The sequence below is a fragment of the Vombatus ursinus genome, unplaced genomic scaffold (assembly GCF_900497805.2).
Source record: "Vombatus ursinus unplaced genomic scaffold, bare-nosed wombat genome assembly UNPS02015152.1, whole genome shotgun sequence".
NCBI classification, from domain to species: Eukaryota; Metazoa; Chordata; class Mammalia; order Diprotodontia; family Vombatidae; genus Vombatus; species Vombatus ursinus.
The window spans coordinates 3,654,170-3,715,259 of NW_020954930.1; the positions used below are offsets into that span (position 1 = coordinate 3,654,170).

At 42.2% G+C, this 61,090-nt stretch overlaps 1 protein-coding gene across 1 annotated transcript; it reads right to left on the reverse strand.

The window, feature by feature from the left end:
* Window positions 1–9,592: 9,592 nt before the first annotated feature.
* On the reverse strand, window positions 9,593–60,485 carry ADGRG4 (adhesion G protein-coupled receptor G4). Its single transcript, XM_027846422.1, has 17 exons — window positions 60,442–60,485; window positions 60,184–60,347; window positions 54,835–54,967; window positions 48,247–48,365; window positions 46,149–46,359; window positions 43,392–43,554; window positions 42,963–43,094; window positions 36,537–36,659; window positions 32,893–32,938; window positions 29,767–29,870; window positions 28,037–28,158; window positions 22,384–22,652; window positions 19,824–19,902; window positions 16,067–16,347; window positions 12,328–12,429; window positions 11,377–11,548; window positions 9,593–9,728 (listed from the first exon to the last, which is right to left on the reverse strand). The coding sequence occupies exons 1-16, from the start codon at window positions 60,483–60,485 to the stop codon at window positions 11,421–11,423; spliced, it is 2,220 nt and encodes a 739-aa protein (XP_027702223.1). The 3' UTR covers window positions 9,593–9,728; window positions 11,377–11,420.
* Between the last annotated feature and the right edge of the window lie 605 nt (window positions 60,486–61,090).

The following is a 61,090-nucleotide window of genomic DNA, read 5'->3' on the forward strand; positions in this document are numbered from 1 at the left end:
ATCATGAACTGATTGTCCATCTTTTTCTTCCTAATGATTAAATCATGTGGCTGGTTTTTTAAACATGGACATCTTATTGTTTAAAATATTAGTACCAAGGGCAGCTAGGTGGTGCAGTGGATAGAGCACCAGCTCTGGATTCAGGAGGACCTGAGTTCAAATCCATCCTCAGACACATAACACTTACTAGCTGCGTGACCCTGGGCAAGTCACTTAACCCCATTGCCTAGGCAAAATATATATATATATATATATATATATATAGTATATATACACACACACACACACATATATATATATATATATATATTAGTACCTGAAGGTCTGTATCCCAAAGAGATAAAAAACAAAAAGGAAAGGACCTATGTGTATAAAAATATTTGTAGCAGCTCCTTTTGTGGTGGCAAAGAATTGGAAATTGAGGGGATGCCCATAAATTGGAGAATGGGTAAACAAGTTGTTGTGTATGATTGTGATGGAATACTATTGTACTTTAGGAAATGATGAGCAGGATGCTCTCAGAAAAACATGGAAAGAGTTACATGAATTGATGCAAAATGAAATGAGCAGAACCAGGAGAACACTGTGCGCAGCAAAAGCAATACTGTACAATGATCAACTGTGAATGACAGCTATTCTCAGCAATACAATGATCCAAGACAATTCTGTAGGACTTATGATGAAAGGTGCTATCTCCAGAGAAAGAACTGGCAGAGCTTGAATGCTGATCAAAAATACTTTTTCTTTACTTTCTTTCTTTTTCGTCTTTTTTTTTTTGGTCTGTGTTTTCTTTCACAGAATGACTCATGTGGAAATGCGCTTTGCATGATTACACATGTATAACCTATGTCAAATTGCTTGCCTTCTCAATGGAGTGGGGGGAGGGGAGGGAGGGAATTTGGAACTCAAAATTTGAAAAAATGTTAAAATTGTTTTTATATGTAATTGGGAAAAATATTAAATAAGAAAAAATAAAATAAAATATTAGTACCTGAAGATTAGCCTTAAAAGTAGGTGCTGAAGGTAGGAGCTGTGTCAGGGTTACCAAGTAGACTAAAGATTGGCTCACACCCTATCTTGTTCTCTTTCAATGTGTAATAAATTAAATTTTTTTCCTTCTAATAAAAATTTTCTCCCATTTTCAGTGGAACTTACCCCCAACATTAAGACTGTTGATGTGATACCAAAACAACCATCTAAATTGCACCTAAAGTAAGAGAGTATTTGTTGTGTAAACAAAATAAAATATAGTGCTGAATTTTTCACTCTGAATTGTGTTGCACCTAAATCTGATTATACATTTGAAAAAGTCTAATTCAAGTGAAAGAAAAATAAAATTTACGGACATAAAAAAATAAAGTACCTGAGTTCAAATCCGGCCTCAGACACTTACTAGCTGTATGATCCTGGGTAAGTCACTTAACCCTGATCGCCCGCCCAAAAAATTTTTTTTCAAAAATAAAATTAAAAAATAAAGCGATTTTCCTAAAGCATCAGTTTGACCATGTCATATCTCCACTGCTCAATTCTACTTGATAAACTTGAATGGCTCCCCATCACCTCTAGAACCAAATACTGTACAAACTCCTCTCTTTGACATTTAAAGTTCTTCATAATCTACCCCCTTTCTATCTTTGCAGTATCAACACATTCTTCCTCTCCAAGCCCGCTATGGTCTAGACATAGAAACTTCCCTCATGCTGCTCATACATGCCTTTGCACTGGTTATCGTCCCTTCCTACAATGCTTTCCCTCCCTGGCTTCCTTCAAGGCTCAGCTCAAAAGACAGCTTTTTCAGGAGGCCTTTCCTAGTTCCCTTATTTGCTACTGTCTTGCCTTCAAATGCCACATCACGTACTTTGTATATGACTTGCACGTACATAGTTATTTGTAAGTTGTCTTTCCATTTGAATGTGAGCTTGAGGACAGAGACAGTGTTTTTTGCCTTTCTTTGTATCCCTAGCACTTAGCACAGTGCCAGGCACATGGTATGGGGCTTGAAAAATGCTTGTTGATTAACTGATTAATTGTAGTGATAATACTCACTCTCCATTTTCATCTGTTTCTTCATGTGTGTTTTTACCCCTTAACTCTTGAGTTACTTGTCTCCCGAAGAGAGAAAAATCATCTTCACCGTGCCTCATTTGTGTACCATTTTGGGACATTGATTTGCATCTACCCAGCTCCCCCACCCAATACACTTTCCTCCACCCTTCACACCCCCAAAAGAAGAGAACAGGTAGATGTTTGTGCATTTGTATTGGAAAGAAAACCAGACCCGAGTAGGAAGTAGGGAGTAGGAAGATCTGAATTCCAGTCCCAGATCTAATGGCCACATGACCCTGGGCAAGTCATTTTCCATCTCTAAGACTCTGTTTCTTCCTTTGTAAAATGGGGATACTAATACTTGTGATATCAACCTCAAGGGCCTGATATAAGGAAAGTGCTTGTTAAACCTTAGAACACTGTGCTATAAATGTGAATTATTCTTATTATTAGCTAAAAAAGAAAGCATCTTCTTGCCTGCAGCTGTCAGGCACCATTTCGTTCCCTACTAAAGGGGTTAGAAGGGACCTTGTATATCCTAGTACAGTCCCTCCTTTTGCAGAGGCAGGGACTCAAGTCTAGAGAGGCCAAGGGACTTGTCCAAGGTCACACAGATTAAAGCAGCAGGATTGGTACTTGAAGCCAGGTGTTCTCACTCCAGATCTAGTGCTTTCTCTGCCTTACTAGGCTGATTACCTGAGTGCAGGTTTATCCAGCGAGCATCATCATCACCATCTAGCATTTTATCCTCACAACAACCCTGTGAGGTGTTATTATCCCCATTTTACAGATGAGAAACTGAGGCAGATAGAGGTGCAGTGACTTGCTCAGGGTCATGCAGCTAGCAAATGTCTGAGGCAGGATTTGAACTCAGGCCTTCCTGACTCCAAGTCCAGTCCAGTACTCTGGGGTTTTCGCACCCTCCTTGTGATTTGGCATGGTGCATGGGAGTTTGGTCAGTTCTATTTGACCCACCCTGTGAGCAGGAATGTTTGTGATTTGGGACCTAGTCCAGGGATAGTAGCATGTGAGAGCCCACTGTTCAGTTTTCGCTGTGCCTCAGAAATCTGCAAGTACTACAGATCGGGGCTTGATGTGATATTGTGTGAACTGTCTAGGCTGGAGAAAATACTGGACAACGTTAGCAATGCTGAGACAGTTAGCAGCACACCCCTGCTTCAGTTGCTCCCTACACCCACCTCAGCGCACTTGTACAAGTCATCTCCCATGCCTGGAATGCGCTTCATCCTCATCTCTGTCATTTTCTTCAAGGCTCCCCTCAGGTACCATTGTCTCCCCGACGCCTTTCCTCATCCTCCACCTTCTTCCTCCAGTCCTCCTCCACATGACCCTGCATTTACTTCTGTGCTTAACAAATGCTTGTTCTTTTTATGTTTTTCACGATCAAAAATAATAGCAGCTCCATTTCCGTAGGGCTTTCAAGTTTCCCTAGCATTTCTTCCAAAGAGCCGAGTGGTAGGCAATATGTGAGTAGTCCCATTTTACAGATGAGGAAACAAGTGAAGTGATTAGCCTAAGGTCACATAGTTGACCTGAGGCCCAGTTTTCTGCCTCCAGGTTTTCTGCCCTTTCCAGTATACACCATGCTGTCTTTCTCATGATATTTCCAACTTGGCTCTATGAATTTTCTTGTCATTTGAGGAAAGAAATGTGCTTTGCTAATGAGCATGAGGGATCATGAGTGAAATGCTCAAATGCTCTTTAAAATATTGTTTTCATTCCTGGCAGTGTGTCACGTTGTACAGCCAGTCATTCCAGCGAGGGGAGAGCAAGCTCAGAAAAGAGGTGAAATAAACGGTGTTTTCACAGCTGAAGTGAAGGGGAGAAGGCGACAGCTTTGAAAGTCCAACACATGCTTCTGGGTTTGTTCCTGATAGACAAGTCTTGTCCTTGTGCCCGTTTCTGGACTTGGAATCAGACCCTTCCTAGCTGCCAATTAAACATTTTAATTTTGACTGGTGTCAAAGCTAGGAAGGGTCTGATTCCAAGTCCAGTGGGCACTCCACTAAAAAAAGAAATACAATGTTGGAAATAATGGATGGTGGTGCATTGGAAAGAGTGTGGGATTTGGCCTCGGAAGAACTAGGTTTGAACCCAGGCTCTGTGGCTTACTACTTGTGTGACTTTGGGCAAATCACGTGACCTCGGTTTCCCCATCTGTAAGATGAAGGGGTTGGACCCAATCTCCTTTAACATTGTTTCTGGTTCTAAATCTACAACCCCGTCATCCTATGGTCTATCATGACTGTGTTCACTAGGGTTTCTAAAGCAGCAGAGCATGGTATGTGGATCACTGACTGGAGTCAGAAAGATCTGGTTTCAAATCCTTCTTTTTGTGACTCTGTGACCCCCGAGCAAGTCACTTGATCTCTATGTTCCTCAAATATCTGCCTAGAGCTTGGCTACTTGCTAGCTATGTGACCTCAGGCCAGTCACTTAGCCTCTATGGGCCTCAGTTTCTTCAACTGTAAAATGGGGAAGTTGAATTGGATGGTTTCTGAGACCTCCTCCTGCTCTAGATCTGGGACCTTGTCATCCACTCAGTCATTGGTGGGTGGCTGTCTGGGAGTTCCCATCAGCCTCCTGAGTGGTTCACTGGGCAGGGTTTCTCAGGCAAGGTGATCTGTGTGATCAGCCATATTTCCTGCATGCTCCTTTCCCCTCTACCAGATTCCCCACCGTAAGAAGCTGGGGAGGAGGAAGTGCCGGAACCTTCATTTGTGTTATTAGCATCTTGGTACTTACAATCACCTCCTCAATAAGTTACCAAGCTTGTTGGCCACAGTAGATCAGCCGGAAAAAAAACCCAGTGATTCTGGCTTCCCTGGCCTCCTTCAAGACTCACCTCAGATCCCACCTTCTGCAAGAGGCTGTTTCCAGCCCCTTGCCCCAGTGATACTGCCTTCCCTTGGAGATTTCTTCCCATCGACACTGTGTCTATCTTGTGTGTTGTCTCCTGCGCTGGAATGTGAGCTCCTTGAGGGCAGGGGCTACGTTGTTGCCATTCTTTGTATCCCTATCACTTAGCACAGTGCCTGGCACAGTTGGTGCTTAATAAATGCTTGTTGACTGACAAACTGATGTGTGTCCAGTAGAGGCTCAGTCCAGGGTCATCTCCTCCCCTCCCCGTTCTGCCCTCCCCAGATCCTTCCCACTTGAAAGTGTTCTCTCTCCAAATTGTCCCAGAGCACCTGTCAGGATCTCTCCTTTGCCCTCCATTGCTCCCTCCCTAGCCAGGATCACCGGGTTTTTTTTCCGACTGATCTACTGCGGCCAACAAAGCGGGTAACTTACTGAGGAGGTGATGGTAAGTACCAGGATGCTAAGAACAGAAATGAAGGTTCCGGCACTTGCTTCTTCTCCCTAGTTTCTTATTGTGGGGAATCGGATATTAGACTTCTCAGTATACTTGTCATTCCTCACCACCCTCCCTCTCCTTGTGAAACAGCATGTAAGGTCTCTTTGAGGAAATCGACTTCGTCATTTTTCATCTTCCCTTCCTTAGTGCCCTGCACACAGAAGATGCTTAATAGCCAGGAGGATGAAGGGATTCAGAAACGTATCTTCTTATAAGGAGCTGGGGCTGTTTAGCCCACAGAAGAGACTTAAGAGGAACGTGATCGCTGTCTTCAGATATCTGAAGGGCTGCCATGGGGAAAAGGGAGTCCATTTCTTATTCTGTATAAGCTTCTGAGGACAAATGGGCAGAAGTTATAAGGAAGTAGATTTGAGTTCAATGAAAGAACGCTCTTTCTAACAATTAAAGTCGTCCATCAAGGGAATGGGCTGCCTAGCAGGAGCACTGGCCCTGTAGCTCCTTGGGAATGTTAAAAGGGAATTGATTAATGTATTTGTCAGGGGTGGGGCAAGATTAGATCACCTTGGAGAGCCCTTCAACCTCAGCTTCCATGAGCCTATGATTCGAATCTGAGAAATTAATCCACGCTAAAGTTTTAGTGGGTACCGTGGGGCTAATGAGTTACCCCTCCCATGCCTATCACGCACATATGTTAACAGATGCCTTTTGGTGGCACTGAACTTTCATTCAAATTGATCATTCTGATGGTGGGAATTTCAGGCTGGAGTTGGGGCAGGGAGCGAGGAGAGAAAGAGACCTTTCAGGGAAGATGGGCCCTTGTGGCCCAGCCATCTACTCCACCATTAGGCACAGGCAAGCCATGATTCCTATTCCCTTAGGGACAAATAGACCTGGCCTTTCCTTCTAGCAAGTTGGGAACAAACACATCCGAGATCTTTGATCTCATTGCTATGGAAACTCCCTCCACCCATGCGAATTGCAACCTATCTATAACTTAGCAGATAGGTCTTAGAGTTGCCAGAAGCTCAGGCCCATGACCATACAGTTAGTAATGGCAGAGGTGGGATGTGAAGAGAAGGCCTCTGGCTCCAGGACCGGTTCTCTAGCCACTTATACCATGATGACTCTTACCCTGTAAGTCGATCTTTAAAGTATTGAGGATGATAATAACAACCGTAACAATAGCTAATATTTCCATGGCACTTTCTAGTTTGCAAAACCCACTGCATACAACAGCTCCATGAAGTGGGCAGTGTAAGCATTGATTTTCCCATGTTACACCCTTGCAAAGCCCTTTGTATATATGTCTAATCTCATTTGAGCCTCACAACAATCCTATGAAGTAGATGTCATTATTACACCTATTTTACAGATGAGAAAACCAAGGCTCAGAGAGGTAAAGGGGCAAGGACCCGAGGTCACCAAACTAAAGATAAGCACTGAACCTCAGATGGAAGGGGCCTTCTAGTCCCATCTAGTCTAAGTCATACCCAATAGGAATTCCCCCCCCCCACCCCGCTATAACACACCCAACAAGTGATTGTCCAGCCTCTGCTTGGAGACCTCCAAGGAAGTGGAACTCATCACCTCTTAAAGCTGCCCTCGGGACTGTCCTTGGGACAGTTCTCCCTGTTAGGAAGTTTTTCCTGACATCCAGCCTAAATTTGCCTTCTGGTAATTCTCCCTCCCCTCTCCCCATTGCTCCTAGTTCTGCTCTCTGGGGCCAATCCGTCTTCCTTGTGACAGTCCTTCAAAAACATAGCTATCATGCCCAGCCTGAATCTTCTCTCATCCAGGCCAAACATCCCTAGTTTTGTCAACTGATTCTTACATGGGTTCAAGGCCCTTCATCACCTTCTGCTATACCTTATGCCTTATTTCTGCTATGACTATAATTTGAGGCCTTAATATTTTGTTTTGGGCAGATGTCTGGATAACTGAAGTCTCCCATTACTACTACTACTACTACTACCATATTGGGCCTCTGTGCTAAGTCTGTGATGTTTCCTGAACTCCCCATCTATTTTCTTTTTCTGTCCAAGAGTGTTGATGATAAAATTGATTTCTTCCTTCTTCTGCTGATCTTCATCCAAATGCTCTCCGCTATGTCTTCTTGCCTCTCTATGCCTAGGTTCCCTGGCATGAGTATACCCTCTTAATATACAATGCTACCCCACTCTCCTTTGCCTAGCCCAGGGGTGGTGAACCTGCAGCTTCGAGGCCACATGTGGCCTTTTAGGTCATCAGGTGTGACCTTTTGGCTGAGTCCAAGTTTTCCAGAACCAATCCTTTTATGAAGTTTGGATTCGGTCAAAGGGCTGCACTTGAGGACCAAGAAGGCCATACGTGGCCTGGAGGCCTCAGATTCCTCACCCCTGGCCTAGCCTGTTTCTTTTGAATAAGCCATATTCCTATCAGGAGTTTCATCCCACCTGAGGCCATCTGCTTCCTTGTATCAGGAGCTCCAGGTCGCTGTGCTATTTCCCCAAGCTTTGGGCACTTCAGTACAGACATCCAGGACTTTGCAATTTTGGGCAGTTTGGGCTACTTGGTAATATGGCCTACTTGGCAACGTGGCCTACTCATCAATATGGGTTACTTGGCAATACAGCTTAGTTGACAATATTGTCTACTTGGTAATACGGCCTACTTGGCAGTACAGCCTACTTGGCAATATGGCTTACCTGGTAATATGGCCTACTTGGTGCTCCCAGTACATGCCATTCCGTAGCTCACCTTCCTATTTGGGAAGCTGAAGCTTCATATTTTCCCTGTGCCTGGAATACGCTCTCTCCTCTTGCTATTATTAAATTTCTTAGAATCCAAAACATTCTTCAGGATTCACTTCCAGGGCCACCTTCTACATGAAGATTTTCCTATTCTCCTGCTGTCAATACCACTCTCCTCACCCCCAATATTACCTGGCATTTACTTGTATGTATACATGCTGTTGCCACCAATAACATAAGTTGCTTGAGGGCAGGAACATTTTCACTTTTGTCTTTGTATCCTCAACACTTATGATAGTACCTGGTGCACAGTAGGCACTTAATAAATGCTAATTGATTGACCAATAGTCCAATTTTTTCATTTTATGAAATGGAGAAACTGAGACTCAGAAGGGAAATGACTTGTCCCAAATTAGAGTGGTTTTGCCCAGAGGCTAAACCTGGACTGGAGGAGACCAGGCTTTCTTAACTAACCCTCAAATCTATGTTAAACTAGAACACCGGATATCCTGATGACATTGCTGAAACTTAGCTTACAAGTACAAACATGCTCATTGGATTGTGGCTAAGCAGGCAGGAGAGATACTAAACTAACTTGCATCAGATAAAAGGACCAATGGAAAGAGCATACTTGTAAGCAAACCTCTGGAGATCTTAGAAAGCTGCAAAGCTGTAGAAATAAACATCTCTTCCTTCAATATTGCTGCCTAGAATCTGGCCTCTTGTTTTGGATGGTCCCACTTATAGCTCTCGGGCCTAATGGAGCCTGTGAGGTGCGAAGAAAACACCTTTCTCCTTGGCAATCATATTTTTAATTTTTTTTTCATTTTAATTTTTTTTTTTGGCTAGGCAATGGGGTTAAGTGACTTGTCCAGGGTCACACAGCTAGTAAGTGTTATGTGTCTCAGGCCGGATTTGAACTCAGGTCCTCCTGAACCCAGGACCGGTGCTGTATCCACTGCACCACCTATCTGCCCCAGCAGTCATATTTCAATGAGCTTAATAGTGCCATGAGGTTAGTGCCATGGTTCCCAGATCTCATAGGAAGAAATAGATTATTAGGATGTTAGGTGACTGACCCAGGATGGGAGAAGTTATAGGAAGAGCTGAAATTAACACCCCCAAACTTGTTGGGTTTCTCCTTTTCTAATACTTCCTACCAAATGGAAGCCCCCAAATGTGATTGGGCCAACCAGAGGAACTCCAAGGTCCATTCTGGCTCGAAGACACACTGATCCTCGGAAAATCAATGATGCTTCCAGTCAACTGGTTAATGTATGCATATTTATGCTCTTTAATGGGAAAGAACAACAATCAGAACATTTCTGTGGTGTCTTCATGTTCATAAAGACCTTTACAAACATCTTTTTTTTTTTTAACGAACATTCATCCTTGCAATGACCTTGGGAGGTAGGTGCTATCATTGCCCCCATTTTAAAGTCAAAATCAACAACAATAACAAAAATGATGTCTCCGAGTGGCCTGAGTGACTGGCCCAGGGTCACACAGCTAATAAATTCTGAGGCAGGATTCAAATCCAGGTCTTTCCGATGTCAAGTCCTGTCTTCCCATACCACAGTGCTTTGGTGATGAAGCAATGTCATTACAGACTTCTGGGGAGTGAATGAAAGAAAGGAGAAGTCTTATAAAAATGGTGCTCTTGTCCTCCTCATCCCCAACTCCCCTTGTCCCCTCGCCCCAACCCAAGGTTGGGTTTTTTTTTTCAGTCTAACATCATCATGGTCTCATCTCACCTGGATCCCATTATGACCACAAAGCACAGATTTACCAACCAGTTTTCCAGGAATAGGGGCTGTAGTCTGTGGCTGGGGAAACAGTTTTGGTTTCACTAGCTTTCCCTTATAAAGCTCCATCACCTTGACTGGTACCTTATTAGTTCAGAAGCACCAATAAACTGAGCTTACAGCCTAGACTAGGAAACTATACACAATGTATGAGACAGAAAGAACCTTAAAACACAGAAGATCAGAATTGAGATCAGAGAGGGGCCTTGAAACACAGAATGTCAGAACATAGAGCATGGACCCATGCTTATGACACTGTCAATGAAAACATTTGTCCTAGGTGATCTCCAAGGTCCTTTACCCATTTAAATCTCTGATAGTTAAGGACATTTAAAGGTTGATGAGCTGGTCCCCCAAATGATGGCACATACACTTTGTGGAGGGTCCTGGGACTTCCCTGAGGCCAGAATGTTTCATAGAATGTCAGATGTCATCACTTTGTTTGTTGTTTTTGTTGAATTCTTTTCTTTTGTTATAAGGGAGGATTCAGTGAGGGCAGGCGGGGTATAGCAAGGAATGACTGGGATGAGGAAGTCAATTCATCCATGAAACATTTTGAGAAACATAGAACATCAGAGCAGGGGCGGGGGGGGGCAATTTCACAATTATCTAGTCAAACATTTTACAGGTAAGGAAACTGAGGTCCAAAAAAGTTGGCTAGAACCCCATTCTCCTAACCAAGCTCCATACTATTTCTAATGCCATCATAAAATCTGATGGTACATTGCTGCATGATGCAGACACCAATCTCTCTATCAAAAGTGCTGGACAGCTTTCTTTGTTTGATACAATACAACAGGAACGCAACATCAGTAGCTAAGCCAGAACTCAAACCCAGTTCCTTTGACTCCCAGGAGAGAGTAGCAACCCTTTCATTCTTCTACTTTGCTCCATGGTTGGGAAGAAACCATTTTGCAAACTAGAAAGTGACATCCTATTATCATAGGGTACTTTAGCCTCAGTGTTCAGCTAGCTTTCCTTATAAGCAAAGAAACCCTGTGTCTATGACCTTATTAGGACATGTTTGTTAATCAGTTGAGCTCACTCACCCAGCCTGGTTTTGCTGGATGAAATGATGCCAAGGTCACATGCTTTATCCATTCCTAAATTTACATGGACCACCATAAAATCTCCAGATTTCCTGGTGGAAGGAATCTCCGAGGCCATGGAGTCATAGGCTAATAGGATCATAGATTTAGACCTGGAATGAACCTTAGAAACCATCTAATGATTTCAATCCAACCCCCTTAAGTTTCAGATGAGGAACCTGAGGCCCAGAGAACAGTGACTTGTCCAGGGTCACACAAGCTAGGATTCCAAATGAGGTTCTCTGCCTCCAAATCCAATGCTATTCACTGCCCAATGAACATTGACTTTGAGAAAACATTTGAGAGCCCTTCCATCCTTCCCTCCCTCCCAATCCCCAAGCCAAGCATTAGCATGGAATGCTTCTCACCATTTTGGAAACTCATGACCAAATTATGCCTTTGTTCAGAGCTCCTAAAAGTGGACAGAGGTCGATTCCGTGCCTTGGTGGACTCTTGGGACTGTTACCAATCCATCCTCACAGTTCTTTTGTGTTCTGTTCTGCTTGCACTCACAATTTAACCCAAATCTGCTGTTCCCATCTGAAATGATATCAAGTCAATACATGAATTAAAATACTAACCTCATGGCTTAGTGACCTCAGTGAGTTATTTTCAGTGATGACACAGGGGATAGCATTATGATGTATGGCATGGGAAAGTAAATATAAATGGCTGGCTGAGGGTGCCTGGCATTTTTCCTGAGTTGGCTTGATGTGACTTCAGGAAAGGACTTTTGGCTGCCCCCCACTCAAAACTAAGCATTCAAAGGGCAAGGAGAAAATCTGTGTATTGGCTGGGCCCCAAATGGCATCATTTCCTGTGACATCTGATATTGAAGCAACAATAAAAATAAAAAGTGACAGATTCATTGAAATTCAGATGACGGGTTCGGATGACTCAACCATTTTCTCCAACCCATCCATCCAGGAAGGCATGTTTTCAGGTGTGCTGGTGAGTCATTTCAGCATTCACCCTTTATATTTTGTAATAGAAGTGGTGGAAGGTCCAGATCAAGCAAAACAGACCGAGAACCATCCTGAGAGCTCATCAGAGATGAAGGCCCAACAGCAGTTGTCTCCCATGTATTCTGAGTCAACCCAGAGGAAATATCCCATTGCAATCAAGAAGCTAATAGAAACAGGCTTCCCTTTACATTGCTCCTGGTCCTGGGGCAAGTCTAAGTCCAAGTCCAAGTCCCAATGCCAAAAGCATACGTGGAAAGAAGACAAGAAAAAATGTGTGCGGGTTCAGGTTCTGAAAGAAGTCATATGTTAAGTCAAAAAATAAACTCAGCCATTGCTTAGCCCTAAATGTCTTACCAGAGCAGTTCTTCAGTCGAAACCGCCCACAGCACAAGTGTTTTCGCCACTGTTTCCTCACATTCTCCTTCAGTAGACAGTGGAACACAAAGATAAAGAATCCTGTATCAGGCAAAGAAAGGCAAAGGAAGCGTTAGTGGGTTCACCAGCTCTATCTTGCCAGTGCACCAGGAGAACGGCCCTGGTCTTTGAATAGTGTCAGGGCTGTCCCATGCCATTAATGTGAGCCTGAGGGACACATTCTATCAGGCTCTGCTTCTTGTTGGGAATTCTGTGGGCCAGGGATTTGCCCACAAGTCCCTTCATTTCCTTCCCCCTTTTCCACTGCCCACATAGGCTGTTACAGTAATAGATTTGCAAACAGAAGACCAGGCCTGTCTATTGTAAGTTACTCTCATACTGTACAACTAACTCATTGGGGGGCCCCATGTTTCTGAAATCTATAAAATGAGAAGGGGGGTAGTCTAAATGATTTCTAATGGAAGGGTAATGGTGACCCTGTCTAGAATCTATAAATTTATGATACATGACTGATTATTTTTTAAACTCTGACAAACTGAGTGCCATCACTAACCCTGGCTACCCAAGACCAACTCCCCCCCAACTTCTTGGAACATGAAAGCTCTTCAGTGACCACTTCAGCCCTGGCTCCCCCGCCAAAATCATCCTTTCCCCTACAGAATCTGACTCACTTCAATGGCAGTGTCTAGTACAATCCTCATTTTCTAGACACAGAAATTGAGCAAAAGAGACAAAATACAACCAAGATGAACACAAGAGAATTTATTACCTATGTGACCCTCACCACCTGTGGATTCAATAGCCTCTGAAGTCCCTTTCACACGCTCCAACTCAATTTCTTTCTCTCTCATTCCTTAACCCCATTTCTCTCTCTCTCTCCTTCTCTCTCTGTCTCTCTGTCTCTCTCTCTGTCTCTGTCTCTGTCTCTGTCTCTCTCTCTCTCTCTCTCTCTCTCTCTCTCTCTTTCTCCTCTCCTCCCCCTCTGTCTTTGTCTCTATCTGTCTCTCTCATTCCCTTCTCTCTCTGTCTTTCTCTTTGTCTCTCTCTGCCTGGGTCCTTTATCTCTGCCTGTGTCCTTTATCTCCGTTTCTGTGTCTCTCTATTTTCTGTTTGTTCACTCTTATCTATTTTTGGACAGAAGACCTGGTATTGGCCCAGCTTCTGCCAATGGTCACTTCTCTCTGGGTCTGTTTTCTCTTTCTAACCATATCTTGCTTACCTCAAAAGAATGACTGTGAAGAGCAATTTAGATAATGGTGTAAAAATATGGTACAAAAATAAACCATAAATTGCAATGCCAGTAACTCTATTTACTACCTTTGTTGTTCTGAATGTAATGGCTTTGGATTTTTTTTTTAAATGGAGGTGCTTGAGTTTCTCAAGAGCCTGAGAAGACACTAACATGGTTGATGGGGTGGGGCATGTGTGGGGTCCCTTGTCTGAGCTGTATAGTTTCCTTATCCGTAAAGTAAGGAAGTTACTGCAGGATGCCTTCCTACCTAAGTGGGTTTTGACTAACCCCCTCTGCTACTTTCCATCTCTTAGAAGAATTGAACAAATACCTCCCCTACCCTCTCCACCATGGGAATTCCTAAAACAGACCTGTCCTGTCTCTTTTGGCCCTACTCGATCCTTGACCTAAATGGGCCTTGTTTTATTTAGTTGGGTAAGAGAGGAGGATGTTTGCTAACCACTTTCCCTTAACTGGCTGTTTTTTTTCTTAAGTCCTAATACTCCTCTCTCAAATAATTTTACCAGCTTCCCCTTCTTTCTCTCTCCATGACGCAGAGGCCTGAGGTCAAAATCTATCTAGGCCTGACATATCTGGACTCTGAGAGGCCCTGCTGTTTCAAGGACAGCCAGCATTGTCCTTCTCTTGCCTTCTCATAAAAAAGGAAGAGCAGAAGAAAAGAGGGGACCTGGGGTAGGAGTAGCAGTTGGCCACATTTTTGGACCATAACGTTCAACCTTTCATGGAGTCAGAATGTTAGAGGTGGAATTCCCTTTCCTGAATGATTATTGTTTCCCAGCCACCCCCTCTCCCCCAATTAATGGGGAAGCTGAGACCCAGAGATGGGTACCGGTCATTGAGGCTCTATTTAGTATCATAAAGTTCATCTGCCCTTCACAGAATGAGAATGTTAGAGGTGAAACCTCACTTGCCCCAGAATGATTATAACATTATTGTTTTCCCCAACCACCCCTTACAGGTTGGGAAACTGAGATCTAGGGAGGAGGAGCAGTACTTTGTCAAGGCTAGACTTAGTAAATAAAATTCAGTCTTCTCCAAGAATCAAAATGTTAGAGCTGAAAATCAAACTGGCTTTTAGAATTACTATCCTTGCTCTGTGCCCACTCTACTCCTGCCCCATTTGGACAGGTGGGGAAACTGAGATCCACGCAAGGCGGCAGTAGTTGTCAAGGCTGAGTAGACTACATCAATCTTCACAAAGAATCAGGATGTTAGAACTGGAACTCACACCAGCTCTAAGAGAAGGACTATAATATATCCTTGCTCTTTCCCTAAACCTCTACAAGTGAAGAAACTGAGACCCAGGAAGGGAAGGGCAGTAGATGTCAAGGTTACACTTAGAATCATCTATTTCATCCCCTTCACACAATAAGAATGTTAGAGCTGGCAACTTGCCCTAGAATGATTTTCATCGTTAATTCCTCAGCCCTCTCCCCACCCCTATTACAGTAGATGGGGGAAACTGAGGCTCAGGGATGGAGGGGCAGGGACGTCACACTTAGAAGTCATCTAGTTCATTCCCTTCACACAATAAGAATGTTAGAGCTGGGACTCTCACTAGTCCTAGAATGACTAAAACCATTGTTGTTTCCTCCTCCCACCCCCTTCTCCCCACCCCACCCTAGACACATGGGGCAGTGTTACTACATCAAAAGATTTCAGGTAGCTCATGGCAGCCAAGACTAGATCCAAGTCTTCTGCCTCCTTCCCAAGCTCCCAGTGGAATAACAAAAGGCAATTTGCTAAGTCTGCTGTCATTCCCACTGGCCTACCATCTTCAACCATGCGTCAGATTAAAGTGACAGCAGGCTAATAAAATGAATTTCAAGAAATGCTGGGAAATCTATACTGTGGCTTGGACTACAATTACTTTTCAGGCTTCTTCCCATTCCCTTGAATAATTAGATGGTTCAAATCTCCAACATCTAAGAGATGCCTAGTTGTCAGGCCAACCCGATCAATAGATACTGAAACACTCACCACACGGTGGCAGTTCCCTTGCCTTTGAGAACATCAGACCCCTACTGATGGCCTTCTCTGATGCTTCATCATGTCATGTTCTCCAAGGCTAGTAGCCTTGGAGAACATGTACATTCTGGTGGACATCAGTTAATAAGTCTGGCCAGGCTGGGAGTATGTACCCAAGGACCAGCCCCTATCTCTCAGCAGACTGGCTGCACAGAGTAATAAATCTTTCAGCTGTAGCAACGCTCAAGACCTTTTCAAAGTGTCAACAGTGAAATCACAGGTCATAATGGCCAAAAGAATTCATCACCTTGCAGCCAATCAGCTGACAGACTTTGAGACATAATAGACATGTAGACTGTTCTCAAAGGCACCGAGAATGAGCGTCAAAGGCCGCTGAATTGATAATAATTTATAATTAGTATAACTGGTAATTTATAAAATTAATAGCGTGCTTTCAGCTTTGCAAAGTGCTTTACCTACGTCAACTCATATGGTTACCTTGTGCTGTGTTAAAAAGGGAAAAGAGATACAAAAAAAGGATCCTCATGGGTCCCCAGGCAAAAAAAGCCAGGCCCCAGGTGAGACCAAGCAGGAAGGTGAGGCTTGTGGTACTCTTGAGGTCACTCAGGATCTTCTTTCTCCACACTTTCTGCTTCTGTAATTGCATGGAATTGATTTGGAAGAGAACAGTGAAGAACATGGATAGATTTAAGAGAAATATGAGGCAAAAATAGGCCACGATGGAGATGTAAAAGGTAAGATTGTCTTGAATCCAGCAGCTATGGGAGAAAAAAAGGCAGAGAAAGGGGAAAATATGTCAAGTAGAGGAAAAATAGGAACTCGAAAGAATTTTAAAACCAGCACGTCCTGACTAGCCCCCACCCCCAATTTTACAAAGGAGGAAAATGAGGCCCAGAGAGAGGGAATAACTTGCCTGAAGTCACATAGAGGTAGTACTAGAACTCGGGTCTCCAGACTCCCAGTCTAGGGCTGCACCATGAAGATGGCATCTACTACCTCAAAGATGGCATTTATTGGGGCAGCTAGGTGGCACAGTGGGTAGAGCGCAGGCCCTGGAGTCAAGAAGACCTGAGTTCAAATCCGGCCTCAGACACATAACACTTACTAGCTGTGTGACCCCGGGCGAGTCATTTAACCTCAATTGCCTCACCAAAAACAAAAACAAAAACTTTTGTGGCAGCTAGGTGGCCCAGTATATAGAGCACCAACCCTGGAGTCAGGAGGACCTGAGTTGAAATCTGGCCTCAGACACTTCACACTTACTAGCTGTGTGACCCTGGGCAAGTCAAGCCCAAGAAAGAAAAGAAAAAAAAAAGATGGCATTTATTAATTACCTCACGCTTATTATAATAGGATAGGATTGAATGTAGGACCTTTGAAGTCCAAGCCCCTCTGTTGTTATAGGAGATGAAACCAAGGCCCAGAGAGGGTTAAGGTTGCTCGTCTCAAGTGGCCTGACAAGTCCCCATCTGAACCAGAGCCAGCTCTCTCTTTGAAAGTTCACACTCAGAGTTGGAAGGGCTTTTAGAGGCTGTCTAAACATACCTAAAAAGTCCCCATTCCACTTCTTCTTAAAGATTTACAGTGAGGGGAGAGCCACTACCTCCCAAGGCAGCTCATTCCAGTCTGGGACAGACCTCAGTGCTAAGAAAAATGACCCTTACAAATCAGGCTGAAATTTGCTTCCTTACAATTTCTACCAATTAAATAGTTCCCATTTCTGCCCCTAGGGCCTAACAAAACAAGTTGAATCCCACTCTATTTTCTCAGATACAGTGAGACTGTCAATGGTAATGAAAACACAATGGACGGAGAATTGAGGAGGAACATGTTGTATTATGTGAATTTCAAGCCTCCCACTCTCTAGCCCTGACAGGGACAAAGGGAAGCACTAGGCCCTAAGGGGGTGATGGACGGTGTTTTTCTATTAAGAAGTGTGCAACGGTGCATGTGTAACATCTCCAATTACCTACCAGAGGCGTTCATTAATCATCTCTCTGTTGTGGGACATAGGTACAAGACCAATTTAATACGATAGCCAACAGTTTGTGGTCTCCCTTTCCTCCGCAGACCCGCACAGCAACAAATATTTGTATCTCACTTTAAGGTTTTTTGAAGCATCTCCCTCACAACCCCATAGTAATGATCTCCATTTTACAGGAGAGGGTAACTGAGTCAGAAAGAGAAACTTAGAAACTTCCTATGTTTTCAAGTAATAATAATAATGATAATAATAATAATAATAATAGCTAACATTTATATAGCAGTTACTGTGTGCAAAGCACTGTGTTCTAAATAAGCACTTTACAAATTATCTCATTTGATCCTCACAACAGCCCTGGGAGGTAGGTGCTCTTATTATCATCCCCATTTGACAGGTGAGGAAACTGAGGCAAACAGGGTAAAGTGACTTGCCCAGGGGTCACACAGTTAGTAAGTTTCTGAGGCTGGATTTGAACTCAGGTCTTCTTGACTCCAGGCCTGGTGCTGTAATATCTACTACATCACCTTAAGTGCCTGTTTCATGAGGGTGCTATCATCTAGAAGAAAAAGGATGAGACTTGTTCTGTTTGATCTTAGAGAACAGAAGTAGCAACAGTGAAACTGGGGATTGCAAGAGGCAAATATAAGTTTGACATGAAAAAAACTCTCTAACAATGAAGAACACAGTGTCCCAGAGCAGGGTGGACTGTTTTCAGAAGTGAGGAGTCTGCAGGCCTTTAGGTGACATTCCTGATCTGCTAGGGATTAGACTATTAATATCTCTCAGTGGGGGGCAATCAGCTTCAGGAAGGTCAGGCTCTGCCAGAGAAATCAATATGGAGTCAAATGAACTCTGGGCTTGGAATCAGAAAGCATGGGTTTGACCAGGTTCAGCTAGCTCTAGACCTTAGACAAATCGATGAGCCTCAGTTTCCTCAGTGCCCCAGACAACTAAGACAAAGTTGCAGAGTGTGTGCAGATCTACACTGGCAGAGGGAGTTTTCACACTGGGAGTTTCCTACATAGGCCGAAAAGAGACTATATCGTGAGATTTCTCTAATGACGTCGTCCTCTGATGCTGCTTGCAAGAATCCTGAGTTCTCAGCGGGGGAACCCAAACTCTAAGAGGGTGAAAAAAGTGGGAGCTTCCAAGATATGTCTGTCATCTGAGGTCTGGCCTAGCTGTGTAGGAAGAAGCTTGCCCCCAGGGTGGCGCCAGAATCTGGAGAGCTGAGTTTGAGTCCCTCCTTGTGTGCTCACCCCATTGACTTTCCTAGACTAGGTTAATCCAAAAGAGTCTAAACTTTGGAAGGGCAACTGAGCTACAATAGACATGACAAGTTGTCATCCACATTTGCTTCCCCTTAGTGCAGGCTCATCGACTTCCTGCCAAGGCGACCCTTTCTGCTTTAGCTAGATCTAATTATTAGAAACTTTTTTCTTTCCATCAAGCTGAAATTGGTGTCTCTGAAAATTTCTACCTATTATTCTTTTTATGTCCTCTGGAACCAAGTAAAATGAGGCTGAGCCTTCTCTCACAAGATGGGACTTCAAATATATAATAATAACTGACATTAATAACTAACATTTACATAGTACTTTACATATATAAGATAAAAAGATCCCACATATAGACCTGGAGGGGCCTCAGAGGCCATCTTTTTCAGATGGGGAGACAGAGGAGGTTATGTGACTTGCCCAGGGTCATACTGCTTTTAAGTGTCTAAGGTGAGATTCAAACCCAGGTCTTCCTGGCTCTAGGTCCAGCATTTTGCCCACTAAATCTTCACTGCCTCTGCTCAAAAACAGCTTTCATATGCCCCCTGAACCTCTCTTCTTCAGGCTAACCATCTGGGGATGGTTCCTTTACCCTATCCTCATATAGCATGATCTTAAGGCCCCTTCACCATCCCAGTCCACCTACAATGTGGCTTCCAGGACTGAACACAGCACTCGAAGCGTGGTCCGACTCATGTATCCTTAGCCCTGGTCAGACCATTATAGGAAGGCATGGCGATGGGGAATGAGGAACAGAGCAGGGCGGCAGGGATGGGGCAGTTGTGTTTTGTCCCAGTGGAGAGAGCACTTAATCAATGAAATCAATCTTGCTTGAACTGCTGAAATCTGGGAAACCAGATCGCCACTTACTTTATCCACTGGAAAGTCCCAGTACATCCCTCCCCTTCACGTGCCTCTCCTGCCACCCCACACAGTTTTCATTCATTCATTCATTCAAGACACTTGTACTTACAATGATGTGGACGTCTTCAAAATGCCATAAAAATCCCTCTTCATGATTAGTATGATCCCAACGATGACTGCTGGGACTCCTAGTGGGGAATCGGGAAGGGAGGGGTGAACAAAAGAAGACCAAATTAGGCAGGAACAGAGACAGAGAGAGCATACCTTAAGAAACCTCCTGCCATGTTAAATGAGTCACAGACGGATGGGCATCAGAACACCATTGTTTGTGGATTCTCCAAAGCTAAACATCCTGAGGAGGAGTTTTCCAACCTGCTAACAGAAACAGTGGGCCAATGGCTCAAACATAGCACCCATGGCTTATTACAAACAGCAGCCATGCCAAAAAGCAACTTGGCGGTGGGTGAGCTGGGATGCGGATTTTCATCTAGCATTTCTTCCTCCAAAGTAGGGCTCCCCAGTTTTCTTCTTTGGCACACTGCTTCCAGGCAGGTGCTTATGCCTCTAGAGCCCTGCCAGGCCATCTTGGAAAAAAGTGCTCTTTCAGCCTCAGTCTCCTTAGCTATAAAGTGGGCATAATAACCCTGGCACTGACATGAGAGGACTGAACCTGAGTTCAAGCCTGCTTCTAACTGGCTGTGTGACCATGGACAAGTCATTTGATCTCAAAGTTGCAGATGAGCTGCTGCCCTACCTCAGAAACTACCACAGTTTCTACATCATAAGGAATTTCAGTGAAATCATGGACCAAATAAAAAATCTTCTAAGAGTTTTTTCCTTGTCCCAAGAACTTTGAGGCATACTTTTTGCACATAATCATGGGATATCAGATTTTAAAGAGAACTGGAGAGCATCTAGCTCAATGACCTCATTTTACAGAAAAGGAAACTGAGATCTGGAGAGGGGAAAGTTACACACAGGTAGTAAAGAGTAGAGATGGGACTAGAACCCAACTCTCTTGATTCCAAACCCAGTATTTATTCCCCTATAATACCAAAGCATGCTATAAGCTGTTTTACAAAGGTAGTCTAAGATGCCAGTGAGAATCTTGTGCCCTGAGGTGGTGGCAGTGTCAAAGCAGAGGAGGGGGCATATTCAAGAGATGCTATGAAAGGAAAATCAACAGGCAACAGATTGGATATGGAAGGGGAGCAGCTTAGGGGGTGGGGATGACACCTAGGTTTCAAGCCTAGGTGACTGGGAGGATGGTGTTCTCCTCAACAGTAACAGGGAAGTTAGAAGAGGGAAGGGTTTGAGGAAAAGATGATGAGTTCTGTTTGGGACATGTTGAGTTCCAGATGTCTGAAAGGCAGCTGGAGATGTGAGACTGAAGATCACCAAAGAGGTAAAGGCTGGATAGCTAGATTTGAAAATCATCAACATCGAGATCATAATGGAATCCCTGGGAGCCGATGAGATCAACAAGTGCAATAATACAGAGGGAGAAGAGAAGAGGGCCCAGGACAGAGCCTGACCTGGGGAAAGATCCAACAGAGGAGACTAAGAAGGAGGGGGGCTAATGGATAGGAGAACCAGGAGAGAGTAGCGTCAAGAAAACATAGAGAGTTTAATCTCTTTTGGCCTCAGTTTCCTCGTTTGTAAAATGAGACAGTTGGTCTAGATCAGGGGTGACCCATGGGATGTAGTTTGCTGAAACCCAAGCTAAATGATGTCTAATGTCCCTTCCAGCTCTAAATCTCCTATCCTTTGAATCCATCCATTTAACCAGTTCCAAATCCATTTAATCCTAGTATTGTTTAATCTGCACCTCTGCATCTTTGGAGAATGGTATGAGATACTTTGGAGATAGCTAGGTGGCGCTGCAGCGCATAGTGCACTGGGTCTGGGGTCAAGAAGACCTGAGTTCAAATCTGGCTCAGACACTACCTGTGTGATCCTGGGCAAGTCACTTCACCCTGTTTGCCTCAGTTTCCTCATCTGTAAAACGAGGAGGAAAAGGCACTCCAGTATCTTTGCCAAGAAAACCCCAAATGGGGTCACCAAGAGTCAGACACAACCAAAATGACTGAGACCACTACCACAATAACAAATGAAATACTTTGTCAAGTAGATAAGTCCAAAGAAGTAGTCTGAAGGTACGATTAAGTGACTTGCCCAAGGAGGCTTAGCTAATAAGCAGTAGCACAGCTAAAAAGCATTGAAGCTACCATATGAATTCAGGTCTCTTGACTCCAAATCTGATCTGCTTTCCAATACTATGCTTCTCCTTTAGAAGGCAGTCCAATTTAGTGGAAAGAGCATTGTACTCGGAGGAAGGAAAAATCTGGCAAATGACCTTGTCAGTCCCCTGCTCATGGGGTTACTATTGCTCCTTCTTACCTTTGGGATAAAATACACTCTTGAGTACTCTTCGCTATCTGGCTTTGAGGTTAATTATACATTATTCCCCACCCCTGCTATACACATATCCTCATTTCCAGCCAATCTGGCCAATTCCCCATGCCCTGAACACAGCTTTTTATCTTCCCCTTCTGTCTCCCATGCAGTCCTTTGGAAACATTGAAGCACACCACAAATGGTACTTGAATGGAGAGACAACAAAATGGAAGAACAGCTTGAGATCCAAAGCCAGGGGCATCATTACTTACCCCAGCCAACCAGGCAAAATTTAAGCATGTAATTTTTCACATAGACGTTGAAGACTTTGACCAGGGAAAAATACATGTGGACAGCTTCCAGGCCCATCCAAGTGAAGGAGGAGATCAGAAAATAATGGAGCAGCATGGCCAGGGCGATACAGAGGCCAGAGTTTTCAAAGGCCGTCAACCAGGAATTGGTCAGAAACAACAGGTTCAACATCAGCAAGGAAACACACAAATTGATCAGGATTTTGGATGGATTATCTTGACGAAGTTGGCTAAAAGGAAAAAAAAAACATGAGAAGAATTTAGCTGGCATCTCTGTATACTTGTTTTGGCTTGTTTTTTAAGTGCTATCGATTTTTGTTTGTTTGTTTGTTTGCTTTAATATCAGTTATTTCCAGCTAAGGTGGCACAGTGGATAAAGCTCCAGCCTTGGAGTCAGGAGGACCTGAGTTCAAATCCAGCTTCAGATACTTGACACTTACTAGCTGTGTGACCCTGGGCAAGTCACTTAACCCTGATTGCCTCTCCAAAAAAGAAGTTATTGCCAGCTATACTGATCCCCTAAATCAGTGAGCCTTATTCTATAATGCAGGTTCTTAGCCTTTTGGGTGTCCTGGACCTCTTGGGTAATCAGTCTACTGAAGCCTATGGACTCCTCAGAATTAGGTTTTTAAATGTATGAAATATGTAGGATTACAAAAGAAACCAATTACATTGAATTCAGTTATCAAAATATTTTAACCAAATTCATATACCCCAGATCAAGTGCCCTTAATTTATAATGAAGACCAAAAAAAAAAAAAATCAATGAAGAAATACCAGGAGACGCATTGTTTGCATCTGACTACGTCTATCAGAATTCCACACTCATAGTTTCCCATTTCTCCAAGTTAAAAAGAAAGCTACATTTCCTCATCTGTTCTATGAGGCCAAGACTGATCATTAGAATTACAAAGTATTCATCCCTGCACATTTTTAAATGGTTTTCATCTGGCAGACATCCTTTTTTAATGCAAACTTGTGATTTCATCTGTGCGGGGGAACTTTTGGTGTAGAAATTCCCTGCAGTGATGCAGAGTCGCAACTCGTCTATAATTTACAATCTTAGACAATTGCCAAGGACACATAGAAGCAAAACAAGGAGTCCCACAGAGGCAAGACTTGATCCCAGGTTTCCTGATTCTATCCACCTCACCATGCTGTCTCTCTTCTACATTATGCCTGTTGCACACACATGCACATAAATATATATGAATATAATGTATACATACATGTTTGTGTGTATGTATACAGGTCTGTCATTCAGTCATTTCCATTGTGTCTGACTCTTCATGAACCCATTTGGGGTTTTCTTGGTTCCTTCTCCAGCTCATTTTACAGATGAGAAAACAGGCAAACAGGGTGAGGTGACTTGCCCAGGGTCACACAGCTAGGAAGTGTCTGATACCAGATGTAAAATCAGGAAGATGAGTCTTCCTGACTCCAGGCCCAGCACTCTATCCACTGAAGCGCCACCTAATTGATGTTACACATACATTCATGTATGCATGACATATACATGCATGTATGGCAGCACAATATAATCAAAACAGCATGGAACTTAGAGTGAGTTGACTTGGAATTAGGGTTCCACTTCCAAAACTCAACAGTTGTGTGATCTCTGGACAAGTCACCTTCCCTCTTTGTGCCTCAGCTTGGTCCTCTGCAAAATGGGATCGATCATATTTGTTTCTCCCACCTCACAAGGCTATTGCTAAGAGAAGGCACTCTGTAAGTGGTAAAGCACTCTACAGATGTGAACTATGACTAGAATTTTACAGGAGAGATTGGAATGGAAAAGCATTTATTAAGCTCTTCCTAAGTGGCATCATGGTTGGGTGTCTGTTGCATTTGTCAGAGTTGTTAAGTCTTTCATGGTTCTTTTCTTTTACAATTTCGTAATCATTATAATTTTGTAATCACTATTTTCCTAGTTCTTACTGCACTTCATACAAGTCTTCCTAGTGTTCTCTGAATCTGACCTATTTGTCATTTCTTATGGTACAGAAAATATTCCACTACATTAATATACCATAATTTGATCAGCCATTCCCCAACTGATGGGCACCCCCCCACACACCCACATATCCATGTACTTAGTTTCTAGGGGTTTTTTTTGCTACTATTAAAACAACTACTACAAAGATCTTTGTACATATGAATCCTTTTCCTCTTTCTTCAATAAGCAAACCTCAAAGTAGTATATTGTGAGGCCAAAGGGTATACACAGTTTAGTGACTTTGGGGTATAGTTCTGAATTGCTTTCCAGAATGGTTGGATCAGTCCACCGACAACGTATTAATGTGCCTGTTTTCCTGCAGCCCCTCCAACATTTGTCATTTTCCATTTATGTTATCTTTGCCAATCTAATGGATATAAGATGGAACCTCAGAATTTGCATTTCTCCTAGTATTAGTGATTTGAAACATTTTTTTCATATGGTAGCTGATAGCTCGAATTTTCTTCTTTTGAGAACTATCTGTCCCTATCTTTTGACTGTTTATCTATTGGGGAACAGTCCTCGTTCTTATTGAATCAGTCCCCCACACATCTACATATTTGACCTTTATCAGAGAAGTTTGCTGCAAAGATTTTTTTCCTAATTAATTATTTCCTTCTAATTTTAACTACATTGATTTTTGTTTGTGTAAAAAGTTTTCAACTTTATACAATCAGATTTTTATCTTCTGTGATTCTTTCTGTGCCTTGTTTGGATAATAACTATTACTTTATCCATTGTTATGCAATGTGTCTCCTTCCCTACACTCCTCTAATTTGTCTATTATGTGACCTTTTATATCTAGGTCATGCATCCATTTGGAACTTATTGTGGTATGTGGTATAAGATGTTGGTCTGAACCTAATTTCTATTAGACTGCTTTCCAGTATTCCCAGCTGTTTTTTTTTAATAGTGTGTCCTGTTCTTAATGCTAGGGGTTCTTGGGTTAATCAAACACTATGCTTCCATGACTGTTTTTTTCTGGACCTTGTCTACCTCATCTATTCCACTGATCAATTTTTTTATTTTTTAACTAGTTCCAAATAGCTTTTGATGGTTACTGGTTTATAATGTAGTTTGAGATCTGGTGCTGCTATATGCCCTTCTTTCTTACCTTCTTTCCCCCATTATTTCCCTTAAGATTCTTGGCCTTTTGTTCTTCCAAGTGAATTTTGTTGTTTTATTTTCTTGTTCTATAAAGTAACGCCTTGATAGTTTAATTTATATGGCATTGAATAAGTAAATAAATTTGAGTAAGATTAGTCATTTTTATTACATTGGCATGGCCCGTCCATGAGGAATTAATATCTTTCCAATGATTTAAAACTATTTATTTCTAGAAAACGTGACTTGTAGTTGTATTCATATAATTCCTTGGCAAGTGGACCAATTACCTACAGTCTTTTAAGAATAACGTAGATACCCTGCTTGTCCCTTTTAATCAGATCTGCTTTTACTGTTGCCTTATTTGAAACCACGATTGCTACCACTGCCTTTTCAAATTCACATGAAGCATAAAAAATTCTGCTCCAGAGAGGGCAGAGCCAAGATGGCAGAAACCTCTCAAATTCCTCTCTAAAAACCTTTAAAATAAAGCCTCAAAATGAATTCTGGAGGGGCAAAACCCATAAAAGGATGGAGTGAAACAATATTCTAGCCCAAGACAACTTAGAAGATCGGCAGGAAAGGTCTGGCTCATTGCAGAGGGGAAAACACAATGCAACGTATGGCACCCACACTGCTGCCCTCCCAGTGGGCCCAGGGCACAAGCCAGCAGTAGGCCTTGGGGGCAACTGAATTTGCAACAGCAACTTCTGCCTTCTGGAGCTCTAAGCCTTGACTGTAAGGGGAATGGACAATTGGTCACAAGATTTCAGGGGACCCTCAGCTGGCACTAGACCTGGAATCAGGAAGAGCTGAGTTCAGATGTGGCCTTAGACATTTACTATTTATGTGACCCTGGGCAAGTCACTTAACCTCTGTTTGCCTCAGTTTCCTCATCTGCAAAATAGGGATAATAATAGCACCTAACTCCCAGGGTTGTTGTAAGATGAGATAATATTTGTAAAGTACTTTGCAAACATTAAAATATTATATAAATGCTAGCTATTATTATTATTAGGTTCTCTGAGATATCGAGGCCTACCCCCACTTCTACCCCTACCTAAAGTTGTGTCTAAACCATGCCACATATTTAAATTAAAAACTGAAACCAAAATCATTGCAGCAAATTTCTCTGATAAAGATCTCATTCCAAAATACATACACACATATGCATACATGCTGCATATATGGAATTGATTCAAATTTATAAGAACAAGAGCTGCTCTTTAAAAGATAAATGGTCTAAAAATAGGAACAAGTAGTTTTAAAAGGAAGAAATCCAAGCCATTAACAACCACATGAAGAATGCTCCAAATCAATAATAATAAATAGAGAAAAGCAAATTAAGGAAACTCTGAGGTACTACCTCACACCCATCAGTCTGGCAAAGATGACATAAATGGAAAATGACAAGTGCTGGCGGAGCTGCAGGAAAACAGGCACACTAACACAGAGCTGTGAACCTCTCCATCCATTCTAGAAAGTGATTTGCAAGTAGGCCCAAAAAGTCACTAAGCTGGGCAGTATGCCCAGTGATATCACTACAAGTCCTAAATCCCAAAGAGATTGAAGAAAGAGGAAAAGGAATCAAATATACAAAAATATTTGCAACAGTTCTTTTTGTAGTGGCAAAGAAGTGGAAACTAAGAGGACGATGTCTCCATCCATTTGGGAATGGTTGAACAAATTATTGTGCCACAACAAATGATGAAATATACTGTTTTAGAGAAACCTTGGAACACTTGTATGAAATGATGCAGAGTGAAATGAGCAGAACCAGAACAATTTATACAATAACACCATTATAAAGATAAGCAACTCCAAAGGACTTAAGAACTCTGATGAATGCAATAACTAACTTCTGATTTCAAAAAACTAATAATGAAGCATGCTACCTACACACCTCCTGACAGAGAGGTGAGTGACTCAGGGTATGGAATGAGACATATAATTTTTGTTCAAGGGCAATTTAGGAATTTGTTCTACTTGACAATGCATATTTGTTACAAAGGTTTTAATTTTTGTTTTTTTTTTCCAATGGGGGAAGGTAGGATGAAGAAATAAATGCTTGTTGATTTTAAAAAATGTTTTTAAACAAGGGGCAGCCCCCATCCCCCAAACCAAATGAAACCACCAGCTGTGTTCCATGATATTACCCAAAATTTGGATGTTTCTCAGGGTGTAACAGGCACAATCTAAGTTTTACCCAACAAAGACAGTTTAACCCTAGAGAAACTGGCCAAGTATTTTCTTGGATTTTCCCCATTTACCTTCTGTCCCCTGACTTCTTAACAATCCAATTGTATTTAACTCAAAAAAATTATTGCTGATAAATGGAGTCCTAATTGGCCCAACTTTTTAAAACCTGCCCACTTCATTTTTCAATTGGTCAGACCTCTTCTTTTCTTCTCTGCCCTTGAAATGTACATACTAAGTAGGAAAATAGCATCAACGATATAGAGCTATACACATACATATACACAGGCACACAGAGAAAAGATTGCATCTACTTACCGAAAAGCTAGATAAGTCACCGTTGCAGTTCCCAAAAAAACAGAAGAGATTCCACATCCAGAATATGTTATGATTGTTAAGATCTGTTCATTGACCTTATCCACTTCAGACCTGGACAAATCCTAAGGAACAGAATACATACATATTAGAGACTCAACATGGGAGACCTGGGGCAAAATGGTGTGGGCATCCCAAAATGGGAGGCTCTCGGGGTCTGCCACTAAGCATTTCTGCTGTCACCATCCATGGATTTTTTTTTAAGCTCTGGACTTGAAAACTCAGCTCTGTTCCTTAATTCCTCTCAATACTCCCCCTGGCCAACAATTTAGGCCAAATTACGCCAACAAATTAGGACCCACCTTCCTACCCTGCAAAGAATCTCTGGTTACAGAGTATATGTGTATGTGTATGGATGGATGGATGGACGGATGGATGGATGGGTGATATATATATATATATATATATATATATATATACACATATATACATACATACATACACACAGAGAGATATATCATAGGAATATAGAATAGTTGCAGAAGTCACTGTTGTCCAGTAACCTGGGGAGGGATGGTGTGGAGTGGTGTCATAGAAGCAGGAAGTGGCAAAACTTGGGTTATCTGCCTTAAATCCAGTGCCTATTGTTCTATACCACAATGCCTCCCTAATATAGGTATGAAGGGGATTTCACATCTAGGCAAGCTCCATGAGATCACAGAATGTCGGAGCTAGAAGGGACCTTAGAGATTCTCTATTCCAACTCCTATAGATGGACATTAAAAAGCTTTTACAGGGGGCAGCTAGATGGTGCAGTGTATAGAGCACCGGCCCTGGATTCAGGAGGACACCTGAGTTCAAATCCGGCCTCAGACACATAACCCTTTCTAGCTGTGTGACCCTGGGCAAGTCACTTAATCCCATTTCCTAGCCAAAAAAAAAAGCCTTCACAGAAGACATAACATTTGATTTGGGCCTTAAAGAATGGTCATGATGGCATTTGGTTGAGATGGAGGGAAAGTTCAGGTATAAGATGATGAAGGGAAGGGTATTTCAGGTGCAATGTCTTAACATGTGTGAAGATGTGGTGATAGGAAAGCACAGACATGTTCAGAGAACAGAAAATAGTCCATTGTAGTTAGAATGAAAGTGGAGCATGTAAGTGGAAGGAGAAAATTGTAAACCTAAAGAGGTAGGCTGAACCAAATTGTGGAGAACTTGGATGCTGATCTTAGGAGCTTGTATTTTGTTTTGTATGTAATGGGAGGCCATTGAAGGGCTCGAGGCAGGGGCGTGATGTGGTTAGACACACAAATCTGGCAGTGGTGGGTAGAAAATACTTTCAATGCCCAGGTGGGATGTAATAGGGGACTTTTTAACTAGAGTAGAGGGTGGTATGGTATGGTAAGGAGAGTACTAAAAGGCCTGGGGATTCTGGATGTGCCCCCATAACCACAGTCCAGTAGAGGGGAGCCAGATTTATCTTGGGGCACCTCAGACCTGGGATAGTAAATTTCCAGAAGTAATCTCATGTTTATCATTCCACCTACATCTTTGAATATTTCTTTCCGGAGCTTTAGGTCTGTTCTACCCCCAAGGCCTTAGAGACCCCAAAGCAACAGCTTTTACTTATACAAAACTTTCTTCTGTGACTCAGCTTACACGCAAATGTTGTTTGCAATTTAATGACATTTGCCTCAATTCTCTCTGGGAAAGATTCATGGCCAACTTACCATTAAGACTCCAAAGTGAGTAAGATGATTACACTGACAGATTGTATAATTGACATCCGTTTTGTTTACTTCACAGCCTGATGAATTCCATCCACCTAGTCCATCTGCAGGACACAGAAGGGAATTTCAAAGCAATTTCATTTTTCTCAGAAATGTTTAGCTTTGCACTGGGCAAACACCATGTGAACATGTGTTAATGATTGGTATTGTCTAGTAGGATGGTGAAATGGTAGCATAACTTAAAATTGAAATCCAATTAAATCTAAAAGGCAAAATAACAGTGGGGACTTAGTATATGGCATAACTTCTCTGGATTTCACTTTTCTTGTTTTAGTATTAAGCCTCTTTAGCTAGGATGAATTAGAATTAGCAGCAGCAACCCCACTACCACATACAAGTGATGGAAGGAAGGCTGATCTAAAGGACAACAGACAAAAGGAACGGGAGGTTCTTAGAGGTTGGGAGGGATCGGGGCTGGACATTTGGGCATCCCTCAGGGGCAATGGAATGGTCCTTAAGTACTAGGGGCTGCATGAGGCCTGCCAATGCAAATGCCCTTTGGTCCCTACTAAGCTTGCCTGAGGGAACCATGTGGGTCTAGAATTTCTTTGAGCCCAAGCCCAAATTCCACCCTAGAGAGACCTGGACGGCTAGGTGGATCTCCAGGCCCTCTGATCCCCTTGAGAATGCCTTGGTTGTACTTCTAAGGACAATAAGGACCCAAATCATGATGAAAATCAAATTATCTACTTCTGGATGTAAGGGATCAGAGCATATATGGAGTAGAGTCTTAGAAAGCAGCTCCAGAACAAGCAATTCCCCCTAGGACATGTCCTTTTAGGTCAACCCCATGGTCTCTACAGGCTCAGGAAGCAAAGTAACTTACCAGAAGGTGGCATAACCATCTATGCACTCATATACAGCCATTCTCAGACTTCTTGGGGTAGAATTAGAGGTGGGAAAAATGGTGCAGCATGATAGCTAGGGCTCTTTCACAGATTGTGAGAGCCCCCCCCACCCATAAATACTGGAACCCACTCAATCCAATTCATAGTATACCAATCAATTACTCCCCAAAAAGCTACTAGCACCCTCTAGTATTCCTACCTGCTGGTTTGGTTGAAAGAAGAGTGAAAGAAGGGAGAGAAGTATTACTGCCCTTCCTATTCCTCCCATCTCTTGATAGTTTTCTTCTATCAATCCAAGGATAACTTGAGCTGGCCCTTTTAATCAACTACCTCAAGTAGCCTGTCCACTATGTGAGTTTATGGGTTTTTTTTTAAGAGAAGTCACAGGCCCAGAGGATTATACGTTTTTATCTAGGAGCCTCAGAGCTCATCCTGGTCCTCGCTTAATGGAAGTCTGAGACCTAAAAAAAAAAACGTGATTTGCCCAAGCTCTCACAGGTTTTTGATAATCCCTGATTGGATGTAGGAAGCATGTGATCTTTCTGAGCCTATTAGAGAGCAGCGTAGAGTTTGCCAAGATAAAAGTCTTCTGTACAGTCAACCAAATGTAAGCAGCCAGGGGCAGCTAGGTGGCGCAGAGGATAGAGCACAGACCCTGAAGTCAGGAGGACCTGACCTGAATTCAAATCTGGCCTCAGACCAAACACTTGACACTTACTAGATGTGTGACCCTGGGCAAGTCACTTAACCCCAATTGCCTAAAAACAAAAACAAAAAACAAAAACAAATATAAGCAGCCACGTGCTTGGGCTTCTTCTAAACAACTGTGGTCTTCTGGCTTCAAAATCCATCCATTAGTAAAAGAGCCTTTTCTGTTGCTATCGTGGAACTCTGGCCATAGATTGCTTCATGTCAGCCAAGTAATGTGGGGCAGTGTAGAGAACCCAGGACTTGGAGGCAGGAAGACCCGAGTTCAAATTCTGTCTTAGATATTTGTTAGCTCTGTGACCCTAAGCAGGTCACTTAAATCTCTCTGGGCCTCCATTTCCTCATCTGCATAATGGGGACAATAATAATGCCTACCTCACAGGTACAGGATTGTTATGAAGATCAAACAAGAAAATGTATTAATTTGAAAACCTTAAAAGTACCACTTTGATGTCAGCTACAGTGATGATGCTGGTTATTATTAGCATGATTGTTTTATGTTCCTTCAAGTTTCCATCATTCCATCTACTAGTAAAGACCAACAGAATGAAAATTGAAAATATTAGACAATCCAAACATTTCACAAGATCCATAGAATACTAGAACTAGAAAGGGCCTAAGAGAAGATTTGGTTCAATGCACTCCATTTTGCAGATGAGGAAACTAAGGCCCTGAAATGGGAAGTGATTTGCCCAAAGTCACATAGCTAATAAGTAAAACCTCTGTGATCCAGAGCCAGGACTGCTGACTCCAACGCCAGGATTCTTTTTTTGGGGGGTGGGGGGTGGGGGTGGGATTAGGCAATGGGGTTAAGTGACTTGCCCGGGGTCACACAGCTAGTGAGTGTAATGTGTCTGAGGCCAGATTTTAAACTCAGGTCCTCCTGACTCCAGAGCCAGTGCTCTATTTACTGTATTACCTAGCTGCCCCCGAGGCCAGGATTCTTTATAGTAAACTGAGCTGCCTTTTACACTCAACTTCTGAGGTTATTAAATAATTTATGATTCCTTTTTTTTAACAACAAATTTGTTCCCTTTAATTATATTTTGTTCTTCTTAATCTCAAGATTCTTTGTTGTTTTTTTTTGTTTGTTTTTTTGGGTTAGGCAATGGGGTTAAGTGACTTGCCCAAGGTCACACAGCTAGTGAGTGTTATGTGTCTGAGGCCGGATTTGAACTCAGGTCCTCCTGACTCCAGGGCTGGTGCTCTATCCACTGCACCACCTAGCTGCCCCCTAATCTCAAGATTCTTTTGCATTCTCTGAGTATACACTGATAGAAGGCAGGAGAAGGCAGCCCTAAAGCATGCTGGGTGGCAGAGGAAAGTCTTCCTGCATATGGATGAGCCACAGGTAGAAAATGGAAAGGTGGTGATAGCTTCATTTGACTCTTCACCTTCTCCCCTTCTCCCCCATAACATTATTCCTAAAGACCAAACCATCAAAAGATGCAAGAAATAAATTTCTCCCAAGGGAAGTTAAAGAAACTCAAATACTGCCTGCCATACTCACCATTCTTCTCAAAGTCCCAGAATACACACTGGACATGAGCCCACTTCTGCAGAAAATAGAACCTAGCATTAATGAAGTCTCTTCTTGCAGCATCCAGGCAAAAAGACAAACACCTTTCCAGTTTTGCTCTAAGCTCTGCTTAGTAGGGACTCACATCATTTCTTAATTTTAGGAACTGCGTTGTACATGAAAAGACTCCCCCATGTCTAAACAAGATCAAAGGATCTTCCAGGTACCCTTTAAAATATTTTATGAGGTGTTTGGGGATTTGACACAGTGTCCTGATCAGGGGAGGAGGTTGGTAGTATTCCCTAAGCTGGTGGAATTACAGTCCCATGATACCTTGGCTCAGACAAAGGGTCAAATTAGGGCCAGAACCGAAGTTGAATCTTACTTGTTCTAGGCTGATCTGCCTCCTTACCAGGCCATGATGGACAGTCACAAAAACCCCAGTCCTCCCTAAAATCTTCTGATGACCAAGACAGAGGCCAAGATATGGACCCAGTGGCCAAGTAGGGCAGGTTTGGGCACTGTGGTCTCCAGAAAGGGGAATTAGGCCACAAACCCAGAATGGCTAACATTTCACTCATAGGATGATAGATTCAGAGTTAAAACAGACGTTAAAGGTCATCCAGTTCAACCACCATTTTACAGATGAGGAAACTGAGTCAGAGAAGAAATGTTCAGTGGCTTGCCCAAAGTCATAAAAATGGCAAAGGTAGAATTAAAACCCAGGTTTCCTGACTCCAAATCCCCTGGACTTTCCCCCTGGACTGTGCTGCCTCAAATAAATCACCAAAATAGCATATTTGATTAGCTTCTTTCTCATGGGCTAGAAACAAAGTCAGTGGAAAAATGTGGCATACCTTATTGTTCTAGAATCATTAATAATAATAATGCCAGCAACAACTAGCATTTATATTACATTTTAAGGTTTACGAAGTCTTTCACATGTGTTATCTCATTTTATCCTCACAACAATCCTAGGAGGTAGGTGCCATTATGATCCCCATTTTGCAGATGAGGAAAACGAGGGTGAGCAAGTAAACTGACTTGTCTGGCGTCATACAGCTAAATAAATATCTAAGGCAAAATTTTAACTGAGCTTTACCTGATTTCAATTCTGCCCTCTATCCACTGTGCTTCTTAGCTGCCATGGAATCATTTCAATTTTAGGGTTGGAAGGGACCTCGGAGGTTACCTGGTCCAACGGGTATCTAAATAGAAATTCTCTCTATGACTTTAACTTTGCTTAAAGACCTCTGTGGATGGCGAACTTGCTATCTGCAAAGGCAACCTCTTCTGCTTTGGATTAGCTCAAATTGGTAGGATATTTTCCCCTTGTATGGAGCTGAGATGTGCCTTGGGCCTTTTAAATTAGGAAGAATAGAAGATTAGATTTTTTTTCACTGAATCGAGGTTAACAGCAAAGGATGGCTCACAAAATCACAGAATCTCAGGGTGGGAAAGGACGTCCAACACTATCTGGTTCAACACATACATGCAAAAAGATCTCTTCCAGGGGCAGCTGGGTGGGTAGAGCACCAGCCCTGCAGTCTGGAAGACCTAAGTTCAAATGTGGCCTCAGATCCTTATTAGCTGCGTGACCCTGGGCAAGTCACTCAACCCAGATTGCCTCAAAAAAAAAATAGGATGTCTTCCACACCATACTTGAGGGGTGGCCATCTGGCTTCTAGTGAGGGAGTCCATTCCACTTTGAGACAGCTCTCATTGTTAAGAAGTTCTTCTGCCTCAGTGGGGGGTCTTTGCAAATTCTACACCTGGCTGTCCTCTGGCACCAAGCAAATCATGTCTAATTCCTTTTACACACGATAGTGCTTCCTTCAAAAATTTGCAGACGATCAGTATTCCCCCCCCCCCAACTGCCAACTGTCGGCTCCCTAGCCTTCTCTGAGTTCCTGGCATTGGAAGCAAGTAGATTTGGGTTAAAATTCCATCTCTGATACTAGCAAGTGCTTGTCCATGCAGTGGATAGAGGCCTAAACCTAGAGTCAAGAACACCTGAGTTCAAATCCAATCTCAGAAACTTACTAGCTGTGTGACCTTGGGCAAGTCACTTGACCTCTGTTTTCCTCAGTTTCCTCACCTGTAAAATGGGGATAATAATAGCACCTCCCCCCTCCCAGGGTTGTTGTCAGGATCAAATGAGATAATAATTGTAAAGTGTTTAGCATAGTGCGTGGCACAGGGTAGGCACTATATAAATGTTAGCTATTGTTGTTGTTATTGTTATTATTACTATTATCATTCCAGCTGGATGATTATGAGCAAATCGCTTCATCTCTCTGAGCCTCAGCTTCCTGATCTGCAAAATAGTGATAATCACGCCTGTCATACTTCCCCAGTCAGTTGCTGTGAAGCTGAAATAAGATAAAATATGTAAAGAACTTTGCAAACTTTAAAGGCCTATGTAAATATCAATTATTATCTTATTCTGCCGACTGCAGTGAATCCACATTTATTCTGTGCTATTTATTCACAATACTTCTATGTTATTAGCCTTTTAACTTCAGTAAACTGTTATGCATCATTGGACATAATGAAGAAGAAAAAAGACGGGTGATTTCATCAGTGTGGGTGCTGAGTGTTGGAGACTTTCCCAAGGTCACACAATTAATAAGGGTCAGAGCCTAGGTCTCTCAACCCCAAATCCAGGTCTCTTATCCCTTCACCACACTGCCTTTCATTAATAATGGCTCAAATTTCTAGGGCTCATTAGGTTTTCAAAAGCCCTTTCTTCACAACAGCTCTCTGAGATAGAGAGCTTATGTTACTCTTCCCATTTCACAAGATGAGAAAACTGAGGCACAGAGAGATTAATTGACTTGCCCAAGGTCACATATCCAGATTTGACCTTGAGTCTTCTGGAAGAGGGGCTCTTGACTGAATAAATGTAATTATTGTTGGGGACTCAGAATTCTTAGGGGCAGAGAGGGGTCACAGTGGCAGGTGGGCCAGCCCTGGAGCCTTTGGCCACCAACAAGGACTAGCGCTACTAGCAGGCAAGCATTACTCTGCTTCAGGGTCATAACAGCTAACTAGAAAAAACCTTTAAAAAATACATATACACACACTAAAAGAGTCTAGAATTTCAACGAGAGATAAAAGAATGTCACTAGAATTGTAAATAAGAATTGTTGTGCTTCATACTGACACCACAAACTCTACTCAGGACAAGTGACACAAAATCCATTCTCAGAAAGAGGCAGGTAGAGACACAAGATCGTTATGGGGTGGGGGGTGGGGGGAGGGGGGAGGGACTGCTGGGGAAGGGCTAGAATAAGTAAGTTGGGAGGGGAGCTCACTCAAGCACAGCCCCTAGTGGCATCCTAGCCTTGATAACTAGTCCTTATCCTTGATAACTAGCTTCTAAAATCTGGGATTCATTCAGCAAGCATTTATTGAGTACCTACTATGCACCAGGTACTATGCTAAGTGTTGGGGATACAAAGATAAAAGTGAAGATTCCTTGCCCTTAAGGAATTTTCTTTTTTTTTTCTTTTTGGAAACATCTGTTGTTCCCATGTGACTAAAGGACTACAAGTGTTATCAGCTCCCTGTATATTTGGCACCTTTGTACAAAGGTTCAGTTGCCCCAGCCTAGTGGCAGCTGTCTACGTTACCGTGTTTCCTCTGATATGCTGTAACGTGAATTCTATCGGATCAGCCAGGTTCCAAAGTGATGTATTTGCAGCACTGGTGCTCACAACATAAGTGGTTAAGTTTTCATTTTGGGAAATGTGGTGCTGGAATGTAAACATAGAGAAAAGTTCAGTTCAAACTTCATAGACCAAAGAATGTAAGTGCTAAAAATATATATATATCGATAACATCTACTCCAATCCTTTCATTTTACAGATAAGCAACAGGAGCCCACAGAGGAAAGGACTTTCTGAAAGTCATCTGACTAATAAATGGCAAGAGTGAGGACTCTAATTCAGGGCTCTCCCCTCCCAATCCAATGTTCTTTGCACTGTACAACATGGGCTTGGAGAGCGGGCTCTCCCCACACAACTGCTATAAAATCCCCTGAATTTCTTCTGCTTTCCATAAACAAGCCAAAATTTAAAGGCACAAAAATAGGAGCTGGAATGTTGTACATGGAAAACAGTAATAAGGCCAGTTTGGCTGGATGTAGGAAGCATGTGATCTTTCTGAGACAATTAGAGAGCAGGGTAAAGTTTGCCAAGATGGAAGTCTTCTGTACAGTCAACCAAATGTAAACAGCCATGTGCTTGGGCTTCTTCTAAACAACTGTGGTCTTCTGGCTTCAAAATCCATCCATTAGTAAAAGAGCCTTTTCTGTTACTATCATGGAACTCTGGCCATAGATTGCTTCATGTCAGCCAAGTAATGAGGAAGTACAAATGTAAAAATCAGTCATCTTGAATCCAAATGATTAAATATTGATGTTTCTTGTTTTTAAACCATAGTAATTTCCATATACGTATACATACATACACACGTACATACACATACATATATATGTATATCATTATACATATATCACCCCCTACTGTTGTTAATCCTTCATTTTTTAAGAAGACCAATGACATCTTAGAGTGATGTCTTGACTGGAGAGTGAATTGGATTGAAATGAGGCAGAGCTACACAAAGTCGTCAGCCTCACTGTCTTTTCCTGAGTCATCGAAGCCCAGTGGCAAGACAAAAGTCAGGATGACTGGCGGTGACCCAGGTTGCAGTGGATGGCCTTGGCATCTTCCAAGTCTGACTAAGCTCTAAGCACTCCACAGCACCTGCTTTAGCTGCCTTCATGGCTGTTGGGACAAATTGTTGTCATCTCATCCCATTCTGCCAGGGAAAGTCCTCACATGCTTGGGGTGGACAGCTCCCTAACTCACCAACGGGTTTGAGGCCTGTCAGTTACCCTCAACCTGATTTAGCTTGTTTGCCTAAAGGGTTTTATCAGGGTATGGCCACTACATGCTCCAGCTTCTTGGAGCCACAGGTGAGAGTTGAGTGAAAGGTAGACACCAAAGGTGGACGAGTAGCCCAGAAAAGGGCTTGGTAAGCCCTCACAGCAGAAGGGCTAGTCCTCCTGAACACCCCATATACCTCACACACACACACACACACACACACACACACACACACACACTTCTGAAGGCCATCTTATAACAAAGAAAACCAGGTTAAACTGACAAAATGACCATCATCCTATGCAACATTTGGCACCAACACCTTTCATCATCTGATTTCCTGAAAATGACCTTGGATTCACAAGGCTTGGCCAACAGAGCAGACACTCCTGCAGGGTCTCCCATGATGGAAAGGCTTCCATCCTGAGCCCAACAACACAGCCTTGTCTCTGATGTCTAAGGACCAGCGAGGCTAAATGTTGAGTGAAGGTCTCTTCGTTGACTATTCGGCTTAATTGTGATTTCTCTAATCTGTAACCAAGGATTCCTCGCATTATAGAAATAGCATTGGTAAGCTAATTTGGGCAAAGTCCTTTTATCCTTTTAGGTGGAAAATATTAATGGCTATTACTAATTCCACAATTAATGTATGCAAAATTAGTTTGTGTCTTATCCTCTGCTACCATACAAAAGGAGTGTGTGCTATGTATGATCACTGCCCTTAAGAACTTCTAATCTAGTTGGGGAGAAAGGAGACATTAATAGCTAGAAAACAATACTCAGATATTTGTGATTCCCCCTAGAGAGGCAGGAAATGGCCTGGAGACCTGGATCCCATCAAGAAAAAACAAAACCTGACCTTTCAGAGCCAAGGTATCTGGGGCAGAGGAAACAAAACTATTGAGTTGTCACATGATATAATGGTCTAGATGAGAAATTTCAAACTGACATTTCTCCTAAGTGCCTCTGAACCAGATTAAAATGTAACTGGGAAATGTTAACAAAGTAAAAAGAAACATAATACAACATAGATAATGTTAATTTGTGGTTTTCTAAGTCAACATGCACCCACAGAGATCCGTTTCTACTTGAGTTTGGCACCACTGGACTCTAGAGAACCCTGAAGAGCCATCTAAAAATTAATTGAAAAGAGAACTTAAGCAAAATTGCAGGATGTAAAATAAGTCGACATCAGTTATCAGCATTCCTGTATATTAACAACAAATCTCAGCAGCAACAGAAAGAAAGAGAAATTCCATTCAAAGTGACTATGTACACATATGATCTATTTGGGAGGTCTACCAAAGACACACCCAGGTGCTATAAGAATACAACTATAAAATACTCTTTACAGAAATGTTTGTTGTTGTTCGCTCGTTTTTCAGTTTTGTCTGATTCTTCCTGATTCCATCTGGGGTGTTCTTAGCAAAGATACTAGAGTGGTTTGCCATTTCCTTCTCCAGTTCATTTTACAGATGAAGAAACTGAGGCAAACAGGGTGAAGTGACTTGCCCAGGGTCGAACAGCTAGTTAGTGTCTGAGGCTGGACTGAAGTTAGGAAGAGAAATCTCTTTCCTGTACTCTATCCACTGCACCACCTAGCTGCCTCTTACAGAAATAGACAGACTTAAATAATCAGAGAAATATTCATTGTTTATGAGCATAATAAAAATGGTAATACTCCCTAAATTCATTCATGTATTAAGTGTCACGCCAATCAAAATACCAAAGAATTATTTTCTAGAATTAGAAAAATAATAATGAACGTATTCATTATTATCATGAATAATAATTTATTCATTATCTAGAGGAATAAAAGGTCAAGAATCTCAAAGGAAATCATGAAAAAAGTGGGAAGGAAGAGAGCTTAGCAGTGCCAGATCGCAAACAATACTGCTAATCAGTCAGAAAAAAAACCTTGGTATTGGTTAAAGAATAGAGCAGTCAATCAGTAAAATCCGTGAATTAGGTACTCGACATAGAGATCAAAACAAACACAGTAGAGTCTGAGGCCTGCTCTCCTGATGGCTGAGTCCCTGGCTAGGACTGCCATTTCATGAGAGACCCTAGCCATGCTTGTTTCACTTCCAGATCAACTCCTTCCCCTACTCTGGGCTTTCCAGCCCCCTCCCCCCATTTATGTTTTATCTTCCTCTATTAGAATATAAACATCTTGAGAAAAAGGACCATCATGTTTTATTGGTTTTGTACCCTCAGTACTTGGCATAGTGCCTAGCACACAGTGAGCCCTTAATAAATGCTTATCTATCTATCTATGCAGCTAGATATCTAGTGAGGAAGCTAGGTGGCATAGTGGATAGAGCAGAGTCAGGAAGACCCGAGTTCAAATTCAGCCTCAGATATTTACTAACCATGTGACCCTGGGCAGTCACCTAGCCTCTGTTTGCCTCAGTTTCCTCTTCTATCAAATGGGGATAATAATAGCACTCTGTATCACTTCATACAGCTCTTCCCAGTTTTCTCTGAAATTGTCCATTTAATCATTTCTTATGGTGCAATAATATTCCATTACAGTCATATACCATAGTTTGTTTAGCCATTTCTCAATAGATGGGCATCCCTCCCTCCATCAATTGTGGAATGGCTGAACAAGTTGTGGAATGTGAATATAATGGAATACTGCTGTTCCATAAGAAATGATGAGCAGGTGTACTTCAGAAAAACCTGGAAAGACTTATATGAACTGATGCTGAATGAAGTGAGCAGAACCAGGAGAACATTGTGCACAGTAACAGCCACATTGTGCAATGACTAACTTTGATAGACTTAGCTCTTCTCAGCAATGCAAGTATCTAAGACAACTCCAAAAGACTCATGATGGAAAATGCTATCCACATCCAGAAAAAGGACTATGGAGTCTGAATGCAGAGAGAAGCATACTATTTGCTCTCTCTCTTTTTTTTGTTTGTTTCTTCTTTCTTGTGGTTTCTCCCATTTGTTCTAATTCTTCTTTACAACATGACTAATGTGAAAATAGGTTGAATATGAATGTATATGTAGAGCCTATATCAGACTACACACTGTCTTGGGGAGGGGGGAGAGAAGGAAGGGGGAGAAAATTTAGAACTCAAAATCTTATGGAAGCAAATGTTGAAAACTAAAAATAAAATTTAAAATCACTCTATTCCTATTCTCTATAGGGTGTTTTTTTAACGTAAGTGAGAATTATACTTTTTCTGTATCAGTTGACATAATCACATGCTTTTAGATGATTGTGTTCTTAGTATGATTAACTATGTTGATTATTTTCTTACTGTTGAGCAATTTTTGCATCACTGTCATAAATCCAACTTGGTCTTGATGATTTCTTAGACGAATTGCTGTAGAAAATTGTAGCATGTGGCAAGGGCCAGCTATGATTGTGCATGTATTCATTTGGGAAAATGATAAATGATGGTCAATAAATTTTATTTTTTAAAAGAAAAAAAATAGGGGGGCTAGGTGGTGCAGTGGATAGAGCACCGGCCCTGAAGTCAGGTGGACCTGAGTTCAAATCTGGCCTCAGACCAAAACACCTGACACTTACTAGCTGTGTGACCCTGGGCAAGTCACTTAACCCCAATTGCCTAAAAAAATAGATGGGTGCCCTCCCTTAGTTTCCAGTTAAAATTCCACTACAAAAAGAACTGCTTTAAATCTTTTTGTACATGTGGATCCTTTTCTTCTTTCTTTGATCTCTTTGGAGTATGGGCCTAGTATTGGTATACTGTGGGGTCAAAGCAGATGCAGTTTAGTGAGTTTGGGGGCATAGTTCCAATTTGCATGCAAGAATGGCTGGACCAATTCACAGTTCCACCAGCAGTGCATTAGTGTGCCTGTTTTCCTGCAGCCCCTCCAGCATCTGTCCTTTTTCTTTTATGTCACTTTTGTTAGTTTCACTGGTATAAGCTGGAACTTCAGAGTTGCTTTAACTTGCATTTCTCTATTTGTGATTTGGAGCTTTTTTTTTCATATAGCTGTTGATAGCTTGAATTTCATCTTCTGAAAACTACTTGTTCATATTCTTTGACCATTTATTTATTAGGGTATGGCTTCTTATAAATTGGAATCAGTTCCTTATACAGGGCACTTTTAAGCTATTAAATAACTAAGCTACTAAAGCTTAAAACTGCATTAAGACTTTCAGGGACATTCTGCAAAGATTGTTAGTTAGCTATTTTCCTTGTAATTTTAACCGCATTAGCTTTATTTGTGTGAAAAAAAATTGTAATGGACTCAAAGTACAGAAAGAGACAGACATTTTTGGACACGGCCAATGAGAGCATTGGCTTCCATTTGACTATGAATATTTTTTATCAATGGGAAGGGGAGGACTGGAGGAAGAGAAAATAAATGCTTGTTAATTGAAAAAAATGAAATGAAATTTTAAAAAGGATAGCCATCGAAATATACTTCCTTCCTTTTGGTAGAGAGGTGGGGTAGTACAGGTGCAAAATGTAGCATACAGTGTCAGATATAGTTTGTAAATCACTTTTGCTTTAACTGTTTTGTGTGTGTGTATGCATGTGCATGTTATAAATGGGGTTTAATGATGTTTGGGGGGGGATATATTGGGAAATGATTGCAATACAAAAAATAAAAGGCCTCCATATGAATAAACCATCTCTAGTCTGACAGATTTCACATTAGGTTCCCTCACACACTATCTAGTTCTGCCATACACAGCATTCCATCCCGTTTCTGGGCCTGGAATGTTTTCCCTTCTCTCTCCTTGGAAACTCTAGACTATCTTCAAATCAGCTCAGGTGCCACTGCTTCCATGAAGCCTTTCCTAATCCCTTTGATGGGGACCCCTGAAATTACTTTGCATTTCCTTTGTGTATTATTTGTATTTGCTTATTTGTGTACATATTATTTTCCATGGCAGATTGTAAGCTCTTTGAGAGCAAAGATTATTTTTCTTTCTATATTTGTCTCCCCAGTACCTAGAATAGGGCCTGACACATAGTAGGTGCTTAACAAATGCTTGTCTTTTTGAATAAAACTTGGCAGATTCTTCAAACAGGAAATGTTTGTTCATGTGGTGGGCCAGGGGTGCATTCAGATAATCGTGGAGCAAATTAAAGTGAAAAATATTACTATGCTAACAACACAAAATGGTAGGGATTGTGGACTATCTTGATCCCATCTCTAAATGCAAGGCTGTACCTCAAAGATTGACGTTTGCCCAAAGAAGCTAAACACGATCTTCTGTAGGTCGAAAGGAATTCTCTTCTTCAGTGATTTAGGCAAATACATGGAAGCCAAAGTCGTCCTCTGAGGTGCTGTGTCTAGATAAACCTGTGGAGAGAGACCCTAAAATGAGGAAAGGTGTGAAAAAGCTCTGCCCAATGAGCAGGGCCCCCAAGTCCAGCATGGCTGCTAGCATCCCAGGTGACCTCTAGAAGACCGAAAGCCTTCATGTTTCAAAGAAAGGGAGTTATTTGCTTCCTAAAACATGCCACATACATCACATATACCACAGGAATAATTACATGATCCCTTGGAACACTATTGAAGAAAGGACATCTTTCTCCATCCCCATGTAGTCTTCTCCTTCCCCGAGCCTGTCACCCAGTGTCTCTGGGTTACACTCACCTCAGGGTCCATGCCTTCCTTATAGTAGTGAATACTAAAGGAAACGCCTTCAAATTCCTCCTCCACCTGAAGCACAGCTAGAGCCAATGAGGCCACAGTTACATTGGCGGTCTTCCCAGAAAACTTCATCTTGTAACCTACCTGCTCAATTGTCCTCAAGATCCTTTCAAGGACAAAAAAGAATTTGTTAAAAACCACACCATTAGGGTTATTTAATAATTAGCATTTGTAAAGCACTTTTAAGGTTTGCAAAGTGTGTTACACGTATCATTTCATTTGATCCTCACGACAACCTTGTGAAGGAGGTGCTATTATTTACATTTTATAGATGAGGAAACTGAGGCCAAGAGAAGCTAAGTAACTTGCCCAGAGTATACCACTGGTTTAGTATCTGAGGCAGGATCTGAACTCAGGTCTTCCTTACTTCATCTCCAACACTATCCATTATGCCACTTAGCTGCAGTCATTAGCTAAAATGGTTCATTAAGCAAGATTTCTTATATCGGAAGATAAGAAGATAGGGCCTTGGCAGGTTCAGCTAACATTGAAAAGCTTCACATACAGTCCTGGTAATGGACCATCCATCTGGCATCTGAAGACCAGTCTAGGCCCATCATACAAGGACCAGCCTAGCTAAATTTAAGGAGGCTCATCTCCAAGGACCGGCCAACAGGGGATGCATTTTTTCCCACCACAATAACTCATGAATACCAGAGGGCTTGTGGTATTGGTCTGGTGTTGGAGTGTTGAATTATAAATAACTCTGCTGAGGGTTGGGGGGAGGTGAGAGGGGTGTCCATGAATATGGAACATTGCATATATTGTAAGATGTTTTTTGATGTAGTGATTAGTTTTGCTGATTTTTTTCCCCTCTTCCTCTCTTTCTTTTTAAAAATGTCTTTGTATTATGGAAGGACTCTCTGGGAGGGTAGGGAAGGGATACAAGGGGAAATTTGGGCTATGCAAAAACAAAAGGCATTGATAAATTCCCCCTACAGCCAATCTGGTGATGGGTTTTTATGAACTTAGCTAAGCTGCTGTTAGCTAGGCTTGTGTTAGAGTGATATAGAAATGTCGGTTACTATTACTACTACTAACATAACAATAGTGATAATACTGTTAAGTAGCATTTATATAGCACTTTCAGGTTTACAAAGAGCTTTGCAAATATTGTCTCACTTGATCCTCACAACAACCCTGGGAGGTGCATGCTATTATTATCTCCATTTTACAGATGAGGAAACTGAGGCAGACAGAGTTTTAAGTGACTCGCCCAGGGTCACACAGCTAGGAAGTGTCTGAGGTCAGATTTGAACTTCGTCCTCCTGGCACTCTATTTGTGATAAATATTAATAAAAAATTAGGCCAAGTATAGTGGAGTCAGAAGAACTGGGTCTGACTTCTGATTCTGCCGCTTAGTAGCAGTATGACTTTGATCAATTTTTTTTTAAACCTCTCAACTTCAGTTTCTCCATCTACTACTAGAGAATAACAATGACTTCTGTTATCATCATCATTGTCAAATCCAAATGCCTTTGTTTGTCATTCAAGGCCTTCCATAATTGCCCAACCCTCACCTGCTCCCCTGCTGCTCATGCACGTGAACCTTCTCTTCTAGGACTCCTCACTGTCTCTGGTACACACCAAACTCATTCCCACCTCCATGCATTTGTTCATGGCATTGCCCCCTCTTCTGGAATGGTCTTACTTCTTCCCTTTCCTTTATGACCTCTACCTATCTCTTAGGGTTGAGCTTAAGGTCCACCTCCTCCAGGAAGTCATCCCTGACTACTTGCATCTGCATGGATTTTTCCCTTCCTGTAGTCAGTGGCACATTTTGTAATAATGTTGACGGAGGGCACTTTATTTTATCCGAAGCACAACCCTGGGACAGAAGGAGGGAAGCCACTGCCAGTATATCACCTTCCGTTAAGACCTGAGGCTCTGAAAAGTTTAATAACTTTTCCATAGTGAGTGATGCAGCTAATCAGTGTCTGGAATTTGAGTAAGTTAAGTAAGTGTCCAGCTCTCACTCCTCCAAAGCTGTGTCTGTTCCATTTCCCACAGAATCTAAACTCAGTTCACCAGATCATATCCCTAAAGAGCCACTCATCATTCTCTCCTTGAAAATTGCTTGAGGTCAGGGGCCATATGCTATCATTCATTTGCATCTTTCATAGGCCCCAACGCAACACCGGAAACGTAATAGGCAGTTGATTGGTTGACTCGTCTTGCCAAATACTGAGATTGGGGCCATAAGGTGGATTTAGATGATGAAATAATAACCACTTCACAAAAGTAGCCATTGCTTTGTGATTTAAAGTCATAGAATCAGAATTTCAGAGATGGAAGAAATTTCATCGGCCACCTAGTCCAAACCATTCCCCAAAAGGCATGTCATACCCACCAAGTCGTCATCTGGCCCTTATTTGGCTCTGTCTTGAGCCCCCTTTCCGTGGCTCAGATAAGCTGGTCTGGGCCAAGGTCAGTTGGTTACTACATGCTTACTATGTGCCTAGCATTGGGCTAAGCACCAAGGAGCCAAAGAAATCTAAAAACAATCCCTGGCCTTAAGGAATTTAGGTTCTAATGGATATCTATGACCCTGAGCAATCGTGTGGCCTCTCCAGGCCCCCGTTTTTTCCTCTTGACCTCTCTGTTGGGATAGAAGGGGTCTCCGAGGTAATTTGGCCCAACCCCATCTCTTGGAAAAAGACGAAAAATGAGGCCCAGAGAAGCTTGTCACTTCGTACTTACTCATTGCTTAGCAAGGACTGATCAGGCAGCAATCCAATCCCCAAAACCACATCAAGTATCTGTAACAGAATCTGTGCTAGATTCAGACTTAATTCATCACATTTTGAGATGTCAGACACCTTCAAAACAATAATCTTGATTTCTTTTTGGTTCAGGCCTGGGGAGTCATGTATCAGACTTAAAATGTGCTCAGCAACATCATTGGCATTCTCTACAAGAGATTGGAGACAATGATGGCGAAGCTATGTTAGAGTGGGGATTTTTAAGTCCTTCCATCTAATGTTTTCTCACTAACTTAAAAAAAAAGTTTATCTTATGTTTATGGATAACTTTTTTAGACATCACATTCATGTCCAGATAAATCTGTTCATCTCCAGTGAGCCATCCCTTGTAACCAAGAATTGAAAAGAAGTTCAGCAAAACTAACTAACACATTGTCTGGCAGTACATGCGCCATTCCTCACCCATAGTCCCCCACTTCTTTAAGGAAGGGAGGGAGGTGCCTTATCTTCACTCTTCTTCATCTCCATTTAATTTGGACAAATAAAGAAACATTGAGCCAGGTTGAACCAAATGAAAGTATGAGGGACCTTGATTTCTACCTTCCTGATAAAGTTGTGGTTAAATCACGTCTGGCCTATCCAGGTCCCAAGGAGCATCTCGAATCCTGCAGCAAACCTTTTTGGAAAGGGAAAGATTCTTGAGTGATGCAAATAATCTACACCCCAAAGTAGTCCTTCTTGTAAGTATGGGGTTGTGTATAGAACCAGCCTGGGTTCAAATCTCACTAATAATTCATTTTCATGTAGTCATTTTAAACTTTGCATAGTCATTTATAACATTTCATAAACTCATTTCAATCACATAGTTGTTTACGCATGTGCTAAAATCATCCCCATTTTACAAATGAGGAAACTGAGACTCAGAGCGGTCTAGATATTTGGGGTCACTCAACTAGTAACTGACAGAAGTGGGAGCTGCAATCTGATCTTGGGTCTAGGTTTCCATGGCTTCTAGTAGGGACTTTTTTTTTTTATCGAAAGACTCCAGCCCACAGGAGAAAAAGCATCAGGGGCTAAGTCAGTGACCTGTGTGGCAATTTCCTCCAGCGACACAGATTACAACTACTCTATAACATATTCTTAAAGTGTCTCCTGAGGCTCAGAGAGGTTAAGTGATTTGCCTGGAGCCACATAACCAGAAGAAGGTCCAGACCTTCCCAGCTCCCTATCCAGGGCTCTATCTACCATGCTAGGCTGTCTGCCTATAGTGATGGAGAAAGCAACTTCCCTTAGAATTGTTTTGACGACAAAAAAAAAATAAAATAGGTCCTGATCGTCTTAAGATGTGGTTTCTATGGCAACCAAATTCCTTGTACATTCTTCTTCAGCGGAGAAATTAACCATTGCTCAATACACACAATGACCATAATAATGTAAAGGAAAATGTTACTAAAATGCATCAGAACTTGCACCAGTGAGTCGACCCATCTTGACTCCAGAAGTCTGATGACGAGGGATCTCCCTCCTCTTTGCAGAGAGGTGGTCGAGTGGCAGGTGCAGAGTGAGAGATGCAAGGTCAGACATGGTCAATTTTTGTTTATTTTCTCAAACTCTATGACCATATTGCAAGAGAAGATTCCATGGGAGTACTGGGGGAAATAACAATAATTTTAAAAATCGATAAAATATTTTTAAAAATTCACTGCTCCTTGGCCAATATTTTTAACTTTTTCAGGGCAAGGGCCTTAAGAATTCTATGCCTAGATTTTCTTTCAAATCATTGTAAACAGGTGTGACTGTTATGCATAGATCGAAGCTGGGGAAGTTACGTCGAAATTGAATTTTTATAACTTGAATAACATTTCAAACATACTCAGAGTGTTAGCTACCTAAAGGGATCTTGCAATTATTCCTTTTGTAAGAGTGAATAATGACTCTCCTCCTCACCCCCATCCCTCACATTTTATCTGCTTTATAAGAGCCGATTATTTAATCGTGTTTTCTAAAAGTGCGGCTGGCTCGCCTACACTGTCTGGTTCCACGTCAAGTTGGTAATCTGGCCCCAGTCTTGGAATATGTGTCTAATCAACTCTCACCATCAGTTATGAGAACATCTTCAAGGTCGACAATCTTATCTGGAAGTGCCTGGAGCAGTTTACATGGTGTATAGTGGGGGGCTCCCCAGCTTGATTTGCCATTCTCAGCATCAATAATGCTGAAAAATAAGGAGAGGGTGAGGTTATTTTCATTCTCTTGCTGTCCTTTCTTGAGGAGTCTTGACAATTCTGGCCTCCACATAGATGGCAAGCTCAGGGGCTCTCTGCAATTTTTGATTCTAAGAGCCACTTCTTCTTTCTGGGCCCTCTCACCTCTCTTAGCTTCTGTGACTCTGCTCTCTCCTGGCTCTCCTCCTACTATCCAAATGCTCTTTCTCAGTTTCTTTTGTTGGCTTATCAGCCATTTCCAACCCTGGAATCTGCCCTGGCCCTCTTCTTTCCTCTCTCAATATTCTCTCTTTGTGATCTCGTACACTTTTAGGCATTCAGTTTGAGACATGGTATTTGAGATGACTCCAGAATCTATCTCTTTGCTGAACTCCAATCATACATATATCACCCACGGAAGGTTAGAGAGCTCCTGCTGGATAGCCAATAGGTATCTCAAGGTCTAGGTTGAGGACAAAATACATGACCGCATCCAGCCCTCCCCCCTCCCCACTCTGTGAATACCTAGGAATTCAACACATACAAAATAGAAGTAAGGAGAAAAACAAAAGTTTGGAACATGGATCATGGAGAGTGATGAGTCAATCATAGATGAATAAAGCATTGTACATCCTATGATTCATAGAAGCTTAGACAACAGAGCTGAAAGAAAAATTTCACAGATCACTCTCCCATTTTTAGATATAAGGAAAATGAGGCTCCTGTGGGTAAAGTGAATTACCCAAGATTGCCTGGCTAGTTAGTATCAAAGCTGGGATTTAAAACTAGGCCCTTTGAAACTAAATGCAGGGTTCTTTCCATGATATCATACTACAGAACAAAGATCATCAGCAAAGGACTATTTCTTCTTCTTCTTCCCACCATAATAATAATGATAATCATGATGACTATAATAATAATAGCATTTATATAGTCCTTCAAGGTTTGCAAAGTGCTTTAAAAATATTATCTTATTTTATTCTCACAACAACTGTGGGAAGTAGGTGCTATTGTTACCCCCATTTTACAGATGGGGAAACTGAGGCAGACAGAGGTTAAATGACTTTTCCAGGGTCACACAGCTAGTAAGTGTCTGAGGCCAGATTTGAGCTCGGGTCTTCCTGACTCTAGGCCTAATGCCCTAGCCATTTCACAGCTTAGCTGTCCAATATGGGGAAACAGAACTTTTTGTTATCCTTAGCTTTCACCATCAACCTCAGGGTATAGCTGACACTATGCTTACAACTCTTTCGACATTGTTCTGTGCTACTCCTTTGTGTTTATCCTCAGTTCCTGCTCCTTGCTTCCATCTTCATGAAACTATGAATCTCTATAATGTGCATCTTGTTTTTCCTTTAAAGGAAAAACATGTAACCTTCAAAAGCTGTCATGCTTGTCTATGATTCATTCCTTCTAGACTTCCTTCTCTTCTCTCCTATACATTCTTAAAAATGCTTCAATGATCTTCTTTTCTTTTTGTTTCTGTCTCTCTTTTGGCAACTTTATCATTAGCCCCACTACCTTTTGGGGGGAAAAACCCTTTGTTTCCCCATTTGAAAAATGATGAAAAGATATGAACAGGCAATAGTCAAAGGGAAAAAAAAATCTAAGCCATCAATAGCCTTATTTAAAAATGCTCCAAATTACTAATAATCAGAGAAATGCACATTAAAACAACTGTGAGGTTGCTGAGGTTTAATCACCCATCCAATTGGCAAAGTTGACAAAAAGGAAAAGAGACAGATGTGGAAGGAGCTGCAGGAAAACAGGAAGTTAATGCACCGTTGGAACTATATGGTCCAACTATTATGGAAAGCAATTTGGAACTCTGCCCCCAAATCACTAACCTCTTTGACTCTGCTGTAGACCTCTACTAGAACTATACTCTCAAAGAGATGACAGAAAGAGGAAGAATGACCTATATGAACAACAATATTTATAGCAGCTCTTTTTGTAGTGACAAAGAATGGAAACTGAGGGAATACCCATCAGTTGGGGAATGCCCAAACAAACGTTGGGTATATGAATGGAATTGAATGCTATTGTACCATAAGAAACGATGAAAGGAATGGTTTCAGAGAAACCTGGGAAGACTAATACGAACTGATGCAAAGTGAAGTGAGCAGAACCAGGAGAACAATTTATACAATAGCATTATAAAGACAAACAACTTGGATCAATACAAAGATCAAACAAGGTTCCAGAGGACCAATAACAACTTCCTGGAAGAGAGGGGATAGACTTAAGATATAGAATGAACTATGCATTTTTGGACATAGCCAATGCAGAAATTTGTTTTCCTTGACTATGCATATTTGTTACAAGAGTTTTTTCTTTTTTTCATGGGGAGTGGGGTGGATTGGAAGAAGAAAAATTGAAAAAAAAAAAGTCACATGTAATAAAAGTTACATTTTACAAAGCCCTTATAACAAATATAGTCAGGCAAAATAAATTCCCACATTGGCTGTGTCTGAAGTATATGTTGTTTAGTCATGTGTGACTCTTCATCCATGGGGTTTTCTTGGCAAAGATACTGGAGTGGTTTGCCATTTCCTTCTGCAGTGGATTAAGGCAAACAGAGGTTAAGGGACTTGCCCAGGGTCACACAGCTAGTAAGTGTCTGAGGTCATATATGAACTCAGGTCTTCCTGACTCCAGGCCCAGTGCTCTACCCACTGAACAATCTAGCTGCCTTGTTACGGTCTAAGTTGACCAATGAAAGTTCTTTATGCATTCAAATTAATTCCTTAGACAGTTCTTCCTCTTCCTCATCGCAATGGTTTGTTTTAATGTTTGTATTAACTGAATGTTATCCTTCAGAGATCTCACCTATCCTTTCTCTGAATGCTTTGAAATCTACTCTCTCCAAATTGAGGGCATTATGCCCAGCTTGCTTCTATTGCCCTATCATGAACATTCTTCCCCTAGCTAGTATGGAATGCCCTCTCTTCTGGTGGCACCTGTTGGTCCACAATCCTCGGGACCTCCCCATCAGAGGGTCCAGGTATCCATCCTTCACACTTCTTGTATAGCCCTAAGTGTTGGGCAGTCCGTCTTCTTCCCTTCTCTCTTTGAGTCACATCCCTCCTATGCAGGCTAGAATTCATATCCCTTCTGATTCATTTTCTCCTTTGTTCCTCCCCTGAAGCAGTTTTTCCAAGAAATCACTCATTTTTCCTGGTAATCTGGAGAGCAGAGAGACATTACTGTAGCCCTTTCATCTTCTCCCCTAAAAGGGAGAGCAAAGTGCACTTAGTACACCCAACTGTTAGTCACCACCGACGGGAATAGAAGCAGTGAGCTCTTTGCGAGGCACTAGGCCATTTCCCTTACTCTCTTGTACTTGCTAGAAATGAGATCCTCACTTCTCCGCTCTTCGAACTGGAAGTTCCTGTGGCTAATTACCAATGCCAACTCTCTGCTTCCCGTGTTGGGGGCTCAGTCACTGGGGGCTTCAGAGCAATCCTTGAAGGCACTCAATGGAAAGAAAGCCATACTTGTAGTCACAGGACCTGTGTGACCTTGGGCAAATCTTTTTTGCCTCTGTTGGCCTCAGTTCCTTCATCTGTCAAATGAGGAAATGGAACTCATTCTTGTTGAGTCATTTCAGTTGTGTCTGGCTCTCTGTGACCCCATCTGGGGTTTTTTTTGGCAAAGATACTAGAGTGGTTTTCCATTTCCTTCTCTAGCTCATTTGACAGATGAAGAAACTGAGGCAGCCAGGGTGAAGTGACTTACCCAGGGTCACACAGCTAGTCAGTGTCTGAGGCCAGATTTGAATTCAGAAAGATGAGTCTTCCTGACTCCAGGCCTGGCGCTCTATCTATTGCAGCGCCACCTAGCTGCCCTAGAAATTGAACTAGATGGCCTCTAACTTCCCTTCCATCTCTCTGGTTCTATGACATACTGTACTTTCCTACCTTTAAAGGGGCTTTTCCCACCTGTTTTTTTTTAAATAATAATAGGTGGGCCAGCTAGATGGCGCAGTAGATGGAGCTCCAGTCTTGGTGTCAGGATGACCTGAATTCAAATCTGGCCTCAGACACTTGACACTTACTAGCTGTGTGACCCTGGGCAAGTCACTTCACTCCATTGCCTAGCCAAAAAAATAATAATAACAGCTAACATTTATAAAGCACTTACTATGTACCAGGTGCTTTACAATCATTATCTCACTTGATTCTCACAACAGCTCTGTTATTAGGTGCTATTATTGTCCTCATTTTTCAGATGAAGAAACTGAGGCAGACAGAGTGACTTGCCCAGGGTCACAGAAACAATAAGTGTCTGAGGCCAGATTTGGATTTAGGTATTCTTGACTCCAGGCCCAACTCTCTATCCACGCCACCTCTGGCTATTTAAATATGCCTCTATGTGCCTAGCTTTCTCAGCAAATTACTGTAAAATTCTTAATGTAAATGGCAGCTGCCCTTGGCTGTGGTCTGTGAAAAGATCTTGGCTAGAAATCATACTGCCAGCCACGTTGGCACTTCTTTCTTTCTCTTCTCACCTTGTTAATCAGATTTTAAATAGCTCATATTTCTATATTGCCTCTTCATTTAGGGCCTACTTTCTGTTCCACTGCACTGCTCAGAGCTCACCTGGATTCTTGCAGTTAGTTCTGGGTACCACATTTTAGGAAGGATGTTGACAAGTAGGGAGTTTTCAGAAGAGGGCATCCAAGATAGTGAGAAGAGTTGAAATCCCACTGTATTAGGAGCACTTGAAAATACTTAAGCTGCTTAGACTGGAGGAGAGAAGACTTGGTGGGGACATGCTACTTATTCTCAAATATTTAAATATAGAAGAAGAATAAGATTTGGTTTGCTTGGCTTCAGACGACAGAGTTAGGAGCACTGGGTAGAAGCTTCTGAGAGGCAGATTTCAGCTTAGCATAGAGAAAAAATTTCCTAACAATTAAAGATATACCAAAGTAGAATAGATGCTTTAGGAGGTAATGAGCTTCCCATCACTGGAGGTCTTCAAGAAGAGGCAATTAACCTGAGACAAATGAAAACCCTGAGAGACAGAGTTTCTCAGTAAGACTAACAGGGCAGTCCTCCTGGCTCAGAGTGAATGTAAATAATAACTGTTTCTTTTTTGGCCAGCAACCCCGAGGGTCTTCCCCTCCCAGTTTTTTTTTTTTTTAAATTAAAGGGGCCATCCCTTGACTCACTTCTTAAAAAAGCCTATTCACTGAATGGGTGTTGCCTCACTCAAAGTGAGAACCTGAAAAGACCTTAGCTTAAAAGGGCCAAGGTCTCCCATTGCATCATGAGCCATCTCTAGTCATCCTGATGAATATCTGCCCACTGGACCCAGATGGCTCTGGAGGAGAAAATGAGGCTGGTGACCTTGCACAGCCCTCCCTCACTCGTATCAAAGTCAATTGCAAGTCATGTCATCGTCAAACTGATGTCATGGTCCTCTTCGAGAATGAAGGACAAATCACCACCACCACAACAACGACAAAGCGGGGCAGTCAACAAATTTGATGGTCAGTGGTTTCTCTCAGTAACCAAAGACACCAAAGGAGACCCTGAAATGTCTTAAATCCCTTCTGAAAGAGAACTCCCCTGACAAGTGAAGATCAATCCTGATTGATGGACATTTAATAAGGAGCTAGACTAAAAGTCTTCAGCTTTTAGCTGAAGCACGATCATGGCTTGATCATGACACTTAGCAGCCTCGAGGCATCTGAGCAGGAGAAGCCATCTCCATTTGTACCTTTCTAGCTAGTTTTCTCCTTCCGGAGCTGGGCTTCCCTGAACTCCACTGGAGGGGACCAAGGACAGGGGGCTCCTCCTCCAGGCAAAGGCTTACCCAAACCGGATTCTCTTTATACTCTAAACAGAAATTAGGTCTCTCAGTTGGGTGAGGTCCCCCAACTAACAAGCATCTGCCTTGAGGACTAGAAGCAAACTTCACTCAGCCATGCCCTTCAGAGGCTGACTGACCTTTTCAGGAGATGAGTTTTAACAGCAATAAGAGGAAAAAGGGTGGCTCACAAATCTAGTTATTAGTTATTAATATAATAGTATAATATTAATTTCTCTCAAATCACTAATCAGGGAAAGAGATTCTAAAGGGGATTCCTACTCAGAGAAGGGTTGGACTGGATGACCTTTGGAGATAACCTCCAATTCTAAAACTGATAATCCTATCACTACTGAGGCCCCTTCCAGCTCTAAGATTGGGAAAGTCTACATCCCCCCCCCACAGTACCATTTGCCAACTTCAAACCCTACCCAAATGAGAAATCAGATTAGTTTTAATGTCTGATGTTTGGTTTCTAATTTTTTTTTGTGAGAAGCATGTTCTTTCAAAAACAACAAAGTTAGCAACAGCAAGGAGTGACGTCCAGAGGTGGCAGAAGGGAGACTGGCATGGGATGGGTGAAAGGCAGCTAGTATAATTGGTTATATGAAATAAATCAGCACATGTCAATTTGTAGCTAATAGAAATCGATTCTGTACTTACCAAATTCTGGTAGCTTTCTGACTAGGATTCTTAACACATGGGCTTTGAGCTGTCTCTGTAGGATTGGTTAATGGCCACTTATATGTTCCTTTGTATCTGGAAGTGGTTTCTTCCTCCATGCACTTTCCTGGCTCTAAAGAGAGGATACATAGAGGTCAGTTGTCACCATGTCTGTTGGACAAGAGCCCCAGGAAACTGATGATCCCCAAGGTCCTACTTAGTTCTAGCATTCTTTGTCCCTAAATAAAAATCAAGGCTTGTTTCCAAGGTCATTTTGACCAATCTCACTTGGTCATTTAAAATAAGTCTCACTTTAAACACCTCAAAAAGCAACTGGTGCAGCCGAGAAAACATGAGGTTTAAGGTCAGAGGACCCAGGTTCAAAGCCTAGCTCTGCCTTTGCTACCTGTATGAACTTGGTCAAGTTACTTCATTTCTCTGGGGCTCAGTTTCCTCATGTGTAAAATGAGGGGTTTCAACTAGATGACCTCTGAGTCCTTTGAAGCTCTGAATCTATGTTCCTATGAGCCAGACAGCTATTTAAAAGGAAGATTCCAGCAGATTTGCCCCTTGGGGTCACTCTATCCTTACTAATGGATAGCTGAGACTTTTTTTTTCTTTTTCCTATGTTAATACTCTACATACTTGACCAATGAATGCAGTGGAAGCCTAGATATTGGTACTGAAGGATAGGACAACCATGTGACTGGCTAATGGTATTATAGTAGGATTGTATAATATAGATCATAGATTAAGAGGTGGAAAGAGTCTTAGAAGCCATTGTATCCAATCCCATCATTTTACAGATGAGGAAACTGAGGCAAACAGGGTGAAGTGATTTGCCTAGGGCCATACAGTTAGTAAGTGGTTGAGGCCAGATTTGAACTCATGAAGACAAGTCTTCCGAACTCCAGGCCCAGCACTCTATCCACCTAACTGCCCCCAAAATATTTATAGCAACACTTTTTGTGACTACATAGAATTGGAAACAATGTAAATGCCCATCAATTGGGGAACAGCTAAACAAATTGTGGAACAATATTCCTGTGCTATAATAGATGATGAATGTGATGAATACAGAAAAGTATGGAAAGGTTTACATGAACTGATGCAGAGTGAAGAGTGGAGCCAAGAAAACAACCTACACAATGATTACAACAATGTAAACTGAAAGATTAATCATTTTTTTAAAATCGACAATAAATGTTGAAAAATAATAAAGAACAAGAATGGCTGAAAGAAAAAAAAGAGATAAGACAGTCCCGTCCCACTCCCTTGGAGAAGTAGGAGGCACACAAGTGTTGTACATTGCACATATTTTCAGATCTTTTTGACTTATTGATTATTTATACTGATTTTTTTTCCTCACTTTTTCTTCTTTTTTCTTATCTTTAAAAAAACCCCACTATTTGTTGGCTCTCTAGGAAAAGGAAGGGGAGGAATACTGGAGGAAATCATGATGAAGTTAAAAAAAGACACCAATAAAAACTTATTTTAAAAAGAAAAAAATAGATTGAGATAATCTTTGACACTTGATTGGCTCAGGCTGATGCCATCACTTCCTGGTATCCTGAAAACAAAGCAGCCAGAGGAGGGCCAGTGGGAAACTCAGTCAAAGGAGCTTGATTCTATGGAATCAGCTCAGAATGCCCCACTCCGACTAAGCACATTTCTTTTTGTTAACTGTTGAATGACCTACAAGTATCTCATTTTGTTTCAAAGTCAGACCTAAACTACCAGGGGAACTGGCTATAACACTGGAGTTGCTATTAACACTCGAGCTGGACTCAGAGGATCTGGGTTCAAAACCAGGGTCTACTACTAGCTATGTGACCTTGAGTCGCTTCCCCACCCTGGGCCTCAGTCTCCTCTTCTGCAAAATGAGGAGGTGAGACCAGATGACCTTAGAGGTCCCTTCTAGTTGGAAATACGTGATTATTTCAAATGTTTATTAAACACTATATTCCTGTGTGGTGCCATGCTAGGTGGTCTTCTTTGCCTCTCCCTCTTTCTGCCTCACTTTCCATTTTTGCCTTTGTGCCTGCCCTCTTCATTAGTCTTTTATTGTGCAGAATTATGCTTTCTAAAGCAATGTATGCCACAGTGGACTGTGGTGGAAAGAATTCTCAACTAGAAACCAGAAAGATTGGGGGCAGCTAGGTGGTGCAATGGATAGAACTCTGGCCTTAGAGTCAGGAGAACCTGAGTTCAAATCTGACCTCAGACACTAGCTGTGTGACCCTGGGCAAGTCACTTAACCCCAATTGCCTCACTAAAAAAGAAAGAAAGAAAGAAAGAAACCAGAAAGATCTAGGACCAAGTCCTGATGCTGACACTATGACCCCGGGCAAGTTCCTTACCCTCTTTGAACCTCAGTTTCCTCATTTCTAAAATAAAGATGATAATCCTTGCTCCCACCTACCTGACAAGGTAGAGGTTTTTTAGGGTCTGGTCAGATTCTGGATGTAGATGTTTTCTGTAAACTATAAAGCACTGTTAAAAATATCTGGGGTCACGAGCAGCTTTACTGGGAATTCTGTTCCCAGCAATATGTCTACTGTGAAGAATGAGGAGGCAGGGTAGGAGATGTGCAGCGGTCAGGCAACTTTGATTTTTATTGCCAAAATCTCGGCAACATAAAGGAACAAGCATTTGAGGCGCCCCCATAACATGACCCAGATTGTCTCTGGACAGTTGGATTGTCTGCCCAAGTTTAGTCAATAAGTCAACACATACTTATTGAGCGTGTAGGAAGGCAGAGGTCAGACTGTGCCCAAGGCCCTTTACAATCTGATTCCAGCTCACCTTTCCAGGCCGATTTCACATTACTCTCCTTTATTCACATCATTAGAGTCCAGCCAGACTGCTCTGCTTGATATGCTCCATACACGACATCTCATCTCCTCCCTCTGGGCCTTTGCCCAGGCTGTCCCAAATGCCTAGTATGCATTTCCTTTTCATTTCAGGTTCCTAAAATCCTTGGCTCTTTTCTAGGCTCAGCTCAAGCCACTCCTACTAGAGGAAGCCTTTTTTGGTCTTTGTATTCCCCAGGACCTAGCATGAAGTCATTCTTGGTGCTAGACACTTTAGAAACGCTTATTGAATTGAATTGAGTATCTGGCCAAGGACTTCTAGACCTGTCTACTTAGTGAATTAATCTTTGAGGGGGAGAGGGTAGTGCCCAGACTCTACTCTCCAGAGCTCAGGAGCTTCCCAAACCAAAGGTTTCTACCTAGCCCTTCTTGAATACAAAACAAACAACTCCCTCTGCCCACAGCCTCAGATCAATTGCTTGAGACAAGATGGTGTCAAAGGAACTTTTTACTAATAATCTCAGCTCTTACAGGTTCCCCACCCCTGGCTAGAGCTTTAAGCTTTCCAGAATACTTTCCCTACAATAGTCCTTTGTGATAGGCAGTAATGAGTATAATACTTATATGATAATTATCCCCATTTTATAGATGAGAAAATTGAGGCTTAGAAAGATTAAGTAATCTACCTGATGTCACTTAGAGTTCACTACCTCAATGACTCTGGGATTTCACCAATTTGGCTATTCTATCCATCCATGCAAATGGCAACCCATCTATCCCTCCTCATCCTATGCGATTCTAGTCTGTGTTTTCTTAGAGCTCCTCTTCCAAGGAGCAAAACAATCTCCTGGAGGTCTTTCTATGGGTCCTTTTACATTTAAGGGCACTAGTGCAGCACCCTGACTGTGCATTTGTTATTATTCTGGTCTCTTGCTATAGGACTAACCAACCCCCTTTGCTGAACAAGCATGTCCTGGGTAAGGAAAGCTCACGTGGCTCACCTAGTAAATGCCAGACCCAAGATTCCAACCTAGGTTTGTGTTTCCACTACATCCCTTTTCCTCTCTGTCACAGGCACTGGTAAAACCAGAAACAAAAAGCAAAGCAACTGATATGCCAAAGATGTTCAGAGAAATTGTCTCAGAACCTTCTTGCCTCAGTTTACTCTTCTGTAAAACAGAAGGTGGTGAGGTTGGATTAGACTTCTCTCTGGTTCCTTCCAGTTCTAAATCCTATGATCCATTATAGGCCTGTCCCCAGCAGTCTCCCCCTTACATTTCTACTTCTTCTTTTCTTTGGCCACGGTTCCTAAGAGCTTCGTCTTCCCCCTCAGACTGATGGCTCCCCGGCTTTCAGCTGCCTTCTCACTTTCAGCCACACAGCAGGGTGCTGAGGTCTGATTTCTTACAGAGGTTTTCACAAGCTCAAGGGAACTTCAGAGACCACCTGGTTCAACCCCTTTATGTGACAGAGGAGAAAACTGATCCCACTGTACCCTGCCCTGGTTAGAGCACACCCAGAGTATTGTACTCAGTCCTAGCAGAAGCTTGCTAAGCCAGTGAACACCCAGAGGTAAGCAAACACGGTGGGGAAGGCCTCGAGGGAGGTCCATGCCATATGAGAATCAGGAAAAGGAAATGGGAGTGTTTAGGCTGATGAACAGAAGAATGGGGGGAGAGACATGAAAGCTATCTTCAAGTACTTGAAAGGCTGCCCTGTGGAAGAGGAATCTGACTTGGTTTGCCTGACCTCCAAGGTCAGAACCAGGAGCAATGAGATGGGAGTGGGGGTGGGGAATACAAAAAGGCAAACTTAGGCTGGATGTCAAGAAAACCGTTTTTTTTTAAAAAATCAAGCATTTATTAAGCGCTTACCACAAACACAAGTAAAAAGACAGCTCCTGCCCTCAAGGAGCTTAAATTCTAGCACCGGAAGACAGGGAAGTAAAAAAGGCAGGGGGAGAAGAAAGAAGGTATCTAAGCTGGGCCATGAGGGATAAGTCTGGAGAGTTAGAAGCACAGCTGGAAGAGGAATGAAGCGTGGCCAACCTAAGCCTGCCCCCAGAAGGAACTCCCCAAAGGGAGAAGGGGACCAGCATAGCGGCGGGATGTGCCAGGGTGAAAAGGTCCCAGGCACGGAAGAAAGTTCTGTGAAGAGATAGTGAAACGAACTGTGTTGGGAGGTAGCGGGCTCCCCACTGGTGACAGTGAGGTCTTTAAGTGGAGGCTGAATGGCCACTTGTTGGCTACGTTGTAGAAGGAATTCTTTTTCATGTCTCGGTTGGGCTACGTGCCCTCTGAGGTCCCTTCTAACTGTCTAGATGACGTCATTGAGGTACTATAGATCTTATTATCCCCATTTGGCAGATGAGAAAACTGAGACTCAGAAAGGTTAAGTGGTCACATAGCTACTAAGTGTCAGAGGTGAGGTTTGAACCCAGATGCTCAATAAGCCAAGTCTAGGACTCCATACATACAATGCCACTATAGCAAAGTGAGTTATTTAGGCTGAAATAAACACAAAGAGAATTAATTACCTAATTTCTTAACTTCTACATGTTCAGACTCCACACTTAAAGTCGTATGGCCTTGTGTGAAATGTCCATGTGTGTGGTTCCCAAGGATTTTCATCTTTATCTGATTCATCAGATCATCTGGTGCAGCAGATGAATGAACTTTTATGATTGCTTGACAAACATAGCTAGAGACAAAAAGAGATAAGAAAGATGGTGCATTTGCATGAACAGGATGCCACCTAACTAGGGATTCCAGTCACACTGGCCTCTTAATTGTACCTGACATTTAGTCTCCTACCTCCATGCCTTTGTACGTCAGGCATGCACTCCTCCTCTCCTTCACTTTCTGGACTCTGCCTCCAAAGTATAATTCAGGTGCTCCCTCCTGCACCAGGTTTTTCTTGATGCTCCCTCCCCCCACCCCTTCAAATCACTGTTACTTTGTGCTTATTGATTTGGAGACATGAATTTCCTACCACTTCCCACTAAGCTCAGTGAAGATAGGGACTGTTCTGTTTTTGTCTTTGTACCCTCGGTACCCAGCACTGTGCGTGGCCCGCTGCAAGCCCTTAATTAGTGTTTGTTTGATTGGAGGGAATTCACAGATCTTCTTCAGTCCATTTCTGGTGAACACTCAACCCCTCCCTGTGGTCCGATGAACATTGTTAAGAGCTGGGTGTGCCCATTTGGAAAGAAGAGGATGGGCTAGAGTATTGGGTGAGTCCTAGCCTAGAGAAAAGACAACTTGGAGAACATGAGAAGTAGCTTCAAGGAAGGAAGGAAGGAAGGAAGGAGAAGGAGGGAAGGAAGGGGAGGAAGGAAGGAAGGAAGAAAGGGAGGAAGGAAGAGATAGAGGGAAGGAAGGGGGAGGAAGGAAGGAAGGAGAGGGAGGGAAGGAAGGCAAGAAAGGAGAGAAAGGGAAGGAAGG

Coding starts and splice junctions, on each gene's coding strand:
- ADGRG4 (XM_027846422.1), bottom strand. CDS start 60,485: ATGCCTGACGTACAAAGGCATGGAGGTAGGAGACTAAATGTCAG. Junction 46,360..48,246: donor AGATGTTCTCATAACTGATG/GTGAGAGTTGAT, acceptor AATCTCTTGTAG/AGAATGCCAATGATGTTGCT. Junction 36,660..42,962: donor GGCAAACGTCAATCTTTGAG/GTACAGCCTTGC, acceptor TTTACATTCCAG/CACCACATTTCCCAAAATGA.